At 40.9% G+C, this 61826-nt stretch overlaps 2 protein-coding genes across 6 annotated transcripts; one reads left to right on the forward strand and one right to left on the reverse strand.

Annotated features, from left to right (window-relative positions):
• The first annotated feature begins 21252 nt into the window (after positions 1-21252).
• On the forward strand, positions 21253-60416 carry EVX2 (even-skipped homeobox 2). 5 transcript variants are annotated; one of them, XR_004539670.1, is made up of 3 exons: positions 21253-21375; positions 46245-46396; positions 57918-58016. XR_004539670.1 is itself a non-coding variant. In XM_033946905.1 (3 exons), the coding sequence occupies exons 1-3, from the start codon at positions 56650-56652 to the stop codon at positions 60084-60086; spliced, it is 1278 nt and encodes a 425-aa protein (XP_033802796.1). In that variant the 5' UTR covers positions 56635-56649; the 3' UTR covers positions 60087-60416. The 5 variants fall into 5 exon arrangements, 2 of the variants coding, with proteins under 2 accessions (XP_033802796.1, XP_033802797.1); XR_004539669.1 differs by lacking the exon at positions 57918-58016 and adding an exon at positions 46742-47875; XR_004539671.1 differs by lacking the exon at positions 57918-58016 and adding an exon at positions 47306-47875.
• Positions 41015-42540, reverse strand: HOXD13 (homeobox D13). The gene is made up of 2 exons (XM_033946915.1): positions 41934-42540; positions 41015-41296 (listed from the first exon to the last, which is right to left on the reverse strand). Exons 1-2 carry the CDS (start codon positions 42538-42540, stop codon positions 41046-41048), a joined length of 858 nt encoding a protein of 285 aa, XP_033802806.1. The 3' UTR covers positions 41015-41045.
• Positions 60417-61826: the final 1410 nt, after the last annotated feature.

Genomic DNA, 61826 nt, shown 5'->3' on the forward strand with positions numbered 1-61826 from the left:
CAATAAAATTAAAAGAAGAACAAAATAAGGGCAAAACATCAGGGAGGGGATAAGAACTGCCTGAAATAAGGCTGTACTTGAGCAGAGCAGAGATAGTTTAACTATTTTCTCTTAAAAAAAAAAAATCATTGTGGACTATTTTCATTTTATGCTTATGAATACTATATGCACTATTTCCTTATTGGATGTTATTTTTTCCTTTTCAAAGGTGTTTTTCTTTGATGTTTAAATAAAGATAAATATAAAATTTAAATTAAAAAAAATCAATAGCGTCTATGTAAAGGAAGCTTTCAAGGGAGCCTTTATATTTCTCTAATATTGTTTCTTCTCTAAGATGGGTTGGTAAGCCGTTCCATAGTTGGGGAGCGGTAACTGATAGATAGATATGGATATCAGCTTCTACAACAAAGAACAGTGAGGTTTCTGGTAGAGAATGACATGGGGACAAATTTTTTCCCCATCCCCGCAGGAACTCAATTTCCTGTCCTGTCCACGCAAGTTCTGTTCTTATCCCTGCCCCATTCCTGCAAGCTCTGTATCATCTGCACAAGCCTCAAACATTTTAAAATCATAAGTGTTCGAGATTTTTATGGTTAAGATAGAGTTTGCAGGAATGGGGCAGGGATAGGGTCAGGGACAGAACTTGCAGGGATGGGATAGGAAATTGAGTTCCCGCAGGGATGGGGAAAAAATTTGTTCCCGACACCCCGTGTCATTCTCTAGTTTCTGGAACCCAGTGGTTTATATATATCAGGGTCTACCCACTTCCATTTCTATATGTACCTACTCCCAGCCTTCATATGTGAACACAAAATAGAAATATTTCTTAAGCAATTCTTCCTTATCTTTTTTGACATCTACATATTTCTTCACTTTACCCTAGAGTCTCAAAATGCCACTTTTACACTTCCTCCTATTACTAATATATCTAAAAATATTCGTATCCCCCTATTTTACCATACTGACTATTTTTAATTTTACTAGCTTTCTTTAGTTTTTCATATATTGTTGCCTGTCTTCTTGTTTCTGTGATCTCATGTAGTTTAAGACTAAGGCCCCCTTCTACTAAACCGCACTAGCAGTTTTTTATCGCTGGGAACCACGCTGAATTCTGCACGCTGCTCCTGATGCTCATAGAGTTCTTATGAGCATTGGGAGCAGCACACAGCATTAAGGTCGGCTCCCAGTGATAAAAACTGCTATTACAGTTTGGTAGAAGGGGGCCTAAATCTTTTTCTTATCTTTTTGGCTACTACTTTTGAGAACTAAAACAATTTTCTGTTTCTTTTTATTTTATATACTTTCCTTACAATAAGATTTGTTGCCCTTAATATCAGTGGCGTACCTAGGGTATGTGGCACCCGGGGCCCATCATTTTTTGACACCCCCCCATGTAAAAAAATATTTTTTGTAATGACCATGAAACAGAATAAATGGTCAGAATAGAAACAGGCAGTGAAAATTTTCTTATATTCCAAACATAACATAACATAAATTATGTCTGAATTGTCATGACATCAGAAGTACATATGGAGTAGTTGCAGGTGATGCTTGGGACAGTTCTGATTGTGTTAGTTCGGTTTTATGTGTTTTTTGAATAGAAGGGTTTTTATTTCTTTTTGAAGGTTTTGCAGTCTGTGGTCAATGTCAATTGGTTGTAGAGTTGGGGGTCGAGTGTTGCAGCTCGAATGGCTAGGAGGTTGTCGAACATTTTTTTTCTTTTGACGTTTTTGGTTGGAGGGTGTGTGAATGGTGCGTGAGTTCTCCTATGTCTGTTTGAAGTGGATTGAATTATTTAGCTGAAGAAATTAGTAACCCCCCCCCCCCATTCCACACACATTAATTCTCTTCCATTTTTGTTCCCATTATAAAAAACACTGATAAGTTCCCAGAAAAAAAATACATTAAAATAAGAAGTGAAAACAAAAACCCCTACAGATGAGAACATAACATAAGAATAGCCTAACTGGGTCAGACCAATGGTCCATCATGCCCAGTAGCCCATTCTCATGGTAGCCAATCCAGGACACTAATACCTGGTCAAAACCCAAAAAGTAGCAACATTCCATGCTACCGATCCAGGGCAAGCAGACACTTCCCCCATGTCTTAATAACAGATTATGGACTTTTCCTCCAGGAATTTGTCCAAATCTTTCTTAAAACCAGCTACACTATCTGCTTTTACCATAACTTCTGGCCACTTCATTTTTAAGTTTAGACCTTTCCTTTCAAACAGAGACCTTGCTAGATGTCAAATACAGCACAAGGTAACTTCACATGGACTTAGCTGTGCAGGAAATGTGAATCTCCTCATACACCCACCATATAGTGCAAAAATGTGCAAAGGTCTGTTTTTTTCTTTCGATCACTACATAGCCTAATGCCACACAAGCAGCGCTGTTACAAACATATTCAATGCTAAGGATAACAAAGTTTCCTTCCTTGGACTAGAAGGAGATACTGATAAACCACTGGAAGAGATCCCAAAACAACACCCAAAGACCCACTCAGTGTGTGAACCAGTTGAGTGGAGTGGACTAACTGGAGGGTGGAAATGGGCCCGGAGTTTGCTCAGCAGAATTTCCCAGACCACCTCTTCCTCTCAACACATTGACACGCTGCCACCATCACCACTAGGAACACCTCACTGGGTAGGCCAGCTATGCTATAAACTTTATAAAACACATTATTATATTTTCTTATAAAGCACATATTTTAACTGAACTCTCTGACATCCTCAGCCTTTCCATTCACAAAAATAGAAGGAAGAAAAGTTCCCATTTCCTGCTGTCTCATGTCCCCGGCCTATACAATATTTTTTTTCTGCAGACCCTTCAAAAGTCTGACCAAATCCTCGTTTCACTTGCATTATAAAGTACTGAGGATGCCATCTCTCCCCAATCCCAGGTCCTAAAGTCTAAGACAGTAGCACAAACTAATGCTGCCAGATTCAGGAAAAAAAATTTCGATTCAATTCAGCCTATTGAATTGGTTTTTCAATTCGATTTTCCTGCCCAGTTGGGTGATTTTTTTCAAAACTCCTGGTGGGTTTTATAGCTTTTTCACCCCCTTTGGCTTCTCCTAACCACACTGGCGCTGTGGTGTAAATAAAATAAAGAAACAAAAAGGACTTTTCCTCTCTCTGTTAAATCCTAGCTCACGTTTGCAGTCCAACACCAGCTCTGGCAGGATACACATTTCAAATCTGACATATTATAATCACAAAACAGAAAATAAAATTAATTTTTCTACCTTTTGTTGTCTGGTTATATTTCAAATCTTGTTGGTCCAAGGCTCTGGTTTTCTTCTGATAACTTGCTTGCCAGGGTCTCCTTCTTTCTGCATGCTAACCATCCATCTGCCAACTCTGTCCTCCCTTTCCATTTCCCTTCCCTTCCCAGGAAGTCTGGTATATTTCCTTTTTTTCATCAACCTCCACAGATCCACCTTTTCTTAATTACCCTTTCATCCGGCATCTCTCCCTCCTTCCCAACCACCCCAGAGTCCACCATCTCTCCCTTTCTTTTCCTAATTACTCTCCTATCCAGTATCTCTATCCCTCCTCCACACCATCCCTTGTGTCCAATTTCTCTCCCTTTCTGTTCCTTCCCTCCCTAAATCCCATGGTCCATCATCTCTCTCCCTCTCCTCTATTTTCAGACCCATTATTTCTTCCCCCCCCCCCAAAGTTTGGCATATGCACGTCTCTTTGAACACCCCCTTCCCTCCGTGTACTTCTAAACCAGGGTCCCCCCAAAGGCCTGTCCCCCCTTAAAGGTCTGCCTGTCCCCCCTTGAAGGCCTGTCCCACCCCCTTGTAGGCCTGTCCCCCCCCTTGTAGACCTGTCCCCCCCTTGTAGGCCTGCCTGCCTGTCCCTCACTTGAAGGCCTGTCCCCCCCTTGAAGGCCTGCACCCCCTTGAACGTCAGCACCCCCCCGAAGGGCTGCACCCCTCCTTGAAGGCCTGTCCCACCCCCTTGTAGCTTGTCCCCCCCTTGTAGGCCTGTCCCCCCTTGAAGGCCTGCCTGCCTTTCCCCCCCCTTGAAGGCCTGCACCCCCTTGAAGGTCTGCACCCCCCCAAAGGCCTACACCCCCCCGAAGGCCTGCACCCTCCCCGAAGGCCTGTCCCCCCTTGAAGGCCTGTCTGCCCCCCCCCTTGAAGGCCTGCACCCCTTGAAGGTCTGCACACCCCCCCGAAGGCCTGCCGGCCTGTCACCCCCCTCCCCCTTGAAAGCCTGCCTGCCTGCCCGCCCCACCCTGAAGGCCTGATGCCCCGACCCACCCCGAAGGACCGCTCGCCCCCCTGGCCTCCCCGCACCACCTATGAAGCAGCCGCAGCAGGATCGCGACATCAGCGATCCCAGCGCTGCTTAGGCGCTGCTTCCTGCGCCGCGGTCCCGCCCCTCCTCTGACATCAGAGGAGGGGCGGGACCGCAGCGCAGGAAGCAGCACCCAAGCAGCTCAGGGATCGCTGATGTCGCGATCCTGCTGCGGGCTGCTTCACAGGTGGTGCAGGAAGGTCAGTGGGGCGAGCGGTCCTTCGGGGGTGGGGGGGAACTGAACGGCAAGGCCGGGAGCACCCCCCTCAGGGCTGGCACCTGGGGTGCACCTCCCCCCCGCCCCCCCCCTTGTTACACCACTGCTTAATATAGCTCCTTCCAATTTTGCCCACTGCGTTTCTATTTCATGTTGAATGAACTCTCTTCACATTTCTCTTAATATTGAACCACACCATCCAGATAGATCACTCACTATTATTATATTGGTCCCTCTGTGTGCCAGCCTCTCTCATAGGCTATATCAGAGGTTATTAAACCTGTCCTGGGTGACCCCCCAACCAGTTTGGATTTCAAGAGACTCTAATGAATATGCATGAGGCAGATTTGCGTGTCTGTCACATCTATTATAAGCAAATCTGTCTCATGCATATTCATTAGGAATATCTTGAAAACCCGAATGGCTGGCAGTCCCCCAGGACTGGTTTAAGAACCACTGTGCTATATGATAACCAGTTGCTGCTGTTGTATTTCTGTACTGTCTGGTTTCATGATGTTATGTTCTGTTGTTTGTTTGGGGTGGTGTTAATTTCATTTTAACTCCTGTCTGCTCATTGCTCTCAGGTTAATTTTTGTATTATACTTTCAATCTTAATTTAAGTCTGGGCATTTTCACTATATATCATAAATTTGTTTTGTGAACCACTTTGCAGGTCTTGAGAAAAGGGGTATATGATACAAATTGAGCTAAATACAATTTTTATGTATGATTTATTTAAAATATTTTTAACCTTCATTATCCCCAAATTCTAGGTAGTTTGTAATAAAAACATATACATCATAAGAATATTAGAATAGCTTTACTGGGTCAGACCAATGGTCCATCTAGCCCAATATGCAGTTTTCATGTGTCCAATCCAGGTCACAAGTACCTAGCAAAACCCCAAATAGTAGCAACATTCCATGCTACCGATCCAGGGCAAGTGGTGGCTTCCCCCATGTCTGTCTCAATAGCAGACTATGGACTTTACCTCCAGGAACTTGTCCAAACTTTTTTAAAACCAGGGAAAAGTAGAATCTGGGGTTAGGATCTGGGGTTAGGGAGGGGATGGTAAGAGAGGGGTTAAGCTTTATCATTGGGAAAAAGAACCCGATGTTCAGCTATGCAATGGGGGGATCATTGCTAGGGGTAAGCAACCTCGAAAGAGACCTAGGTGTGCTGATGGATACAACAATGAAAGCATCAGCACAATGTGCGACGGCTTCAAAGAAAGCCAACAGAATGCTGGGTGTTATCAGGAAGGGTATCACGACCAGGATGAAGGAAGTCATCATGCTGCTGTATCGTGCTATGGTGCGCCCGCATCTGGAGTACTGTGTCCAGAATTGCTCGCCGTACCTCAAGAAGGACATGGCAATACTTGAGGGGGTCCAGAGAAGAGCAACGAAAATGATAAGAGGTATGGAAAACTTGTCATATGCCGACAGGCTGGAATAGCTGGGGCTGTTCTCCCTGGAAAAGAGGAGACTTAGAGGAGACATGATAGAAACTTTTAAGATCCTGAAAGGCATAGATAAGGTTGATAGGGATAGATTCTTCAGACTGTGGGGAACAACAAGTACAAGGGGGCACTCGGAGAAACTGAAAGGGGACAGGTTTAGAACCAATGCCAAGAAGTTCTTCTTCACCCAGAGAGTGGTGGACACATGGAACGCACTCCCGGAAGCTGTGATTGAACAGAACACAATACAGGGATTCAAAGTGGGTTTGGATAAATTCCTGAAGGAGAAGTGGATTAAGGGGTACAGATAGAAGTAGTGATAGGTTATAGGATGAGTTCAGGGACCACTGACAGGTCATGGACCTGATGGGCCGCCGCGGGTGCGGACTGCTGGGTGCGATGGACCTCTGGTCTGACCCAGCAGAGGCAACTTCTTATGTTCTTATGTTCTTATATCCTCTGGCAATGCATTCCAGGGCTTAACTGAGTGAAAAAAAATGTCCTCCTATTGCTTTTAAAAAGTATTTCCCTGTAACTTCATCGAGTGTCCCCTACTCTTTGTAATTTCTGATAGAGTAAAAAATGAATCCACTTGGACTTGTTCTACACCACTCAGGATTTGTAAACTTCAATCATATCTCTTCTCAGCATTCTCTTTTTCAGGCTGAAGGGTCCTAATCTCTTTAGTCTTTCCTCATATGAGAGGAGTTCCACACCCTTTATCATCTTGGTTGCTTTTCTTTTCGATGAAACTTTTCTAATTCGACTATATCTTTTTTGAGATACGGCGACCATAATTGAATGCAATACTCAATGGCATTATAAAATTCATAGTCTTATTTACCATACATTTTAATAGAATTCCTAGCATCTTGTTAGCTTTTTTTTTGGCCGCCGCTGCATATTGGGTGGAAGGTTTCAGTATTCTGCAATGACAACTAGATCTTTTTCTTGGATGCTGACCCCTAAGATAGATCCTAGCATCTGGTAACTATGATTTGGATTATTCTTTCTAATGTGTATGACCAGGTGTAGCATGATATGATTAATTTTGTTGGATCTAAGGTATAATTGTATTGCCTGAATCAAGATATGAGTGGATTTTGATGGATTTAAAATAAAGTGTATTTCTAACATGGCTTCTGAGACATCTGTCCCGAAGATCTTAAGTGCCTCTATTCAAAGAAGACAAAAGACAGCCAGGGTTGATACCAGTGCTAAACGAACTTTACTGTACCATAATAGAAGGTGTATCAGTAGAGAACAAGTGTGTGTACCAGTATCCCCTCATACCACATTCAACTAAGGAAAGTATGAACTACCCCCAATCTGCAAGGACAATGCTCAGTATTGGGACACAATACATAGCAGATCCTAAGCTACTCAGACTGAGACTAGACAAAATTTAATCAGATGACTTCATGCAACTAGAAACAGAGGAAAAAGCTGGAGTTGAAATACTGCTCTGAGATTGGATGCAATGCCAGCCCCATAGAGGAGACATAACTCCCGAGTTCCTGCCTTGGGACTGAACAATTGCTCCTAAGTTCCTGCCTCATTGGGCTAAAGTTCAATCCACCAAAATCCATAAAACTAAGACGATTCACCCATACTCTCTCTCTTCTGTTCGGACCATCACTGAAACATGTGCTGTTCTCTGTACAACCAACATACCTAATGTGACCATTTATTTTTTTCATCAAAAGGGGACATCTATTAATTGTCAATCCTACCCCCAATCCCGCCTTAGCCCTGCTCCAATCCTGCCCTAGCCCCGCCACAACCCCGCCCCCAATTTCTTCCATTCATTTTTTCATGTACACGTAATATCTTATTAATTCATAATGGTAACCATAAAATTTTAAAAAAACTACAAAGCACACTATACACAGAGAAAATGTTAATTATCATTTATATTGGGGGGTTTTCAAAGATGTCAAGGCAAATGACTTTAAAATATACAATGTCACCTCAGTAACTATAGAAAAATAGACAAATATAGTGCAAAATATAGACAGCAGATATAACTTCTCAAAACTGACACATTTTGATCACTAAATTGAAAATAAAATTATTTTTCCTACCTTTGCTGTCTGGTGATTTCATGAGTCTCTGGTTGCGTTTCATTCTGACTGTGTATCCTTTCTTTCATTTCTTCTTTCTGCACTCAGGTCCAACAATTGTCCCTTTCTATTCCCTCCCTCCTTCCTTCCTATGTCCTTAGTGCTCCCAGTGCCTCCGTCCTATGTACTTAGTGCCCCCAGTGCCTCTGTCCTGTGTCCTTAGTGCCAAAGTGCCTCCTTCCCATGTCCTTAGTGTCCCCAGTGCCTCTGTCCTGTGTCCTTAGTGCCCCTAGTGCCTCCTTCCCATGTCCTTAGTGCCCCCAGTGCCTCCTTCCTATGTCTTGCCTTCCAGCCTTTGTCCCACCCCCTCCCCCGAAGCCAGCCTGCCTGCCTACCTCCTTCCCTCCCTCCAGTGCCTGATTCAAACTCTCCCCTTCCCGTCTGTGTACCGCCGCTGCCTGCCAGCCTCCCTCCCTGCTGCGCCGATTCAAACCCTGGCCCGCCGCCACTGCTTCTTGCCTTCTTCCTGTCAATTTTGACGTCGGAGAGGAAGCTCCGGGCCAGCCAGGCAGCGATTGGCTGGCCCGGAACTTCCTCTCCGACGTCAAAATTGATGTCGGGAAGAAGGCAAAAAGCAGTGGCGGCGGATCAAGGTGTGAATCGGCACGGCAGGGAGGGAAAATGATCGCCCATCCTGGTGTCCCCGCGCACGTCTTCAGGACGCTGTCCCTGAAAATGGTGGTAGGTCGGGACAACGGGACGTTCGGTCCGAAAACGGAACTGTCCCGTTGAAAACGGAATGTATGGTCACCTTAAACATACCATGTGCTCTAATGACTGACTGTTCTTCCAGCAAAGACTTGCATCATTGTGAGTAACTTTTGAACCCAGCTAAATTAATCATTCTGCTTTTGCAATATTTTATCTTGTGGCACATTTTCCCTTGTTCAGAGCTAAGTTTTAAACAGGCAGGGCTTTCCTTAGACAAAAATCTCTTTATAAAATATATTTCCCTCTATCAGAGAAATATATTTTAAGATAGAGAATTAGTCTTATAATTCAATTGTAATACAGGAAGTGATGTCAGAGGGAGAGCCAAGCCTGGCGAAGGCAACAGGTTGGAGTTGCTACATAGGCCAGCGAAGAGCTAAAGAGATACATTACATTACATTAGAGATTTCTATTCCGCCATTACCTTGCGGTTCAAGGCGGATTACAAAAGAAATAAAAAACGGAGGGTTACAATGGAAGAACATTTGACCTTTCTGGAGAGGTAAAGAGTAGGTTATGTAGTTTCTCTGTGATGGGAAGAGGGAGGGGGGAAGGACGGTAAGTTTGAAGTTATGGCTGTTTCAGGAATTTCTTGAAGAGTATAGTTTTTATTTCTTTTCTGAACGTCTTGTAGTCTGGTGTCGTTATCAATAGATTGGAGATTTGGTTATCTAGTTTAGCTGCTTGAGTGGCCAGGAGGCCATCGTATAGTTTTTTCGGTTTTACTTCTTTGATCGAGGGGTGTGTGAATGGAGTGTGTGTTTTTCTATGTCTGATTGAGGTGGTTTGAATGAGGCGGCTGTTCAGGTAGGTTGTTGTTTCCGTTTAAGGCTTTAAATAACATACAGTAGAATTTAAATAGTATTCTTTCTTGGATTGATAGCCAATGTGAGTTGATGTATGCTTCTGTAATATGGTCGTGTTTTCTCAATGAGTAGAAGGTATACACATATGCGGCGGAGCAAGCAGGGAAGGAGTATGACAGTGGTCTCAAACTCAAACCCTTTGCAGGGCCACATTTTGGATTTGGCGGTACTTGGAGGGCCGCAGAAAAAAATAGTTAATGTCTTATTAGAGAAATTTTGCATGAGGTAAAACTCTTTATAGTTTATAAATCTTTCCTTTTGGCTAAGATTTAATAATAATATTGTAATTTATAGCTAAAGAGATATGATCAAGAAACTGCTTTATTTTACTTTTGTGATTATGATAAACATACCAAGGGCCTCAAAATAGTACCTGGCGGGCCGCATGTGGCCCCCGGGCCGCGAGTTTGAGACCACTGGAGTACGATGAGGAGAAGAGGGCAGGGGCACCACTGCCCTGGGCACCTCCTATACCTCCTACACTACTGAGAATGAGTAACATAAAAGATCATGATATACACTTGGGTCAGATTCTATATAAGCTTAATTGGTGTGGCAATTAAGCGTGACAGTTTTAAATTTAAAAACAATTTTAAATAACCAATTAAGAGTTTGATGCTGAACTCATAGGATGCCAAGCAATGCCTAAGTGGAAGCACCCTCCAATGCCTAATAATACCTACCTGAAAAGTAGACATGATTAGTAGAGAATAAGTGCAGTTGATTTAGGCGTTGCTAGGCATCTGAGTTAGGCCAGGTAAAATAGGCCAAGTAAAAACCTAGCCTAATAAATCGGCACCTAACTCTAGAATGCCTTGTGATGCCTAAGAATGCCTAGACACTGCTAGGCTAGATTCTATAAGTGGTGCCTAGCAGTTGATTGATAGCCGCACTGAGTAGCACCTACAATGTAGGTGTGCCTAAGCATTATTTATAGAATCTGGCCCTTACATGGAAATTCTATAACCAACACCTAAACTTAGGCATCGGTAGGCACCTTGCTGATGCCTAAGTTAATTGAAAAACACTGTTAGAAATGGCAAAAAACAACAATGTTGAAGCACCTACCAAAGCCTAAATAAAATGTGGTTGGCATCGCGGCTAGGTTGACACTTTAGGTCACAGAACACCAAAGTAAGTGTGACCAATGCCAGAAGTGGTGCTAGGTGGGCTAAAGTGGCTACCTAGTCACGATTCAAGGGCAAGATAGGTGGCTGAAATGTAGGTCTGGAAAACCCTGGCCTACATTTCAGTTGCCTATCTATGCCTCTACGGGATCCTAAGGTCAGGCCGCAGCAGCCATAAGCTGATCGCGGCAGGGGACGTTATCCCTGATCAGCTGAGCCAACAGAGCTCCACAAAGCTGCGGCTTCAGGGAGTTTTGCCAGCTCAGCTGATTTTGGGAAAAATACTCCTACTGCGATCTGCTGAGTGGCTACAGCAGGGGACCTCCTGACATCGGCAGGAAGGATGCCCACACCCTCCTGTTGGAACCCCCAAATGCCCCCTCGAAGTCCTCCCATAGGAGGGACCTTAAATAACTTGGGCCAATCAAAGTCTTAGGCCCTTCCCCGGTTTATCCCAGGATACACCAGGGAGGGGAAGGCCTACCATTTTGAAGAAGCAGGCCTGTTGGCTGGAAAGAATAGGCATCCCTCTGGCCAGCCATTGTACATAAGGTAAGGGGGGGGGGAGCAGGAGATTGTTGGAGGCACGGGGGGTTGTTTGGCTGTGGGAGTGAATGGGCATCTCTCCCACTGCCAGGGGGTGCAGTTGCTTGGAGGCAGGAGGGAGTAGGCATCTGTCCCAGTGTCGGGGGAGGGTATCAAGGTTGCATTGCATGGTGGTTGGAGGGAGTGTGCATCTCTCCTGCTGCTGGGGGTTGTTGGTTGCATTGTTTGGTGGCAGGAGTGGGCATTTCTCCCTCTGCCTGGTGGGGTGGTGGTGGGGGGCATTGCTTGGTGGCGGTAGGGAGTGGACATCTTTCCTGCTGCTGGGGAGGGGGGGGGTCGCTTGACTTTGGTGGCTCAATTTTTTTTTTCAATTTATTCTGTGCATGTGCTAGTTTCCAAGTTTATTTCAAATTTGTTATACTGCCTTATCAACAGTTTCAAGGTGGTTGTACAATAAAATCAGGGAAGGGACAAACTGTAACAAAAACATCATCAATTAAAAACAATGGACAAATAAGACAAAAGACATACTGAAACGAATGGAGAAGGTAGAACTACAATATAAATAAAGGAAAGAGAAATATAGGCAAATTCAAAAGGGTAGGGTAACATGCAGGAGTCCAAATTAAGTGGGCTGAAATTAAGTTTATAAAATCCTTAAAAGGACAGTTAAACTTGGAATGCATTTTTAAAAAGGAATGTTTTAAGAAAATATTTGAATTTCTCTATAGATGTTGTCTCTCTCAAAAAGTTAGGCATAATTACCATATTTCAGGCATGAGATAACCAAAGAATGAATAAGAATATTTAAAGCAGAATTATCAAGGAGCTTAGCTAGAGAACGAATCATCCGGAGACGATAAAAACATTTTCGAACTACAGTGCTTATGTGGTTATGAAAGTTGAGGTTCTCATCTAGAGTAATTTCTAAGAGTTTGATTGAGTTGACTAATTGAACTGAAACAGAATTGAATTTGATTGGGGAGATCAAAGAAGACCCTTTCTTAGTAGGAAAAACCATAGCTTTCACCAGCAATGGGCACATGCAAATTTAATGAACTTTCACTATTCTCCACCAGCCTCATTTGCATGAGCATTGTTTAGAGCAGACATGGACAAACTACAGCCCGCTGGCCATAGCCGGCCCATTTAGTTTTTTAATCCGGCCTGCAGACTATATGAACCCCGCTACTACATACCCCGCGAGCACTACATACCTCCCTCCAGAGCAGCGTCGGGCCGGCAGCACTCTCAACAGGCTGCTTCGCAGCCTTCTCTCGTTGGGGAATTCCCTCTGCCGCATCTCTGATGATGTCATCAGTAACGCGGCTCACGGAAGGCCCTGATGAGAGAAAGCCGCTAATCAGCCTGTTTAGAGTGCTGCCAGCCCGACGCTGTTCTGAAGGGAGGTATGTAGGGCTTGCAGTCAGCGGGATTTGGATGGGAGGGAAGGATGGAGGGTCAGCAGGGGTTCGGCTGCGCGGCGGGTGCAGGTGCTCAAGGGTTCTGCTGCATGGAAGGGAGGAAGGATGGAAGCTGGGCAAGGGTTCTGCTGCACGAGGGATGGGAGGGAGGGAGGGAAGGAAGGATAGAAGCTGGGCAAGGGGGATAGGAGGGATGAAGGGATAGAAAGATGCTCTTGGTCCAGCCCCTCTGTCAAATTTAAGAACTCATTGTGGCCCACGAGTCAAAAAGTTTGCCCACCCCTGGTTTAGAGAATGACTTGCTTTTTTAAAAGTGCTACAATAATGACTGCAACAGCAGCCCATTGGATTTTAATACAAATTTTTGAGAATCTAGCCCTTATTCCCTAAGTGTAAAGTGTAAGCAAATTGTTTATTTATACTTGCTCTGTAGGGACTGATTGAGAAGACAATTGTGCTTGTCTCTATGTTATTTTAAACGGACCTATTTGGTTGGATTATGCTACATTCAATGTTTGTACCATGTTGTCTGACAAATAAAAAAACAACCCACTGGCTTTTAATGGGCTCCTCTTGTATATGCAGTTCTGCAAATTCAGTACTTACTGAACATACGAAAGTGCTTGTCCTTATACATTAGGCAGAAAAATAATCTATCACTTACATGTGTAAATGCCAATATTTTCATGCACAGAGCCCCTAGTTTTGCCACTTTATTTTGAATGTGGTTTTAAAAAAAATAATAAAATGGCTGTTTCTGCTGTAAATGCCATCATACGACACATATATTTACTATTTAGTGAGATTTTTGTAAAATACAAGGCCACATTGATTGAATACGAGGGGGTGCTGAAAAGTTCTCAGTCTAACACCAACTTGCTAAATTCTGAGCGTTATTTTTCCACTGTAGCTGAAAAGAGTGTTATCTTATTTCGTTAAGTGCCTATTTGCAGAAACGAAATTCTCTGTTTTGACATTGTTTCAGATCATTGACTGAACCTTATCCACCTCATTCCCTTCTTAGCTGAGCTGAGAACTTTTCAGCATACCCTCATATCATGATTTGGAATGGATGTCCCTTTCCCACCTACTTGAGCTAGTCAAAATTGGGTTTAGTGTATCTGGATTTTCAGAAAGCATTTGCAAGGGTCCCTCAAGAGAGACTCCTGAGAAAAGTAAAAGCATGAGATAGGAAGCAATGTAATTTGGGATCTAGCTAAAAGATAGAAAACAGAAAGAAGAACAGAAAGGTTACTATTCCGTCCACGGCAGTCAGCAGTTTTTAAGCAGCTGATAGTTGTAGTCTAAAATAAGCCCATTTATTCAGTGCCAGGCTATGTCCAGGCTCCAGTGTTGAATATCCAGTTACAATGGAAGTTAACCATGTACTAGCCAATATTCAGACCAGTGTGCAGTTAGGTTAGCAGATAAAGTTAGGACAGTCCTAATTTTAACAATTTAGTGGTCTGAATATGTCCATTAACCATTCAAGTATTAGCTCTGTCCATGGACCACCTTAGCACTAAAAAACAGTGCAAGGCAGTTGATATTCAGTAGTACGTTCCACTGAATATTATCAGATAGGCAGGCACAAGTGATTTAACCAGTCAGTAGATCCTCCTGTCTGGTTAAATTGCTTTGAATATTGACCCCTAAATGTATAGTTGGAATCCCTAAAGGAAGTATGCCAAGACTCGTACTTTTAAACATATTTAGAATGATCTGGAAAAAGGAGTGATGACTGAGGAGACTAACGGCCTCTTTTACAAAGCCGCAATAGTGGCTGTCACGTGGCAACAGCCCCGAAGCCCTTTAAATCTCTAAGGGCTTCGGGGCCATTAGCGCAGCGCAGCTTGTAGCGCAGCTTTGTAAAAGAGGCCATAAATTTACAGAAGACACAAAGTTATAAATCACAAGAAGATAGTGAGGAATTGCACGAGGACCCAGTAAGACTGGTTACTGGGTTTTTACATTTGAATTTTTTTATATTTTTTTTTACCTCAAACCTTCTCAGTAATTCTAGGCAGGTTATATTCAGGTACAGTAACTATTTTCCTGTCCCTGAGGACTTACAGTTTAAGTTTGCACCTGAGGCAGTGAAAAGTTAAGTGATTTGCTCAAGATCACAAAAAGCAGTAATGGGATTGGAGCCTGGCTTTGGTGTTTCTCAGCCCAGTCCTCAGAGTACACCTAACCAGTATGTTTCTTTAGGATACCCTTAATGAATATGCATGAAACAGATTTTGAGGTAGTACAAGTGGAGTTATCTCATGTATATTTATTGTGGATATCTTGAAAACCTGACTGGCTGGGTATTTCCCGAGGACTGGGTTGAGAACTATCAGGCTATTCCTCCATTCCAGATGATAAACAGCAGATGAAATTCAATGGAAATGAAGTGATGCCTACAGTAGAGTAAAGCAATCCAAATTATAACAATGCTGGGTTCCATATTAAGAGTCACCACCCATGAAAAGCATCTTGGAGCCATTGTGGGCAATACATTGGGATCCGTATCTCAGTGTACAGTGATGAGCAAAATATTCAATAGAATGTTTGGATTTTTTTTTTTGTAAAGGAATGGAGAATAAAAGGAAGAATATTATAATGCCTCTGTATTGATTTACAGTGCAACCACACCTTCTGGTTACTCCATCACAATAAAGATACAGTAGAATTTTTAAAAACTGAGATAAAAGCAACCAAATTATAAAAATAATTGAATACAGTAGCTTCCTTCTTCTTATTATTTAAAAAATACTTTATTGTCTGCAGTTTTTGAAGTGGGTTACATAATATCATTTTTAAAACAATATACAAGTACAAGACAATTTTAAAAACAACAAATATATAAAATACAACAAATCAAAGCTAGTAATTAACATACCATTCAATCAGCACAATAATCAAAGCAAATTTTAGCAGCATGAATACACTAACCCTGTCATCTTATCTTTTACTCTTCTAGGAAGATAGCCTAACAAGTTAGGGCTCTGCATTTTGCAGAAGAAAGGACTGAAAGAATATGTGGCATAGGTCTATAAAATCATGAACAAGGTGGAAGAGATACATAGGAAAGGGCTGTCTATCCTTTCAAACAGTACTAAAATGAGGGAATACACCATAAAACTAATTTGAGAAAATAATTTTTGCTCAACATACAATTAAGCTATGGGGTTTATTGCCAGAACATATATGGTCAAGGCAGTTGGCACAATTTGGTTTACAAAGGGTTTAGGCAAATTTCTGGAGGAACATTCCATAAGCCATTATTGGTTCTATACAGCAGACTTGGGAAAGGCATTGGCCATTGTCAGAGACAGGACGCTGAGACCTTTGGTCTATATCCAACATTTTATATTATGGATTATCAGGATGCAGTGGAGATCTCTCAGACTGGGGATGACATGTTCCCCAGATGTTTCCAAGATTTCAACCTGTTAACAGTCTAGCTGCAGTGTTCTGTATGAGTTGCCTTTGTATTAATGGTTTTAAAGATAATCCTTGGTATAAATAATTGTAATGCACCACCATTCCTTCACCATAACACAACTACAAAATTATAGGCTCCCTCCAAAACTGCATCACCCATTCAATGATTGGCAAGGATGCTGAAGCCCCACCAGGACTGTTGGATCCTCCCCTACCTCCTCATGTTGCTGCAGGACAGAGGATGTCAGCAGTGTGCTTCTGTCTGCCAATGCCAGGACTCCTCACAAACGGTCAGTTGGCCAACTGACTGTGTGAGTGGAGTCATAACATAAAAACTCACTTGTATACTGCAAATACCATTAAGTTCTGTGCAGTTCACAAAGACTAGTAATACAAATGAATAAACATCCAATATCTAATTTCCGAAAGATTCCCTAAGAAGATGCGTCTTTAAGGCACGTCGAAAATGTTGATACGAATTTGAAAATGTGAATACGTGAGTTTAATCCCTAGTCCATAAGGCTGCCTGAAAAGAAAGCAATCGTTCCTGAAATTTCTTATATTTACATTCCTTTACAGAAGGAAATGACAATAATGAATGAGATTTTCTAGAATGTTTAGAATTTGTAACAATGAAAGATTCCATAAGATACTCTGGAATTAAGCCTAGTGTTGGCAGTTGAAAGCACACCACCAACTTCCTCTGCTCTGCAGCTGCACAAAGAGCAAATCCCTTTGGTTGGTGGGGCTTTAGTTTTGGAGGAGTCTTGAGCCTAAAATGAGGGGGAGGGGAAGCCCAGCTCCCTAAGGCTTCCCCCATGGCATAGCCAAGGGATTACATCCAGTCACTGGCCTGAAACCTTTTGTTGTTGACCCAGAATGTTTTAAAACTTGTTTTCTTTTTCACATTGCAGCTAGGGTGGAATGTGGAGACTGCTGCTGGCCTCGATCAGCTGAATTGCTAAGTTTACTACCAGACCAAGTTACTTCAGAAGTAGTAATAAATTATATGCATTGCTCTTGAGACATAAAATTCAAGGATCAGCTTCAGACTCCTGCAATATAAATAGTAGGGGTGTGCAGACAGAAAATTTTGTTTCGTTTCATATTGATTCCTGGGTTATTTACAGTAATGGGTTTTTATGGTCTTTTTTTTCATTTTGTTGTCATAAAACCTCTGCATTTAATATATTCATGGCCCCCACAATAGAAAATCTTAGGGAGACATATTGTGTAAATTAAGCCAGGTCGCACTATTATTCAACAGACAGAAAAAGTCTCAGAATTCCACAGGACACCAAAAACTATGGGCTCCTTTTACAAAGCCGCGCTAGGGCCTTAACGCGCGGAATAGCTAGCCGCTACCACCTCCTTTTGAGCAGGCGGTAGATTTCCGGCTAGCGTGCGCTAATCCAGTGCGTGCGATAAAACCGCTAGTGCGGCTTTGTAAAAGGAGCCCTATGCTTCAGACTATTCACTCATTGATAGAAAAAATAAACCTTCTGCCTCTTATTTATTTATTTGGATTTATTAACTGCCTTTTCATGAAGAGATTCACCTAAAGCAGTTTACAATACATTGAATAGTAATCAGGTACTCTTAAGTATTTTCCCTATCTTTCCAGGCAACTCGCAATCTAACTAAAGTACCTGGGGCAATGGAGGGTTAAGTGACTTGCCCAGGGTCACAGGGAGTGGTACTGGGAATGAACTCACAACTTCAGGGTGCTGAGGCAGCAACTCTAACCTCTAGACAACTCCTGCACTCATAAGTTCTTTTATGAGCAGAGCAGTGGCGTGGAATTTTCCAGGTGGTCACTAAGCATAGAGATGTGGCTAGAGAATCCAGAAGGAGGAGTAGGAGGTCCTTTTTCCCCAGTGGGAGTGGGGAGAAGTTTATGAAAGGGAAATGCAGAGTAAACTCAAGACTTTTGGTTGATCCCATTTCTCCTGCCAAAGCCCTAGTGCAGAGAGAGACTCCTAATTGGTGTCTGGGAGGGGGACAGATATTGGTCTTGATTACCTGGATTGAGAGCAAGAAGTCCAAGAGCTTGGTTATCCTAGTTCTCCCACTAAGTCCCTGAAATCCAAGGGAAATCCCTTTTTGTTTCCTGAAGGGACAGAGATTGAAAGAAAATTTGATCAAGGTTAAGAGACTTAAGAGGAAGAGGTGTGACTGATATGTAATAGCCTGATTTGAATTTGATGACTGCCTATACATCTGAAGAACTGTACATCATTCTGAGGTTAATTCATCAGCAAGTTAAATTTTTAAAAAAAGTTCCAGTTTGCTCAGTTATACTTTGGTCTTGGCTACAAGGGGCATTCAATAATTTATTTACCTGAGTATGAAAGAAAGTAGCAAGCATGTTGAAACACGTCTGTGCATGTTGTGACATGTCTCAAGGTTACTCATGCACAAATACAGCTCAGTGTGAGTCTAATATTCCAAGAGACAGGATATCAAGAGAGTCCTCATACAAATTAATTAAGAAACTGCTAGATTTGGAGCACCATTCAGTGAAAAACAATTCTCAACAAAAGAAAGGAAAAAGCCAATGGAGATCCTTGAATGCATAACTGTAGTTTATGGTGAGTCTGCTCCATCATCCTACAAAGTAAAATTTTGGAGCAAGCAGTTTAAGTGGGGTAAAGAGTCCATTGAAGACGACCCTCACACTGGATGGCCTGTGGAAGCAACTTCCACAGAAATGTGCAAGAAAGTTGAGCATCTAATTTTGTCAGACAGACGAATTAAAGTTTCTTGAATAGCTGAAGAAATGGGTATCTCTGCAAGTATAGTTTGGAAAATAACTGGAGGGCATGTCCAGGGTTAGTGCAAGATGAGTTCCAAGAATGCTCCAGTGCTGTCAGAAGACCAAATACATTTTTTCATTGTTTGGTGACTGGAGATGAGACTTGGGTCTTTCACAGAGATCATGAGTCCAAAATGGAGTCAATGCAGTGGAAAACAAGTCATTCCCACCTCAAAAACAGTTCAAGTCAGAAAAATCTGTAGGCAAAGTCATGGCAACTGTATTCTGGGATAATGAAGGACTTTTGCTTCTGGAGTAAATGCCATACAAGACAACCATAACCAGGGATAGTTACGCCAACACAATGATCACTTTGTGGGAGTCAATCAAGGAGAAAAGATGAGGAAAACTCATCAAAGGAGGAGTGGCATAGTGGTTAGACCTACAGCCTCAGCACCCTGAAGTTGTGGATTCAAATCCTACAGTGCTCCTTGTGACCTTGGGCAAGTCACTCAATCCTCCATTTCCCCAGATATGTTAGATAGATTGTGAGCCCACCGGGACAGATAGGGAAAATGCTTGAGTACCTGATTGTAAACCACTTTGATAGGCAGTATATAAATATCTAAAGTAAGTAAATTAAACTCACAGAAGGCATGCTGCTGCTTCACGACAATGCACCTGTGCACATGTAACAACAATCACAGGCTGCCATCTGAGAATATGGGTTTCAGCAGCTGAACCATCCTAACCATCCTGTTCCAAGTTTTGAAGAAATCTCTCCATGAACAGCGGTTTTCAAGTGATGAAGACTTCAAGGAAACTGTGACATCCTGGTTTGAATGTCAAACAGAAGAATTCTTTTCAAAGGGATTAAATTTATTGCAGGAAAAGTGAATGAAATGCATGGAGCTATCAGGGGACTATATTGAAGAATAAAACTTTTTTTTTATTTTTTTGAAAACTCTTCTGTCCTACTGAGGTAGATAAATTATTGAATGCCCCTCATATTTCTTCAGGGTGAGAGTAGAATCTAGCTCAAAGGTGGTGACTGAGCCCTGGGATTACGTCTCCTCTGGCCTACTGGAGTTATCTGGCCCCGGCCTACGCCCAAACTCAGTATGACCTGTGAGACAGTAAGGGCCGGATTCTGTATAGGATGCACGGTCTCAGCAGCCGCCTAAGTGGCTCTTGAGAATCATACATGAGCGTCCTATATAGAATCGAGTCTAATCCCACCTAACCACCCCAGATCTCTAATTGATGTCCATGTCACAGGCGCTGGTTAGGGAATCGCATTGCTGCTGAGCTAATTGCCACAAGGGAATCTCCCTTCGGCGATCAGTTTAGCGGCCACAGCAGGGAACCTTTCCTCCTGCAAATGCCCTCCTGCTGGAACCCCTGAAGCCCCCCACCCCCAAATATCTACCGCCGCCTACAACCGGAACGCTGTTTATAAAATTTGCCCCTAAGTGTTTGCAAGTGATAGAAATAACTTCTTTTATGAACCCTGGTTGTGGGTGGGTGGTAGTCCCAATTTCAAAGAGCTGGCCGTAGCACCACGTGGTGAGCGCGGGGCGGGAAGCTAGGGTTACAAATACATAAAGTTCATTATATCAATAATGCAAGAAAATGTAATGCAGAAAAATGTAACTTGCAGTCGGTATTCAGATATCTCTAATTCCAGCTGACAATGGCCAGCGTTATGCGGCTTAATGCGCTGCTTAATGACATGGATGCAATGTCATTATGAGTGCATCCTGTTTTGGAAAGAGCACCCACTCTTTTGCATACTGTTTGTAAAGAGTGCGCACTGTTCACTAAGAGTGTGTACTCTTTCCTGATAGTGCAGGCATGTGCATATATGCATGCATGAATGAGAAAGAATGCACAATCTTCATGAAAAATGCACTCTTTCGGAATAGTTTGTGCTCTTTCTGAAAGAGTGTTCCATAGGCACCAAGCCTTCCCGCCCCCAAGCACTAACTTCCCCTTCCTGCACAAGTCTGTGGCAGCATGAACAAATAGGCATGGTGATTTACCCTTCCCAGACACTGTCTCCCCCAACTCTGGAGGCTGCAAAGAAAATTAAATTATGTGTAGGGCCAGAACGCTGAGTCGCTGTTGGCTCTGCTCATCTCCCTCCCCGAAACAAAAGTTACATCATGGAGGAAGGCGGAAGAGGAAGGAGACTAGCAGTGTTGGAAACAGCTCACCAAGGGCTCTGGTCCTGCGCATTATTTAGGGTAATTTTCTTTGCAGCCTCTGTAATCGAGGAGACAGTGGTAGGGAAAGGAAGATCGCCCTTCCTATTTGATCTTGCCACCACAGACTCAGGCAGGCAGTGGCCTGACAGGGGATGGAGGGAAAGTAAACTACAATGATTACAGTCAGGTAGGCCAAGGGCAACTTGGAACTTTGCAGAATTTGTATGTTGACCCGAGTATTGGAAAGAGATTGCCATGGTAACTGTAGTGCCAGGCCAGATATACGTAAACTGTGCTGTTGTGCTGTGCCTTCTGAGATTTTAAGTGTGCCGCAGCACACTGGCCAGGAAGAGAGGCGCCAGTGTAAGCTAACTTTCAACTTCCTGCCTTCTGCTGCAGATACGAAGAGGAAAGCAGGAGTATCGGCAGCAGAAGGCAGGAAGTTACAAATTAGCTGACGCCAGTGTTTCTCTTCCTGCCCCTATATGCTATGGCACACTAAGAGGAAACAGGAGTCCCAGCAGCTTCTCTCCCCACCCCACCCCCGGACCAGCAGCAACAGAACAGGAAACGAGTCCCGGCAGCTTCTCTCCCCACCCCCGGACCAGCAGTGGCAGCTAACTGTGATTTTAACTTAGTCACACAGCTGCTGCTAGCATTAGTTTAGACTCGGTTACTTCAGGCAGCCGCGGGAGCCTTTGCTAGGCTGGCCCACTTCGATGATGCGAGGTAGTTCCGGCCTAGCAAAAGCCCCGAGGGTGCCTGATGAAACTGCAGCTAAACTAATCCTAGTGGCAGTTGTGTGGCTAAGTTAAAACCACACAGTGAGCTGCTGCTAGTCTAGAGAGAGGAGAGGTATGCTGGACAGGGAAGGAGGGAAGGGAGAAGAGGTACTGCTGAACATGGAGAACAGGGAAGGGAGAAGGGGTACTGCTAGACCGGGGAGAGGTAAAAGAAAGGGAGAAGATGTGCTGCTGGACCTGGCAGAAAGGGAAAGGAAAGGTGCTACACACTGGAGGGGAGGGTGAGATGGTGCATGGGGAGAGAGCATGTTGACTTGGGGGTGGGAAGGAGGGATGCCACTTGAAGGAAGAGGCAAGGATAGAGAGAAAGCATACAGGAGGCAGAAGGTATTGGACTCATAGAGAGGGTGAGATGGATGGGGAGGATAGAAAGGAGGGAAGGAGAAATGTTACACTCTGAGGAAGTGGGAGAAAGCAGAGTGAAAAGTTTGACTCATGGAGAGAGGGAGAGAGAGAGAGATGTTGGATGGGGAGGGAAGAAGGACCAGAGGAGAAGCACGCAGGAGGAAGAGAGAAAAAAATGTTGGACTGGTGGAAAGGAGGGAGAAATGTTGGACTGGGAGGGGGGCCAGAAAGGAGGAAGGGAAGGGAGATGAACTGCAGAGGGCAGAAAGGAGGAAGGGAAAGAGAAATGTTACACTGGGGGGAGGAAGGAGAGATGACTAAAGGAAGGGAGAGATATCAAACCAGGAAATGGAAAGGAAGGAAGCGCTATAGAAATAATAATAATAATAGTAGTAGAGAGAGATGCCAGATTATGGGAAGGAGAGGAAAGAGATGCCAGACTGAGAAGGGAGGAAAGGAAGGTGAGAGATGTCGGACCACTGGGGGGGGGGGGGGAAGGAATGAAGGAGAGAGATGGCAGACCATGGAAATAGAGAGGGAAGGAGAGAGAGAGAGAGATAGGAAGGGAAGACATGGAAAAATAGATTTTGAGCAGAAAAATTGAAATATTGAATGTTAAGTTAATGCCAAAGATGTATGCAAACTAAGAGATCTGTGAGAGCGTCTGTTTGAACATTTGAGTTGCTTTAAAGTTTTAAAGTACCTCTTGCAGCCCAGTACATTTAGTTGAGTGTGGCTGGATTCTAATGCTGTTTGGTTTCTTGAAGCAGGAGCACGAAACGTTTGCACTTTTCAGCAATGATTGGGTGGTGAGGTAGTAAAAAAAAGGGGGGTTCCCTTCTGAAAAAAACCCCTCTATGTCTCTGAGCTGATCTTTACATATGTATAGCATTATTAAAGCTTTATTTAGGCATATTTTTGGGGTAGTATTCTGACATTATATACATAAAGATGGTTGCAAGGCAGAAAGTGAAGACAGAGAGAAAAACAGTCAATGGATAAGAAGGCCCTGGAAACAGTTAAAAGCACAGAAAAATAAAGTCACCAGACAACAAAGGTAGGGAAAATGATTTTATTTTCAATATAGTGATTGAAATCTGTCAGTTTTGAGAATTTATATCTGCTGTGTATATTGTATGTATATGAAAAATGAATGGAAAAAATTGCATTACAATTAGTAAAGGGTGTGGGATCTGGGGAAGAGTTTGGGTGGGTCTAGGGTGGAGTTTGGGAGGTCTGTGTTTGGGGGTACTGAGTTGATATTTGTTAGACTTCCCTGCTAGCACGCCCTACTGGAATTTCAGGGCCTGTCTGGAGGGCCTTTGTGCATGCATGAATGTCAGAGTCATCATGGTGACGTCCGCGCACTTCTTGGTGCCTCGAGTCATGGCCACTACCTTTAGTGTGCCCCGGCTCGAGAACATTTAAGAGACACTGCCCTAGAGGAACAGGCCAACCATGGACAATGTCACATTCAAGGATTTTAAGTTTGCCTTCTTCCTTCCTGTGACATAAACAGGTCCCTATGTCCCACACCTTCAGACATAAGGTAGTATTTGATTTCACTTGCACTTGCTTTGAGATCTACCCACCCTCACTCATGGTACCACAAGCAGAAATTAAGCAGCTAACATATCTTTAACTGGACTTGTACCCACTATTTTGCTAAATATATGCACTTTTTTCAATATCATAATGTACAGATATCAAATTCTAGATGCCCAGGCAACCTGACGTCTATAATTTTTCCTGTCCTGGTGCCAGCCCTAGGCTTAGTTTCAGAGTTTATGAGATCCATTCACAACTGAAAATGCAATATGTTCATAAAATTTGCTGGCAAGAATTTTTGTTACAAGGATAATCCTAACATAGAAGTCAATGAAATAATATTGTTACAGAACTAATTTCAGAATAATATTGTGCATGGAAAGACATTTATTGCTAATCTTCAGGTAAAGTAAGTTTTCTCTATCTCCAGCGTGCTGCAGTCTAATTTTGTACCTGAGGCAATAGATGGGGAATGACTTTCTCAATCACAAGGAGTGTCAGCAGGATTTTACTTCCAAGTTTACTTGCTATCCTGCACATTAAAAAAAAAAATCCTGTCTAAGCAGCTTATATTTCTCATAGATAGTACAAAGAAGAGTGGAAAGAGAACTGGGGAACAGGTGTGACAGAAAGAGGGTGGGTAGGAAAAAAACTACAATAATTGACAGAAAAGGTAGAGCAGGAAAGTGAGGGATGGGAGGGATAAGGGTTGTCATACCCTCAATGGACCCCTACCTCCTCTTCAGCCCCCTCCTCTTTCCTTCTTGAACACTAAGTCCAGACTCCCTTTGTCCTATGTGATTCCACTTCATCAGCTCTCCTCTAATTCCCTACATAAGCACTTGCTCGGACTCTCCTTTTGTCCTGTGTGTCTGTCATAATTAGATTATAAGCTCTTCTGAGCAGGGACCATCTCTTACATGTACAATGTACAGCACTGCGTGTGCCTGGTAGTGCTATTGAAATAATAAATTGTTGTTGTTGGGGGGAGAATAAACTCAAGCATGGAGAAAAACATCATCAGAGAAAAATTTTAAGGTCAGTTTTGAATCCATGCATGCCAACTGCAGAGAAAGAGATGTAGCAAATATGGTATTATAATGGTCTTTCTATAACATCTGTGACAGGGAAGCTCCTGTCACTGGTTTAAACCCTGCCACTCAAACAAATGTGCCTATTCCTAAGCCCAGGAAGCTGCCCATTAACTCTATTCCCAGTACTAAGAGCAGACAGGCAGGGCAGAACAGAGACGGAATGGCAGAAGAGAACAGAATACCTGTTCCAAGTCACTATAATCCCTTTTATAAGTCATCTGTTAATTCTGCAGCTAAACCTCTGGTCAGGAAATCTGACCCAGTAAGGATTAAGGAAAGGGCTGGAGCTGACAGGCAGAACGGGGCTAGAGCAGGAGTGAAAGTTACCCAGCGGAATAAATCAAGGCCAGCTGAGAACTCCAACAAGCAATCAGGAACTTGGAGGGAAGGGTGTGCCTCCCAGAGCAGGGAATGGAAGGCTAAGAAACTCCCTGACACACAGCACTGGCAGACTAACCAAACCTTGCTTTCCAAGCAGAAGCTAAGTGAAAGGGGAAGGCTCCACGAGCAGGGCTTGCCAAAGGCTGCTTCAGAGGATAGCCTGTGTCCAGCCTCAGAGAGCGAGGAATCTTTCATGGAGGTATAGGGAGGTATCTCTGAGAGAAATGACATGGACTGCAGCCCTGAAGCCTTAGACTATAGGTCTGAATACAGCATGGTACTGTGTGGGGGGAAGGGGAATTAAAGTTTGTGCTGTAACAATGGTCTAAAGCAGTGATTCCCAACCCTGTCCTGGAGGAACACCAGGCCAATTGGGTTTTCAGGCTAGCCCTAATGAATATGCATGAGAGAGATTTGCATATGATGGAAGTGATAGGCATGCAAATTTGCTTCATGCATATTCATTAGGGCTAGCCTGAAAACCCAATTGGCCTGGTGTTCCTCCAGGACAGGGTTGGGAACCACTGGTCTAAAGTATTTGAAAGAAACAGTTCTGTCCTTAGGAAGGACTGTATAATGAATGAGTGTTGGAGGTGTGAATGTGAGGTTTGGCTAGTAACGAAATTAAACCAGAATCCCTGTATGCCAGCCAAGCATAGTGAGTGGGGGATGAGTAATGCTAACTAACCTTGAAGGGAGAAGTAAAGCCCGGAGTGGATTCAGTGACCTGACATTGCACAGCCCTGATAGTGGGAACTTTGGGTGGGGACTTTAGACCATTAAACAAAGGGTGGATGGTTCCCAGCCCCTACCCCGTAATCAAAAGGGTAGTGGGGTATTTATACTTCAGGTGGGTCAGGTGGGGAGAACTTCCTGAAGCAACCGCAGGCCCAATATAGCAAGTTTTAAAGGGAAAAGTTTTGGGTTTATTTCTATTTTCCTGAATGCAGTGTGGACTTACTCTGAAGGAGAATTATTGTTTATGTAAAATCTTTTCCAAGCCCAATCAGCCGAGGTAGCTGCCTAAGGCCCAGTGTCTTTGAACTGGGTAATAAAGATAGGAACTGGCAGTTATTTGTGGAGTTTTTCTTTTCTGCTGTGTTTAACCCAGAGTGGCCCTCTAAGGAGCGCTCAGACTTGCGCCTGGGGCGGGAACCGGGTTGCCAGCGCTAGGCTTACCCCTGGCCCCGTCACACATCTTAAAGGTTTTTTTACACAGTTGCTGGTAAAAAACCATAAATATAGATACTCATGTATTAAAAATTAGGGCTGGCACCAGGGCTAGAAACATTCTGGGTGCCAGGTTGTCCGGCCTTTTACCTCCTCTTCTATGAAACCACGCTAGCGTTTTTTAGCACAGAGAGCCATGCTGAATGGCCCGCGCTGCTCCTGATGCTCATAGGAACTCAATAAGCGTTGGGAACATTGGCTCTCTGCGCTAAAATCCGCCAGTGTGGTTTCATAGAAGAGGGGGTTAGACTGTGATACCTAGTGCCAACCAACAGGGGCAATGTTAGGAAATTCTACTTTACGGAGAGGGTGGTGGATGCCTGGAATGCGCTCATGAGAGAGGTAGTGGAGAGTAAAACTGTGACTGAATTCAAAGAAGCGTGGGATGAACACAGAGGATCTAGAATCAGAAAATAATATTAAAAATTGAACTTAGGCCAGTACTGGGCAGACTTGCATGGTCTGTGTCTACATATGGCTGTTTGGTGGAGGATGGGCTGGGGAGGGCTTCAATGGCTGGGAGGGTGTGGATGGGCTGGAGTAGGTCTTAACAGAGATTTCGGCAGTTGGAACCCAAGCACAGTACCCGGTAGAGCTTTGGATTCTTGCCCAGAAATAGCTAAGAAGAAAAAATTTAAAAATTTAAATTGAATCAGGATGGACCATTCGGGTTTTTATCTGCCATCATCTACTATGTTACTATGTATCATCCTTAGGGTCAGTGGTTGTTGCTGCTCCTGTTTGCTACTGGTAGAATCCATGTCAAAAGAAAAATACTATGACTTGTGATTTACTTTGATGTTGGTCTATAAAGAGCATAGATTGTAAGTAGAAAAAGATTCAAGTTTTCAAATTTCCAAGTTTATTTAAATTTTAAATATCACCCATTTGGATGTCCTTCTAAGCAGTTTACAAACTAATTTAAAATAAAAATGAAAAATACACCGTATCTTACAAGATAGAAGAAAATAAAAATATACAATCTAAAAAGAACAACAAAAGGCTATAAACATCCAAAATAATAAAACCCTTAGTGCGCATGCATACTTCAAACTCCGTGCCTCCATGCGTCTGTGCTATGAATGTACAGAAAGATCCAGCAGTGGTTTCCGCATTGCTCTCCCTTGGCGACGCTGGCTCCTTCTACTGCGCATGCGGAGGCATGGAGCCAGTGGAGACCACCACGGCGGCAACTCCCCCTCCTCCTGCACTCACTCCGTCTAACACTATTTTTTACACAGTTGTGTGACTCAAAGGACCAAGGAGAGCACAAAAATAATAACAGGGAAGCAGGCATACCAACGCTTAGCATCCGGACTGTGGTTGGCAGTTGTTCAGACTGGGTGGAAACGACTAGCAGGAGGCAAAAGGAGTGATTTAAGGGTAGGTGGGAGAAGGGGGCTAGAGCTGAAGCATTTCAGTGCACGAGAAAGAAAGACAGATAGGCATGGAGCAGGGAGAGAGACAGAAAGAAAGAAAGACACACACACAAAAAGACAGGGGGTGGGGAGAGAGACAGACAGAAAGACAGACAGACAGGGGGCCAGGGAGAGATACAGAAAGACATACACAAAGAAAGAAAGGGGGCAGGGAGAGAGAAAGAAAGACAGACATAAAGAAAGAAAGAGAAATAAAGAAATGCCTAAGTCTACACATCTACAGTATTCTAGCACCTGTTAATGTAACGGACTAAAAAACTAGTAAACATATAAACATATATCCAGTGCTGTTCACTCTGGCCAATCACCAATGACAATGCAATTATAGGAGTCACAAAACAAATGGCTAGTAGTGACAATATGATGAAACCTTCCGCCCAATGTCAGCGGTGGCCACAAAAGCAAACGAGATGCTAGGAATTATTTAAAAAGGGATGGTTAACAAGACTAAAGATATTATAATGCCTCTGTATCGCTCCATGGTGCAACCTCATCTGGAGTATTGCATTCAATTCTGGTCTCCTTATCTCAAGAAAGATATAGCGGTACTAGAACAGGTTCAAAGAAGAGCGACCAAGGGGATAAAGGGGATGGAACTCCTTTCGTATGAGGAAAGACAAAAAAGGTTAGGACTCTTTAGCTTGGAAAAGAGACAGCTGAGAGGAGAAATGGTTGAAGTCTACAAAATACTGAGTAGAGTAGAATGAGTACAAGTGGATCGATTTTTCACGCCATCAAAAATTACAAAGACTAGGGGACACTCGATGAAGTTACAGGGAAATACTTTTAGATTGTAAACAATTTTTATTGACTGAAAAACAGGCGGAACCATAGGAAAATAGTTGTATACAAAAGACATCAAATAGATGCAGAAGATCCGCTAAAACAAAGCATAACAGTACAAAGTCATTTGTCATTTATATCCACCCACTAACCCCCGAAATCCCAGAACTCCCTTCCAATCTTCCTTCCCTACCCCCCCCTCCCCATCCTTCAAACATGGAGGGGGATACGAAGGTATCTCCTGGGCGCATGGGAAGCCAAGGACCCCCTGAGCATGAAAAGTCCAAGAAAGGACCAGGCATGCCAGTCCCAGGAAAAACAAAAGAACACACATGGTTCCCCCAGGGTCTGGACTCTGATGACCCCAGGGCGCTCAGCAGGGCTAGGCGCCCCCTTACAGGGAAATACTTTTAAAACCAATAGGTGAAAATGCATTCCAGAGGAGCAGCCCAGCCACACTAAATATCCTCATTCTTAGGAAGGAAGTGGAAGGGGCGAAAGTATGGGGAGACTGTCTAGAAGCTGGGTAGATGGGATTGTGCTGAGAGGTGTAGGAAGAAAACAGTACAGATAGGGATAATGACTTGATTAAGGAAAATCGATCTTCAGTTCTTTACCAGCAGATGATTGCTTATTGCCCTGCCATTGGTTGCCATCCTTGGCTCCTGATGGACAGCTTAGATCCTTAGGCGCTTCTACATAACCTAGGCCAGCTGGAGAGCTAGGGCCCATTCCATTGCTACCCATTTGGCCTACTGATGATCACTGGACATTATAGAATGCATTGGGACCAGCTTCCATCTTTATGTCAAAAACTTACTGATTTCTCTCCTGCCAGATGTCCTGATCTTTCTTTAGAGGCAAAGATCTGTGCAAGTATATGATTGCCAAGGCAACAGAGGAGTCTTTTTTTGAATTGTGTGCATAATGTGGTCAGACATCATGCTGAGACTCCTTGGGGAGGGAGGGGAGGGGGTTGATGTCCAGTTATGGAGTTATGGGCTTATAGCCTTAAGAAGATTAATTAGCAGTTTGGGTTGTGGAAATGCCTTTAAGGCGGCCATATGATCCAGCATAAGCGGGTGCCTCCTTTCATCCTGTAGCAAGAGTACCTGAGCCAAAGAAGTATCCTTGAAGCAGTTTGTACAAAAGACATCTTTGCAATGAAATTGACTCAAGAACTTTAGGCCTAGAGAGTTATGTGGGGACAGAAATCAAACTCATCCATGCTGGAAACAAATCCATCCCCGCCTATCTCCATAAACTTCAGAAGTAGTTATTTAAGTATGCTGCTGAATTAAAGGCTCTGGTAGAAACCCATTTACATATAAGCAAAGACACTTTATGATTTGAAATATTAATTGGGAAGAAATACATACTTTGTAAATACATACTAATGTAAATATAAAATATAAATACTCCAACTAATGAGGACCCTGAAGCTATGTCAGCTGAGGACTTCCTCTGAAAGTGGCCGGGGGTTCCTTTTGCCAAGCTTGGCAGGCAGCGTGTCCCTCAGTCATAGATGCTGGCACCTCAGTGGCTCAGTGGATGCTGCCAGTGACTGTAACACTTGATGGAGGGAAATTCTGGCCGCCTATGGATGAGGTCCTCAGCTGGCTGTGCTTGGGGATCCCCATCAGCCATTGCAAGTGTCAATAAGTACTTCAACACTGGAGAAATAAAACCAGAAATGCATTTCCTTTCCTGTTGAATATAATACAAAGACATATGTACATTTTCCAAATCAATAAATTCCTTTTTTTTTTAACCTTTGTTGTCTAGAGATTTATTTTTCCATCAAGTTGATTCCAGTTTATCATTTTTGTGCATTCCTGTCTTCTGCAAATACTTCTTCAAGCAGTTACTGACCATTGTCCAGCATTTTTTCCCTCTGCCACTCCCCACCAGCCCCATGCCCAACATTTCTCCTTCTATCAACCCCCTCCAGCGCAATGCCATGTTTCTTCCTTTCTTCCCTCCATGTACAACATTCCTCCTTCTTGCATCCTTTTCCATCTGTCTCACCCTTCTCTCTCCACCACAATATCCAATATTTCCCTCTCCCTCCTCTCGCAGGTCTCTGCACCTTTCATATCTCCCCCCCTAAACCCAAAGCCAAGATTATTTCCCTTCTCCAGGCCCTGATATTTTTCTCCCTCTCAACCCACAATTTCCCCTCCCCCCAAGGGCCTTCCTGGGCACTGGGTCCAGCGGGGGGATCCTGAGGGCAGAAGCATGGCACTCAGGAATGCTGCCAGCTCAACCCTAAAATGTCCCCACCCCCCTCCACTCTACCATATTTAAGATAGTCCCCCTGGCCTACCAAGGTACCTGATGGTCCAGTGGGGGTCTTCGTTGTAGGAGTATGGCCCTTTTGCTCTTGCCTCCTTGCGGCTGCCTTCTAAAATGGTTGCCGCAACTTTTCCCAGGTGCTTGCAGCATTTCCAGTAATACTGTGAGGTTGCAGTAGCCATTTTATAATACAGCCATGAGGAGGCAGGAGCAAAAGGGCCGTGCTCCTACCTCGAAGACCCCCGCTGCACCACCAGGTACTTCAGTAGTCTAAGGGACAGAAGAGCTGCAGGTTGCTGACTCTTCCCTCTCTCCCCACACCCCCTCCCAATGTGCAGCATCTCTTTCACTCTCTTCTCACCCACCCCAAGCCTGTGCAGCATCTTACCAGCCTTTCCCTTCAGGCTGCCAGGAATGTTCCTTCCCTCCTCCATGCTACCAGAAACTAACCCAAAGCCTTCCCTCTGAGCATTTGCATCAGAGGGAAGGTTTCAGGGTCAGCTGCCAGCAGTGTAGAGGAAGGAATGCTGCTGGCATCCTGAAAAGAGCGAACAAGTGTGCCGGAGGAATGTAACATCCCCGCGGGAACCCCATGTAATGTGATATTATCTGCAAATATCACTTTGTCATATCTACCACGCTCCATACACAAAATGGTCTCTCTTTCTTTAATCTATCCGCCCTCTCTCCCTTTTTCTTTTTCTTTCTCTCTTTCAAGGTTTAATAAGTATTTTGTATATAGTTTGTTATATTAATTGCATCCTTAGTCCCAAATATGTATTATTTAAGTTTACTGGAATTATTGCCTGACCCAAAGCTGGATGTGATTTAAATTAGGGATTTATAATAAAGTGAACTTCTATTAGAATTTAAGTTAGAGTATATTAATTTGATGGATTTAAAAGTGAATTTTTGATGTGGCCTCCAAGCCAGTACAGTCATCTGTTCAGAAAGGTGTTAAATGCACCATTCAATAGAGCAGAAAAGAAAGGACTGAGCCATTACCTTCAGAAAGTGTTAAGTACACCTATTCAGATAAGACAAAAGACATGGCCAGGGTGGATACCAGAGCTAAACAGAACTTTGGCTTAGAGTCATTAACCTGGCTGAGTCAGTCCGCTCCGTGTCCGATCCGACGCAGGACAACTGATTCACAACAGGCCTATATTCAAATGGGGGCAATTGGAGGAACATCTCCCATTGACTTCACGGATCACTCTCCAGCAATCCAGATGCATGCGCAGACAATCTACTTTGCTTGTAGATGGTCTGTGCATGCATTTGATGTCCGGTTTTTTTTTTATTTATTTTTTACTTTTTGACTTGTGAGCCCATGGTTTTAACCCGCGGGTTAAAACTACAGGCTCGAGTCAGGGCGGGAGAATCGGAGCAGAGATTGGGGCAGAGCTCGGAGAGACAGTAGAGCTGGAAGATTGGGGCAGGAGATTTGGAGCAGAGATTGGGGCAGGAGAGTCAGGGCAGAACTTGGGGCAGAGAACATGGATCGATGATCAGGGCAGGAGAGGTGGGGCAGAGCTCGGGGCAGAGAGCAGGGCTGGAAGATCGGGGCAGAGATCAGGGTAGCAATGGAGCAGGAGAGTTGGCAGGGACATGTGCGACTGGTCCCCAGTAGTCGCTTCTTCTTTTCATCGGCTAGCCCAGTTGGTGTCCCAGATTTATTTAGTGAATCACGTCCCTGCCTATTTCCCCTCATTTGCATGCACAGATCGAAATTGGATCAGAACAGAGGTTAGAGAATCAGATCGGAGGAAAATCAGGTAGCAAACCAATCGGTACACAATTGGTTTGATTAGTGAATCTAGCCCTTTAACAGGATGTAGATGAAACAGAAGCTCTTCACACCAAATTCATCTCTGGACTATAAGATCAAACAGAAGCCCTTCATACCAAATTCATCTCTAGACTACTCCAATCATCAAGAACAATAGAAGCTCATCACACTATTTTAAACCACTCAGACATAGATTCAGACCACATTCAGCAAAGACAAGTAACAATACTCTGTATTGGGACACCATTTTAAGCCAGTGTAATTCAATCATGACATCACCTAGAAACAGAGGGAATTGAAAGACTTCTCTATGATTGGATGCGAGGCCCTGTCAGCCTCAGGGATGGGACAACTGCTATGCAACATGGGCCAGAGACCTAGGATTCTATTTTTAGAACAAGTCCCAACCATATAAATATAAAGTGGAATCCTTTCTCAGGGGAGAAGATGCTTTTTCTCCCTCTGGAATCAGCTACAACTCTTCTTCTCCCTGGATCACCATGCTACTTCACTAGGCCATGCAGCCTCTGCTTCATTTTAAGGGCTATTCAAATTGTGAGTAACTTTTTTAATCCAGATAAATTAATCCTTCTGCTTTAGTAACATTTGTCTTGTGCAATCCTTTTGTCTTGGCTCAGAAGGTCCCATCTGTAACAGCTTTACCTGCTTGATTAATGCTTTTAAATAAATATTTACCTATATTATATTTAATTAAAATTACAGAGCTAAGTTTTAATCAAGCAGCTAACTTTCCCCACATTAATAGTTCTTTATAATATATATCTCTCTAAGCCAGAGAGGGATATATATTATTGGTGGAGTTTCCTTCATTTAATATAATTTTTATAACATATTTTAATGGTACAGAATGTGCAGGCAAGATTATAAATAGTACACAGCCTAAATTTATTTTCTAAGAGTTAAAGTATTGTTATGCTTTAAAAGTAAATAGTAATTGTATTGTTCTGCTTTGTACTTTAAAGAAAATATTGAAAATTGTATTGGGCTGTTTTTATGAAAGTCCTCACCATGTGGAAGACAGTCACTTACAGATTTTTCCCTGCTATCTAATCTAATCTATCACTGTTAACTGTTTATATTCATTTTCCAGTCAACCTGCATCCTGGTGAACATATATTATTAAAATATATGGGAACTGATGCTTGACTACTTTATTCTCCTTAAACGATATTTCCTCCTAAACTTCCATCCTGCTAAGGCTGGTGTATACTTTATGTTCAGGCATAATTTTGAGGTGGTCTTCATGCCAGTAACCTCTACTGAACGCCCATGAAATTTATGTCTTCAAAGCTATCCTTCTAAACCTCTCTTCTCCATAAAAGAGAGCATTTCTAAATACACCAAGCCTTTCCCGGCTTTGGCCCGGTACCAACGAGTGAATTAGGGAAATTCAGGGTATAAAAATGTTCTGGTGTAAAAATAGAACCGATTCTGCAACATATACTGATAGTACCACACAGAAACCCCCTATTTTAGGTGTAGACAATCCCACTTTACCTTAATAATGTTAAAAGTTTTGTTAGGAAAGAAAGTTGTACTCCAAAGATGACCCATCCCCATGGGATCCCCATGAGTCTGGAAGGGATCCCCTGGACATTAAGGGGATCCCACAGGATTCCTATGGTCCCCGTTCCCATGCAGCTCTCTCTGCCTAGAATGGGCTCCTTGATGCTGTGGCATCACCTAGCTGGAAGGCAAGATGTGTGTGAACTTATGTTTTCATGTGGAAAGGTGCAACTAGAGGACAAGATAGGAGTGGACTTAAGCTAACTTGCCATGTGAACTAGCTGGATAACAATAAAAGTAGGCCACTGCACATCTTGAAGGTGCAAAAATCTAGCTGGAAAGGAATAATTAGTAGATTATTTGAAAGTGTCAATTAAATGTGGCTCGGGTGCTTCCGGACTGCTACTTTGAGGTAATGTTGGTTAAGAATAAAAGTGTGGTCCATATGTACTCCATACAGAGGTGCATTGTGTGTTCATTTGCTGAATATGTACAGTATGTGGAAACACAAGATATACTTAGTGGGCTTGACATCTACATATGATATACATCTGAGCAGGGCCGGTGTTAGACATGATGGACCTCAGTGCAGATGCTAGGGAGGGGATCCCAAAGCTTGCTTGCAAGCTGTCCTTTCTTCAATTTCAGGAATGATTGGGGCCCTCTGCAACAAGTGGGCCCGGGGCAATTGCCCTGTTTGCCCAACTCTAATACCGGCCTTTCATCTGAGCCTGGGGAAGATGAACCACTTATGTAAAAGGACTCTGCCCCATGTCGGAGTCATTCATTCTTCCATAAATAATGAGAGCACCCAATCATTAAGAACAATAACAACCAATCAAATATTGAATTTCCAAGTTAAAGTACCACATAATGGTGGATCAATAACTCTTCTCACTAGATTTTTCAGATGACAAGGCAAATCTAGGGGAGCATGGCTAACTAGTTTAACAGTAAATACATGCATCCAAAATAATTAAACTACTTTAGAAAATGAGAATAATACATGACTATGAAGGATTAAATGTGCTAAATAGGAAACAAAATGAACAATTTTTAATAGCCTAGTCACACATTGGCAAAGTTATGCAGAAGATATATCAATAGCAAAGAAAGGAAAGAATATCGGGCCTCTGTGGCAAACAAGAGATATATGAAACACAAAATCTATTACTAAAGACTTAGAAAAGAATGTGGTGCTAGGTCCCAGAACTCTCTTCTGTAAACCTTACAAAGTCTAGACTAAATATGGAATGGTGCATGCTTAATGCACATCTCATATACAGAGCTGGTGAAAAAGTGGTGGATGCCCTAGGGCAGGGGTCAGCAACCTTTTTACAGCAAAGAGCCAATTTATCAAAAATGTTTGGTCCAAGATTTACAAAGAGTTGCAAAGTGTAGCTTCTTTCCCCTTCAACCCCTTGCAGGTCTGTGCACCTCTCATCTCTCCCCTCACCCTCACTGGGCCCCAACCCTTTAATCTCCCTCCCAACCACACGATTTCCCCCTCAAGGCCTACTGAGGTACCTGGTGGTCCAGCGGGAGTCTTTGTGGCAAGAATGCATGCCCTCTCGCTCCTGCCTTCTAAAATGGCTGCCACAACCTCTTGCAGCAGCTCGCCATACTACAGGAAATGCTGTGGGCAGCTGCGAGAGGTCACGGCTGCTATTTTAGAAGGCAGCTGCAAGGAGGCAGGAGCGAGAGGGTCATGGTCCTGCCACAAAACCCCCCGCTGGACTACCAGGTACCTCAGTAGGCCTGGGATGAGGGATCGTGGGGTTGGGAGGAAGATTAAAGGGTCATGGCCTGGAGAGTCACAGCCACATGCAAAAAGAGCCGCATGTGGCTCACAAGCTGCAGGCTGCTGACCCCTGCCATAGGGGAGCACTTCTCAACCCAGTCCTTGAGGCAGTGGCGTAGTATGGGGGACTGACCACCCCAAGCACCATCTTTGCGGGGGTCACCAGCACCTTTCCTCCTCTCTTCCCCCCCCCCCCATATACCTCCTTATACATTTATTGGCACGAGCAGCATCTTCCACTTGCTGCTCATGCCAGCCTCAGCTTCTTTCTGACATCACTTTCTCATCACGGGACCAGGATATGACATCAGAAGAGAGCCGTGGCTGTCACGAACAGCACGTGGAAGATGCTGATCGCACCAGCAAACATTTCAACAGGTATGCAGGGGCGGGGGGGGGGGGGGTGCTGAAGTGGCAGGAAAAGTGGGGAGCACTCAAGTGGCAAGGATGAGTGGAGGGGTGCATGGTGTGGCAATGCAGGGCACTACCATCCCAGATGCTAACCTCCCTCGCTAAGCCACTGCCTTGAGGTGCACCTAGGTCCCAACAAGTTTGAAGGATATCCACAATGAATATACATGAGATAGATTTACATGCACTGCCTCCTTGGTTTATAAATCTATCTTACGCATATTCATTGTGGATGTCCTGCAAACCTGATGGGACCTAGGTATGTTTAAACGACTGGGTTGAGAAACACTGCCCTAGGGAAACCTTTAACCTTCCTCCCCCCCCCCATACAATAACGTTTAGTCCTCCAGCTGCAACCCCTCCAAAATTCTAATAATTAAACTCAACATTCCTAATCATTAGAGAATGACACGGTGACAAAATTCATCACTCTTCCCGTCCCCGTGGATAATCGCAGGAAACCATCTTCATGTCATTCTTTAAGGAGAGAGGGAAGAATCAGAGTATAATTGGGCACAACCACTGACCCGCAAGCTTTGCTTTGAAGAATGCTGGTGTAGAAGGACTGAGGTTGAAATAGACACTAGAAAATGACATGGGATTATTTCCTGCGGTTATCCACGAGGACAGGAACGGTGATGAATTTTGTCACCGTGTCATTCTCTACTAATCATCACATAAACATCTTACAAAAATACGGAACAGCATCAGTAGTTACTGATGGTTCTTTGATTTTTGTGTGGTTACTGGAACCTATTGCTTTTGTTTGAATGCAGCTGCTTTTTGCTGCCCCAGGCAGCTGCCTAGTTTTGCCTAATGAATGCCAGATACATCCTATAATGGTGCTTTTTTCTATATGCCTCACTGAACAGGCAGATTGGAAGTCTGTAGTGTTCAGTTTAGTACATCTCACTGAATATGTGCAGATTATGGTTTTCATTATAAAAGATATAGAGGGGAAACATTTTTATTATTTGCGTTATATTTCAGAGAAATATATGATCAATATACAAATGCAGAATGATTCTGTTTCATAGAGTTTGTTTTAAGAGCAAAGTCAGTGGTGTTTGTGGCATAATAATCAAGGCCTTACACTGTACTGGATTCTTAACATAATCTAGACATGCTTTACCGGTCTATACAAGACTCATCCAGGAGATGGCGGAATAGTCTTACAGATAGTTAAGGTACACCCTTTCATTTCTAAAGAAGATAAAAAGTTGAAAATCACCACCAGATCATATTTTGCAGCTATCCATTATGTTTCAAAACATAGCAAAATGTACCCATTTCTCAAGAAATCCTATATTTTGATGTACAGAAATATATATTTTTTTTAAAAAATATGTACCTATACACTTTTTTTTTTAACATCATCCTATTTTCTGAGCTCACAGAAAAGAATCAATTTAGTACAAGAACTATCATGCTGGCAAATATATATTTATATTTTTATATATTTATATATATATATATATATATATATATATTTTTAATGAGATCAAGGGTTTTCTTTAATAAATTATATATTGGAAATCTTGATTTGTTATGGGGGGGGGGGGTTTAGTCCTCTGATCTCATTTTACTAGTCTTCTTTGATGTGGGATTAAATTCTTATAGTGGATTGTAATTTTAAGATATGTTTATATTATGATTACTAATAAAATATATAGATTTTAATATAAAAACACAAAAAATACAGGTACTATTGTATTTTTTGTTTGTTTGTTTTTATACTAAAGTCAATACATTTTATTAGTAACCATAATATAAACATAACTTAAATTTAAAAAAGAGACATTTTAGAATATGTATTTATTTCTTAAATCTATAGTTATACAATTTAAATTTAGGTCAGAAAATATATTTATGTCTAATATTGGTATTTAAAATAGCAAATATTTAGAATAGTCCATAAGCTTGTTTAATGAGATTTACTTTATATCTGAAAACAGTTACATTAAGAAAAATGAATATGTAATGGACTCCTTAATTTTCCTAGAAAGGGTAAGTAGGAAAAATACATGTTTATGGATAGCAGAAACAGAACAGATTTCATACTTAGCCCACATAAGCTGAGTGGAAAGTATAGTTCCTAGTCTAGAAAGCTTATACTAGGAACTTACCAAAAGACCTTGTTTATAAATGGTCCTTATTCCACAAATTATTTGGCTTCAAATCTGAATTTGTCAATCCAATAGAACCAAATCAAGGCTTTGGCATTTTTAAATCTAACTAAACAGTGAATTATTATTATTTTTAAATCAATTGTAAGTAAATAAGTTTTTCTGGAACATAGTCTATCAGAATACAACCGAATGATGAACTTTCTCAGCCCAACCAAGAAGAGAATGATGTGGAGCCATGAAACGTACAAGTTATTCCACATTTTTAGTTTCTTTTCATATCATTGAAGCGAAAAGTGTCAAGAAAAGTGTGGAATAACTTGTACGTTTCATGGCTTCACATCATTCTCTTCTTGGTTGGGCTGAGAACTTTTCAGCCCATAAAATAAAACCTTTATAAAATAAAACCTTTATAAAGCCTATGCATTTTGTTTTTTCAAACTGATAACACAATGAGTTTGTGGGGGAGGGAGGGGGGAGTCCCTAAATCTAGGGAAATTGTTTCTACAATATTTGTGACAAGCATGTGAAAATCGCAAGAGGGGCTGCATACAATTACATTTAGATGACACGCACACATCTTTGTTATGTTGAAATGGGACTTGATTGCTTTGCATTTATAATTATTCTACAATAGGGAAAGGAGGCCCAATATTTTTAAAGAAAAGTGCCAAGTAAAACAGCAAACATATTAAAGTTTAGCTGATTTCAAAAGCATTAGGGAATCAGAGAGACTCACTGGGGCCTTTAGTTTAAAAGACTTTCTTCCATTTTGGGTCTACACAGCCAGAGGCACCATTTGTTAGAAAAAGGCTTTAAATCTAGCTTTGCTGTGCTATCCAAAGATGGTTTATCAAGTTTGTAAATAGACTAAACCAACTAAAACTTGGAATTTGCTGTATAGGGTATCATGGTCTTTATTTACCTGGTATAAACATCTTTTCCCATTGCAATTAAGAGAGATAATTTTATTTTAACCATATTACTTTGTTATTCACATCGGCTACCAGATATGCAGGTGTTAATATGCTAAATCTGCATGAACCTTTTCTAAAGTTGTAGATAAAACATGATCCAAGTAACTTTCTGCAATGAATCTGAAATTCTTGATTGAAGGCATTTAATAGAAAGCAAAGGCATTATGTAAAAGAAACAAGAAAATTTTTTTAAAAAATATTTTAATTGCCTATGAATCTTAACATACATCACACAGAAATGCTGAAAATCAAAATATTAGAAAATAAACGCTACAATAAATAATTATGAGCAATAGACCAATTATAATTTGATAGTTTTTTTTTCTCTGCTGTATTATGTGATCGAACAGAAACATACCCAGTTTTTACAATAACTTGCTAAATATATGAATCCCAATGCCTAAAATAAACCACAAGTGTCTACTTTCATTAAGGCTCAGGCATCCATCCGTGCTCACCCTCTGGCCTACTAATTGAATTAAGAGATTAAAACCTCAATCATTTCAATTAGGGTTGGTTTTTTTTCCTATCAAGCCAGGCAATGGGAAAAGAATCCCTTGTATAACTCATACCTATACATTTATAGACATATCCAAACGTATTTTCTCTAGGCATTAAAAATTGTTTTTCTCTTTATGAGAGAGGCACAACAGGAAAGTTCAAAGTTCATTAAAGGACAGTATAAATTTCAAGGCCTTGTCATCTGAAATAATCTTACCTGAAGAAAGCCGCATATCTTCCTTTTCCATAAACTTATGTGATATCTTAAAGCTGCAAATGAATGAAATAAAACTATATAGATAAATGTCTAGGAAACTAAAAAATATAGTATACCTTAGTTCTAAATACTTTTCTGACAGCTGAAAATATTGTATAATATTGACTGCCCTCCTGCCAGTACACCAGGCCTATTCAATTAACCTGGAAGCGAGACTTGCTGCTGTGTAAAAATTCCCATTATATCTGTGTGAATGGCTCCAGAAAAGAAAGTTTATACTAACGACGGAAACAGGAGAGTTTTGAAAACAGATTAGTTGGACTGATACCAGCAAAAATGACATTTCAGCAAAATACTGTTAAAATATGTGGTGTCCTATACTGATAGCACAGGGGGGCAGGGAAATATTTAAACATATTTTAAAAATTAAGAAAGAGGATCCATGGAATAAAGAATAAAATGGCATTTTCACAGAAGAATGGCAGATGAGAGGAGTCTCTAAGTTATTATTATTTAAATACGGGCTCAAGTCTTTAAAAAAAATATTAGGGTTGGTAATCTGAGATCTATAATTTCTTTGTTCCCCATCAAGGAACATTTTCCTTCAGTTTAGATACTATTTTCTTATCCTTTACTCTTCTATTCTGAAACCAAATGGTAACTTGTCTTTCGGACAGGTTTGTGGTAGCAGATATTCTTCGTCTCTTGTCCTTGTTAATGAATTTGTTAATGGCATATTCATTCTCGAGGTCTTTAAGCTGTGGCTTTGTATACGGCACTCTTTTCTTTCTCCCACGCCTGTAGACACACATATCTGGCTGGTTTAGAGCAACTTCTCCTATAGCAAAGGACATCATAGGAAACGTTAGACTAATATTGCAATAATTTGGAATAAAAGACTAGTTCAATTAGAATGCCAGAACAGATTCTGTACCATTTAAAATGAAAATGTAACATAAAGTTTAACTTTTTTTTTCTTTTTTCTAACAGTCCAGATTTTAAGGTTTATATGTAAATGCATATAGAGCAAGATGTTTCAGGGATTATGTTTCTCCATTTCTATTTAAATCGTCAGTCACCAAGTAATCTATGTATGTGAAAAAATCTATCATATACCAACATGAAAAGAAATATAGAAGCATTTGCTATGAGAACACACGTGTTTATTATGGAGAAAGACTGCCAACGTTTTTTCTACCTATGACTATGGAAAAGAGGGCAAGACACTTTCAGGTGCTAAAGACAAGAATGTAACAGATAAAAGGATGTGAACTGCCCTTAAGGTGTCCCTTATAAAGCGAGCTGAATCGATTTCTGCATAGCATAATTTGATCTAAACTTGATCACAAAGAGAAGAAAACATCAAAAGCCCTGCCAAAGTTCGGCATATCAAGACCTTTTGAGAAGAGTTTTCATTTACGTTGGTGTTCCCATCAAATTCGTGTAAAAATAAACGTGCACCACCGTTCTCCTACCTGGAAAGGAGGGTTTCCAAAAATGGGAAGCCTGCGACTGATCTTTGGCACAATAAACCGGACTGTTCCAACCATTAGCCAGAGTCCAGGACTGGTAGCCCTCCATAGAGATGTATGTTTCATGCCTCGGCTCCCCGGAGCTAAACGTGGAGACCATGTCTAGGTAGCCGGGGACATGCTGGTAAGGGTTTGTATAGCCCTGATAGAAAGGGACCTCCTTAGCCCTTGAGGCGCCTTCATTGCTGGGAACGTTCGTGCTGGCCAAGGTGGACACGTCCATGCACTTCTCCACTGGGAAGCCGCCAAGGGGGGCATGCGCGGGAGGCTTGAGGGCATTTTGCTGAACGCCCATGCCATGCGACATGCTGCAGCCGTAGTATCGGTTCCCAAAGTGATAGCCATAGCCAAGCGGCCCGGACACCGCCCCCTCCCTCCCAACCTCAGGTCGCTCCTGGCCCGAATAGCCACAGCCCAGAGCCGAGCGACTGCAGACGGGGGAAGAAGCCGAAGGGCTCCCTAGCAAGTTCCTGCACTGGTGGCCAGAGGAGCCCTCGTCTCGTAAGCCTTCCATCGCCCACGGGCTGTCCTTGTTCATGACCTTGCACATGCCCGCTGGGATTCCCGCGCGGACATGGCCGAAATCGGGATTCCCTGAACTGGGTCAGTTCGTTTGTCGGAACGTTTATAGAAACTAACTTGAAGCTGGGAGGGGAAGGGCAGCGGAGGGGGGTGGACCGTGCCACTTCTGCAGGGCCTGCAGGAGCCGAGGAGCTTGTCATTGGCCTTTCCTTCCCACGTGATCCCCACAGAGCACCCTGACCCCAGCAATCACTCCCAGTGCACTGATCTAGTGGTTTCCGTTCTACATTTCTCGAAAATAAACTCCCATAAGTTATAGCAAACCAGACTTTAAATCGGGCTTTTTGATGCTGATATCTCGCTCAACTGCATAAGAGGTACTCTGAAAGACTTAAAACTCCAATTCGAGAATGGTAGTAGTAGTTCCACATTTTGCATAAAACTGCAATTACCTTTCCAAGTTAAAACAATCAAACAAACATAACACACAAACTATGTTTGATACTACAATTCATTTGGTAGTATAATGGTATTTGGAAGGTATACCAAATTGGAATCGTAGACATAAATATATTAGTGATCATGCTTTGGTATTTTGTATGGATCTAGATTTAGCTGCTATTTAATTCCAGATTGCATTTGAGGCCATGTACAGTTTTCTAGTTAAAGCAACTGTGGTGGGTTGTTTTTTTAAAATTTATTTACATTTCCTATGCATCGATTCTATTCGAAGCAATTTACATTTGTAGGATTATACACGAATTATATCATTCTATGTTTACCTCGGCCATATTAAAAATACTATTACCACATTAAAGTGGTAATAATACACGTTTTAAGAAAATCATATTTTACTATGTCGCTTGGATAACACATGTATTTTATTCTTCTATTTTGTTCACTTGTTTATATATTTTATGTATTTTTAAAGTTCATTAATAAAATACTGAGATAAAAAAATAATATTTGATTAATATAAAGAAACTGGGGATCATTGTTTTTGCCATTTAAGCTGGTATTTATTAAACATATATAAAAAGTGCATTATATCTTGAAGTCCATATAAATTAGACAATATTGTCGTACCAAATATTTTTTTGTAATATATTTAACTACATTAATCTTTTACAATCACCCTCTCTATGTACACATATATTCCTAAAATATATTTTTTAAGAAAAAAAATACATGTCTTGCATTAGAATCATTAAGCAGAGTAGCTTGTGTGGCTATATAGTGCATTGTTAAATATAGAATTAAATCAATTTTATTACTATGCATACCATGCATTTTTGTTTTGCGTGTATGTGCATGTGCATGCATGTCTTAAATTTGACATAGAAATACCTTGATACATTGAAGAAAGTATTTATTCATTCAATTTTCTATACTGTTCTCCTAGGGGAGCTCAGAATAGTTTACAGCTTCCTAAATTCTGAGTGTTATTTTGCTACTGTAGCTGAAAAGAGTGTTCTCTTATTTCTTTAAGTGCCAATCTATGTTTTGACATTATTTCAGATCATTGATTGAACCATAGCCACCTCGTTCTCTTCATAGTATGGCTGAAAACTTTTCAGCACCCCTTCTATTTATCTGTATTTTAACAATGAACTATAGAGCCACACTAGCTAAAAAAAAAAAAAAAAGAAAAGAAAAGAAAATGCTAAAAATGTGACAGAAGCTAATAAACACAACAGATACAAGTTTTAAAGAGAGCATCAATTTATGCTAAGCTTGTTTACAAGGCAAATGAAAAGTTTTTTTGTTTGGCAGATTTATAGTATCCTATACTATCATGTGCTATATGTTTTATTATTATTATTATCTTTATTCTGTTGGTAGTTGATGCAGCATTGCACAGCATATAAATGATCGCCCAATATACTAGAATCATTAAATATTTGTACAAGAGCAACAGATGAGATTGAGTTTCAAAAAGTAATTTATGAATTAATAAATTCTGACCTTTGGTGCGATTTGAATTGATCTATATGCTTCTGGATTTACACCTCCTTAAAATTTGTAAGCAATGGGATGTGTTTGCTTAACAGAGCTGAATCCCACTATAAACGACTGGGTTAAGTCAAAAAGACAAAGTTAGTTCCTAAAAAGCAAGATCAACTAATGAACTGATAGAGGAACTAAAAAATACTTCAAAACACTTTTAACCCTGGACGGTGCTCAGAATCCAAGATGGAAATTAAGAACTCAAAGCGGGGGAGAAACCCCTACCCGAACTCTTATGGATCTATCATTGCACCATGGTTACTGTAAAAGGTTGTTTGAAGCTCTTAATAAATTGATTCTAAATTTTTAATCGTTGATGACTTGCAAAGCTTTAAAGTGACTTCCGGCTATAAATGATTCAAAAATGCTTAACAGAGCTTTCATTTTAAGTCCTAAACTAAGAATGACATTCTTATAGGTTGTGATGATGCCTTTTAGGTTGGAGGACCAACAGAAAAGAAGATCTATATAAGCTTTCCAGATGACATAAGTTATTTTATTCAGATATGAGGGTTCCAAGCAATGAGATTTTTATAGCTTATTACATAATCTATTATTATGCTTATTATAGCTATTTTTTAAATACAATATAAAAATAAATACATTGATCTGTTTTCTTCATGTATTAAAACACATGCAAGCTATAGCTTAATTAAATAAAAAAATTACAGTAAACATATCATTTGTCTACAATATTCTCCAATTACTACCAGGAAGACAATTTTTGTGGGTGTTGTACATGTTTGAGATATGGTACTGGTGACAAGCGGCATGACAAGATGCTTGATTGTAATTAAACAGATTGCCTTAGTAATTTGCAAATTTCAATTATCATCTGGAATTCAGATTATTTAGTCCATTCTGCAATTTGGCAAATTTCAAAAATAGGGTTCAATTTCAGCAACATTGCTTTATATTAAATATTTAAATGCAAAAAATTTAGAGGTTAGTAACAGTTTAAAAATAATTGCTGTAGCTGTATAATTTATGCAATATTATTAAATTTTGAATTATTGTCAATCTCTGATATCTTAGTATGGAAGATAACACTGAATTTATTTATAGTTTCTGGTCTCACAGTTCTAATGTACCTATATCTTTTCTATCGTTTTTGGAAAGTATCAGGAGGTAATTGTATAGTCATGAAAAACAAGTTAGCAGCACTTACAGGAATCGTTTTAATATATTCCAGCTATTTGTATCTCATGCTAAAAAAATGACATACCGAATTTATTACTATTTCATATTGTGCTTTATTTTCCCCCAACTATGTGATATTTAAATGGAAACGTTAAAAATTCTAAGAAGCAGCTTGATGACAGCTATAACAAACAATAATTAATGTAAATAGAAAAGTCTAAAAACTTTGGACAATCACCTCAACTAAAATCGTTGCCTCAATTATAATAGCTATATACGAAATAAAAATTTGATAGGTCACTTATAGCTCGTCCTCAAATGTGCCAATAAACGGATGCTTTTTTTGCCATAAATAATTCACGATCAAGGAATGAAGCATAGACTTACCTAGCAAGTTCCTTTAAAATGTACGAATATTTGGGAACTTTTAATTAATTAAATTATTTAACTTGCATTCTCTTGATACACGAATTTTGCTGTTGAGCGGCTTACTGTACAATCATAGAATACAATAGAAAAGAGCTATGTTAATGACAGCCAACTCCACTGTATAATGTGAATCGATTTATTTTTTTGTGTTTACAGATAACAACAAATGTGTGCGGACACACACACACACAGGCATGCAAATCAATGTGAGGATATTGGCATGCAACCGGCATGAGAATATTCGGACAGTAGAAAATCACTCCCTTTGATCTTTAGAGATGATCTGAATCCATTCTTATTCTACAAATGTGAGTAGTCCATCACATGTAGAATGGATTTATATATCGAAACGCCAGACGTGGGTGGGGGGAAGGAGAGAGATATACTCACACTCTTCAGTTAAACTTTCAATACTTAGGAGGGAGTAGAAAGGCATAAAAATAAACTCTCTCACGCGTCTTATAGTCGTAGTTTGTAAACAAGCAAAAAAAACGGTTAACTTTCAACCGGACTAAATTATCGGATATTCAGTAAAACATAATTCTTTTGAAAGAATCCCAGATTAGTTCTGCAAAAAATAATAATAATAATAATTTTGTGTCTACCTTTTTGGTAAATGGTGAAACTGAAGAAAACTTTATTTTCTTTTTCAGTTTGGAAATAATCTTCCCCAAACCGCGTTCACTTTCGTTTCAGCCTGAAGAACATTTATTTACTCAGTGAAGCTGAAGTGTAATAAATAGGATTACCTCATTCTCCATCAAATCACGATCTTATATTTACATTATTGAGTCAGAGATGTGGAATTCTAGAATGGTAAAGCTTGCATGCAACCAGCATCAGACCTTGCAGGAAAAAGCCAAAACAAACGCGCAAACCCCTCTTCACAGACGCCAAACAATACCTGCAGATTTTCATGCAGAAACGGAGCAGAATTGTATCTCGAATAGCAGTACACAATATATTTCCGGATCCAGAGACTAGTTTGCAGTACATCAGCTTTAACGCTAGATGGCCGTAGTCGTTTTAATCTAGAGAGGATGAGAATCCAAACTGACTGCTTTGGCGAGGGGAGAGGATTTGTGAATTGCCAGGATGTTCAGCATAAGGATGTCTTCAGCTGAGGATATGACACCAATTAAAAACGTGTCTTTCTTTTGGAGAAAAGGGTGAGCATAGACCCAAACACTAACCTAATAAACACTTTTAACTTACAGTTTCAAATGAAAGAAACATCCACCTCCCAAATTTGGTTTCCCTCTTATAAGCCTTGGATGACTCCCTGCACAAAGTAAATAAAACGTGAAGAACTCAAGCCAAGGACAAAGCAACATCGCTTAAGGCACTCTCGTGAGACCCGGTCAATAAACTGAAGCTCTTTTCTGTCTCGTATCTTGTAATTCAGCATTGTTATGTACAGTTAATGATTTGCTAAGCTAATAACCGGGCGTTGTTGATTTCATAGATTCATACAGGTAGAACACGTAACTTCTATTATTATTTGTAGCTGTAAATAAACCAGAGGTTTATGTGAAATTCTAACTTAAGTGCATCTACTGAGTTTTATTACACGCAAGAACAATGATGCTTTACAATTACTTTAAGCACCTGCAGTTGACTGTGGAACAAATATTTAGTCTGAAACCCTAAAAAGTCTTCTCAATAGATGAAAGCTTGTTTCTGATGCAGACCTTGATGTCTTTACACCTATACAAGTTTATTAATTATACCTTGCCAAATTGTATTTATAATGAATATATACTAATTGTAGCGGAATACCAATGGCAGCCGGATCACCAAAAGGTTTTGCTTTTATTAATGCCACTGACAGGTAAAATAAAGCAAAATTATTAAAGTTCTCGGTTTTTCCATTTTTATTTCATAATTAAACAGAAACACATGCAACAGGTTTGAAATGTGTCTTCTATTTAGCCACACCGCTATTATGAAGGCAAGTAAGAAGAGGCACTTTTATGCTGATTCTTTCTGGAAGTCAGTGCAATAATACTTTCCAGACCTTTATCTGACATGGCCCCATTTTAACACTTACAAATTCACATGGCCCTGAAACATGAGAAAAACAAAAAGCAGACCCCACTCACCTCCCCCTTTCTCATCCACTTCCTATTCTCCCCGCCCATACACAAACACACATTTATCTCAAGGGGGTGCTGAAAAGTTCTCAGCCCAACCAACCAACTTCCTAAATTATGAGCGTTATTTTGCCACTGTGGCTGAAAAGAGTGTTATCTTATTTCACTAAGTGCTAATTTGCAGAAACAAAATTTGCTGTTTTCACATTGTTGATTGAACCATATCCAGTCATTCTCAGTTGGGCTGAGAACTTTTCAGAAAACTAGCAAGAACAGCAGAAGCAGTGGGAACAGTCAGCATGGAGCACCCCTACGCATGTTGTTGTGTACCCATAAACCCCAGTACTCTCATGAGTTACCAGTCTAATAGCAAACCCTGACAGCAGGAAGGGCAGGGCCTGTGAACTTTCACTGCCTCACAGCTCCTATGTTGACCACCACTACTAAGCTTAGGTCACAGTGGCAGTCTTTTGGGAGGAGGAGCAACTCTGTTTCCTGACCCCATCCATTGATGATGTGACCCCATTATGAGTCCTGACCCACAGTTTGGGCATCACTACTATTATCCAGCATCATTAGTATAGCACAAACAAGTGAAGAGTGAACCAGGGAGGACTTTTTTTTAAAAAAAATAATGAATATACCCATATTTAAAGGTACACACCCACAGGTACCACTGGGTATAGTGTAGTGCTCTCCAATGCTTGGCCCTAGGGCCACATGCAGCCTCCAAAGTCCTCCATTGTGGCCTTGAAACAGTTAGCTGAAATGTTCTTCAAATCCTGCAAATGCAATCATTTCAATCTTTCCCACTTCATGTAGTAATTGCAAACAATCTCTTAAGAGCGACCAAGATGGTAAAGGAGATGGTACTCCTCTCGTATGAGGAGACTAAAATGGTTAGGGCTCTTCAGCTTGGAAAAGAGATGGCTGAGGGGAGATATGATTGAAGTCTACAAAATCCTGAGTGGAGTAGAACAGGTACAAGTGGATCAATTTTTTGCTCCATCAAAAATTACAAAGACTAGGGGACACTCGATGAAGTTACACAGAAATACTTTTAAAACCATAAGGAGGAAAAAAATTTTCACTCAGAAAATAGTTAAGCTCTGGAACGCATTGCCAGAGAATGTGGTAAGAGCAGATAGCGTAGCTGGTTTTAAGAAAGGTTTGGACAAGTTCCTGGAGGAAAAGTCCATGGTCTGTTATTGAGAAAGACATGGGGGATGCCACTTCTTGCCCTGTATTGCTACACCTTGGGTTTTGGCCAGGTACTAGTGACCTGGATTGGCCACTGTGAGAATGGGCTACTGGGCTTGATTGACCATTGGTCTGACCCAGTAAGGCTATTCTTATGTTCTTAAATATGTTACTCATTTATGGAATTTATGACTGTTGACAATACAAAATAAAGTGAGTTTTTTTTGTTTTTTTTTTAAATGAATGTTTAATCCCCACTCTGAACAAGCAGGTCAAAGTGGTTTACAAAATTATTAGTATGTGTTATTTGTCAACATTTGCTTATTTCTGATCTGAAGAAGGGTTACCTTCGAAAGTTCATCATAAAATGCATTGAGTTAGTCCAATAAAAAGGTATTATCTTATTTCCTTTGTTTTTTGTTTTATTTCTGTATATTACCTTGTAAAATGGACTAACACGGCCACCACTCCATTTCACTATATATAAGTCTGAAACCTTTTGGAGGTCCTCAGAGCTTTCTCGTATTTACACTGCAGCCCTTTTACATGAAAGTTGGAAAGCACTGGTATAGTGCACGCTTGGGTACCCTGAATATCGAGCAAACCCACAGATACCAGCACTGCTTGAACAATCCCAATACTGAGCAGACTCTTTCATTGTCTCCAGGGAGGGATAATTTGTGCTGGGGTTAGCATGCTTATTTATTATGAAAAACTGTCTCTCATGTACATACCTTTATTCTACACACATGAAAATATTAATGGAAGCTGACTCAGGAATAAGATCAAAAGAGGAAAGAATTGGGCAAATAGTTGTTTATACTTTGAAGAATCTAATACAGGTCTTTCAAAACCTGTTGTGGTGAAATCCACCACCAGCAAAGGTGCATGAGATAAATTTGCATATTCTGGATACTCATGCAATTTTATTTGTGCATATTAATGAATTATATTCTGTAAAATCTGATAGGGTCACCAGATTAGGCTTTGGAGGCCTTGTTCTAGTCTAGTGCTTCTGCCTATGTACATTACATGTCCATATAAGGTATTTTAAATGATCTCAAAGTCTGAAAGTAATGACTAAAATAGCACATTGATTGCCCCTAAAGTAAACTCAGTCTTCAGAACACAACTGACAATCCAATTTTTTTCAGGATATCCACAATGACTATTCTTGGGGTAAATTTCCATAAAATGGAGGCAATGTACTATCTTCCTACACATTCATTGTGGATATCCTGGGGAAAAAACAAACCAGGCTGCTTTGAGGGTGTTTCAGTGACTGGGCTAAGAACCTTGGTTTAATGTCTGATATTCACTGACAGTTCTGGAAGGATGTAAAAGGAGTGGTATTCCTCCCCCCCAGGATGTGTCTAATGCACTGTCTCCTAATCCTGTCCTACAGCCTATTGGGTTTTCAGGATTTCCACAGGGAATATGAATTAGATGAATTTGCATATATTGAGCCTCTGATGTATACAATTTGGCCCTGATTCTATAAAGGCTGCCTAAAGTTAGGCATTGATATTGGTGCCTAACTTAATTAATAATAGGTTTAGTCAGTGCTGATATAGGCACTCAACACCTCATAATTGGCTTTAATTAGACATAATTGAAAGGCGACTTGGGGCTAGATTCACTAACCTGCCCAAATCAGAACAATCCGTTTCTGATTCGGGCAGGTCCGATGAATTCAGGAACCTAAAATATGCAGTTGGGGGGGCGATCAGAGGAACGCTCCCATCTGCCTGCACGGACCATGCAGACCCATCTGAGCCGACTTTTTTTTTAAACTTTAAACTTTTGCGAGCCCGTGGATTTAACCCGCTTCGGGTTAAAACCACGGACTTGCACAGGAAGTCGGGGCAGATATGTTTGGGGCCTGACTCTCCTGCTCCTATCTGGCGGCGGCAGCAGCCTCTTCCCTCCTTCCCTTCAGTGTGAGCCCGCGGGTTTAAAACTGGTGCTGCACAGCGGCGTGCAGCCACGCTTTAAAACCTTGGGCTTGCACTGCGGGGAAGGGCGGCAGAGAGCAGGAGAGATCGGGGCAAAGCAGGGTGGCATTCAGCTTGGTTCCACATCCCCACAAGTTCATTGGAAATTTCCAGTGCAGAAAAGGGTGGGAGAGTCGGGGCAGGCAGGGGGTTTGGGACATGCAGGCAGGTGCATTCGGGCTGCAGGAGATTGAGGCTGACAGGTTAGAAAGCAGGGCGGCAGAAGGCAGGGCAGTTGCAAAGGGCTTCAACGACTGGTCCTCAGCAGTCGCTTTTTTTGATTGGCCAGCCCAGTCAGTGTTGCAGGTTTTTGTTTAGTGAATCACATCCCTGCCTACTTTGCATGCCGTTGCCCTCATTTGCATGCACGGATCGGAAGATGGTCGGCAGAGAGGTAAGTGAATCGGGCCGGGATCGCTAAGGAGTCGCAAACCGATCGGTACACGATCGGTTTGCTTTGTGAATCTAGCCCTAAGTTTTATAGAATCGGGGACTGATTCTATAAACGGCATCTAAATTGGTCAGCACCTAAATTATTGCTGCCAGCCTTATGTCAATCACACTTAAGCATCATTTACAGAATTATGGCTAGCGGCACCTGTGTAAGAACTTAGGTGCCTTACATGTAGGCAAGAGTTTTAAAGACCTACATTTCAGGTTCCTATGTTTTTGGAGAATTGCGCTTAGCAGCACCTAAGTCATGCTTTACCCAAAGAAATGCCCACTTAGGTGCTAGGTTAGTCGATAGGCACCAATCTTTTATAGAATCATATAGGTGCCTATTGGCCAATTAATTTTTTGTTGTCGTTGCAATTTTTGCCTCTGTGGTAACTGTCCCGAGGTCTGTAGAGATTTACAGGGCTTTGGGGCTTTTGCCACACAGTTTTGTAAAAGGGAGAGGAGGGAGTTAGGCAGCCTTATATAGAATGAGGGTCTTTGTATCATACACACTCATTGTGGATAACCTGAAAATCCTACTGACTTAAGAGTTCCCTAGGACAGGTTTGAGAAGCTCTGTCCTAATACATTAGATATGTGTACTATGTGCATACTATCTCCACTGTATGCAAATCTGCCTCATTCTTTAGAAATATCCTGAACCCTTTGGAGGCCTCCAGATCTGTAGGTGGAAACCACTGGTGAGTGGCAGTACTGCACTATCCTTGTATTTTATTCAGCTTTCATTTTAATTTCTATTAATATTTGGTTCAAATAAATTCCCTAGAAAGCTATAGACCACTGCACATATAATGGAACAACTAATCTATGCATACCAATATCAGTCAGCTAGTGTGTATTGTAATTAAATATTTATTGTATCTGCAATATCTGTGGTTTAGGGAAAGCAATATGCCCAAGAATGTACTTTAAAGTGCATACAGTCATGTGAAAAAAATTAGGACACCCCATGAAATATTCAGTTCTTTCTTAAGATATGTTCACATATAGATGTAAAATCTTTTTTTTTTTATCTCTGGAAAAGAAAATGATGTAATTGCAGGTAAACAACAAAAACTTTCCTTTACTCTTGATATCCACAAAAATATGTATTCTGAGGAATAAATTAGGACACCCTACACCTTAATAGCTAGTGTTACCTCCTTTGGCTAAAATAACTGCAGTGAGACACTTCTTATAGCCATCTACCAGGCTCTGACATCGGTCTGAGGAAGTTTTGCCCACTCTTCAATGCAGAATTCTTTAAGCTGTGAGATATTTGAGGGGTTTCTTGCATGTACAGCCCATTTCAAATCCCCCCACAGCATCTCAATGGGATTAAGATCAGGGCTTTGACTCGGCCACTCCAGGACTCTCTTAGTTTTCAGCCAGTCCTTAGTGGATTTACTGATATGTAGGTCCCATGATGACATTTTAGGGTTTTTTAAGATGTCTTTTAGCATCTTGCGGTCTGCTCTGGGGGTCAACTTGTTTGGACGGCCAAACCTGGGCATGTTGGCAGTTGTTTGGAAAGTCCTCCGCTTGTACACTGTTTTCCGAACTGTGGAAAAGCTAATGATAAATTCTTTCAAAATCTTTTTAAATCCCTTACCAGACTTATAAGCTGCTACAATCTTCTTTCTGAAGGCCTCAGGCAGCACTTTTGATCTCACCATGGAGTTCACTCTCACCGCAGCAGTCATGAGCACACCAGACTAAGGGCTCCTTTTACTAAGCTGCGATAGCGTTTTTAGCGCATGCAGAATTGCCGTGCATGCTAAACCCATGCTACACGGCTTGAACTAATGCCAGCTCAATGCTGGCGTTAGCGTCTAGTATGTGCGGCAATTCTGCACACGCTAAGCGTGCACTAAAACCGCTATCGCAGCTTAGTATAAGGAGCCCTAAATGTCTGAGGTTTAAGTAGGGCAGATTTCCTTCAAAATACCGAGTAACAATGTTCTAATCATGTGCACCTGATGTGATACACCTGTGTGTGATTTGAGCCACTTTAAGGGGGAGGATATGTGGGGGTGTCCTAATTTATTCCTCAGTTAGAATACACATTTTTGTGGATATCTTTTGTTTCATGAGTAAATCAAAGAAAAGTTTTGTTGTTTACCTGCAATTAAATCACTTTCTTTTCCAGAGATAAATAAAAAAAAGATTTGACATTGATATGTGAACATTTCTTAAGAAAGAACTGAATATTTCATGGGGTGTCCCAATTTTTTTCACAAGACTGTATATTGCAGACATATTGGCCATAACTGCAAGCCTGAAAAACATATCATAATGACAAATAGTATCACATATAATATTGCCTTTTGGGGTTTAGGTTAGAACAACTATTCAATAAGTCACTGGAAGATGTTTTCAGATAGGGTTCTTCTGTTCTTTTGATGTATTAGGAAAATCTTTGAAATATAAACCTCTACTTTGTCTCTTAAACAAACAAGCAAAAATAAACAAACAAAAAAAAAACCCTGAAATAATAAAAGTAATACATGACTGTGCCCAAGAGATCTGGGTGTAACCTGAAGGTCCACAAAAAGAAAGTGTAATTTTTTAAAAAGGCTAAGAAAACAGATGGGGGCGCCAAAGGACAGCAATAAAGGGTTTCCCCCTGTTTTTCCACTTAGAGCTGATTATTTGCTGGTCAAGCTAAACCATATGATTATTCCTGTTTTTAGCATCTCTACATATTTTGCTTCTAGTATTTTGTTCTGCAGAACTCAATCCACTATCGATACATTAGAGCACTAGTTCAGGAAATAAACATAGGATTAGAAACATGACTCAATGTAAATGAAATGCTTGAAGCTATAACAATTAGGTCATAGATATAACTTAAACATAATGTATTCTTTTTACAAAACGGTTAGATTTTTTTTTAGCCCAAAAATCTTTGACATTACCCTTGGATGCTTATCTTAAAAAGTGGAACTCAAATTGTGCACACCGGAATTTTTTTTTTTAATGACTATCTGAAAACGTTTATTAAAGATAATGAAAGTGTACAGTTTATGAAAAAATATGTGGTAATGAATGTCCCATTTATATAATTTATTTATAAACAAAAATTGTGTCTGTAAATTTTGTATTTTACTCTTTTTCACTCTCCAATCTCCCCCCCCCCCATCAAAAGTTATTTTTATTTGCTAAATCTTTGTCAGCGAAATTGCGGTGTTTTTCTTTTTTTTGCATTACCTTTTGTTCAATGTGGTATTATTAAAGTAGCGCCAATCACTATTCTTTAATATTTAAATGTATCACCATGTGATAAATATATATCCATCCTATTTTTCAAAGCATGGAATTTGCTTTTGTGAGGTCTATGGAGACTTCAAAGTTAGGAGATCAACTTCACTGGAAAAAAACATCCTGTAACATTTTGATTAACAGTAGTTATATTTTATAGTTTGTAAACCTCAGATCAAACACACGATGTAAACTTGAAAAAAATATGGGTTGGTAGCATTAAAGAATGTTCCAAGGATAATTACAAGGTAGAGTTACTAAAATGGTTTTTTGCCGTCTCCTTCAGCACTGTTATCAAACATATGATGAACAGGAGACGTTACGATTTAAAACTTGCATAAGATGTAGCTCTATGGAGCTTTGCGACACATCAGAAGACTTTTTTTTTTTCAACACACCAGGAAAAGGTGGACATGTCACTGAACCACAAGTAATTTGTTCTAAGAATAATTCTGACAGATTTTATTTTTAGGTCTTGTAAGCACAATACTTTCATGTTTTATGAATAATGATAGGGGTCGACTTTAATTAAACAAAACCAAAAACAAATATAAAATGGAAAAATGACAACATAACTATCGGAACATGAGTGGTTGATGTTATTAGACAAATGCTAGGAAGAAATTATACTATACTTCCTTTGGGAAATATATTGCCTAACTAGCATTAATCTGTAGAATAATTCAAAGATAATTTACAATGCAATGACAAAAGAAGTGTTGTCAAATAAGAGCAAAAGTGAAAATATATGTACAGATATGCTCTCTTTTATCAAATATTTTTCAAAAATAAACGGCAAACAGATTTTTTTTTCTATTGTGTATATTAGTGCCATAAACATCATTTGATTTTCAATACTTTAAACAAAATACACAACGAACTAATAGCATTTATAATTGCCAGGCGATGTTATCAATATTTTCAGAGCCAAAAATGAAAACAAATTGTACATAACACAGTATTCAAATAAAAGCTTTGTCTACTATTTAAAGTGTAGTTTGGTCTGAGAAAAATGAGAAAGAAGCTGCATCATTAAGACCTAAAAGGCAACAAAACAAAAATCACAGTATAATGATGTTCGTAAATGAAGGGGGAAATGTTGCACGGCTCAATTTATTAATCAGACTGTCAATTTCACCCCAGAGGACAAACCCCAGAACAATTCAAGCAAAATCTGATCATGCTAAGGACAAGCGCTTCTCTCTTCACTTCTTGTCTTTCTCTCTACCTGGATATATTTGTCTGCTCAGAAGCCGCCTTCATTATCCACTGACAGGAGCTTGTATTTATTTGCTTATAAACCTGTTACAATAAATGATTATTCGAACAGCGTCATTCGTACCTTAATGACGAGCACCAGTTTTTGATGAATGACATATCGGGCTAGAAAGGATGTATGGGTCATTTTGACCAGTCATTCCCTCGCTTTGGCATCCCACAATTTTTACGCCTTGCTCAAAAACAGATAATAATATTTAGAGCCACTCACAGGGCTGAATGTGAATTAGCCCGTGCCGCATCTCATCATTAGTAAAGGACCAACCCTGCAACTTTGACATTTTTTATAAAGCTGAGATGATGGAAAGAATAAGAAAAGAGATGATTCTGATGGAAAGGGGACTGCACAGTCCTACAGCTGGCAAAAGGCTTTCGAATTTGTCCGACTCAGCTGGAAATGTGGTGCTAGAGGCCCTGGAAAATGCTCAGCACAGCGCTCGCCTCAGCCCTAGACTAACTTCCGCCTCCCTGCACAGCTCCATAGGGGACATCCCTGGCAAAGGCAAATTCGAAATAGACGCCTTATTCAATATTCCACATCAGAACAGTGAAAGTACGACAGCTTCTGAAATCCCGTCGCCTGAAAACAGGAAGAAGATTAGCCATTATTCCGAAGTTGCTCAAGAGGCAGATATGAACAGTGATGTGGAGGTGGGTTGCTCAGCACTGCGCTCCCCGACCAGCCTAAGCGTCACCCAGCTAAAAGAAAGCAACAAAGGTAAATCTTTCACCACACGATTTATACAAATCACACGTATCCAACGTAGATCTTGACTGCATACGGACATGATTTTTTTTTTTAAACAGCAAAGCAAAGCTTTATTATATTAGCAATTAATAAAAATGATAAACAGAAAGATTAAACGGGGGTTTAAGCTACATTATTGTCCATCTACATACTGAACCATGTACCGATGCAGCTATGGAAGCATTAGGTTACATTTGTTGTTATTAAATATCTGGCGGTAATAATTTGGTATGATTATTTAGCCTCTACTCCAAAATAAATGCAGTAATAATTTTTTAAAAAATGGTAAACTGCACTTATAAAGTTTTAAAGCAAATTAAACAATTATCATTAATGGGACATATCAACTGATCTATTATTTGGTGTTTTTATTGTATTTGATGAAAAGTGCAAATCTACCAAGAGTGAAATATAGAAAAGGAAGACTAATTTATGTTGAAGGGTCATTGTATGGCTGCCTCCAAGCTGTCCTTCCTCCAAAAACGAGAGAACTGTTGATGGATACTGTATCTGTAAAAGCTAACCACTTGACTCAGGCTATATTTAAGATGTACACATTGGTTAAATTACTGTTAAAACATATTTAGCTATTTTGGTGGTTCTTGGTTAAATTATTGCACGTAATGTGCACCTAACAACATCAATATGCTCATATTACCTAAAATGATTTGGTTATGTGGTGTTTAAAAATATTGATTCTATTAAAGCGTACTAATTTGTACCAATGACAGTTAACATTAATTAAACCAGTTCAGAACTATATTGTCACCTTAATGATATCTCTGTATATGTACTTTTTTTTCATTCTCTTGTTTAGGGTACTCAGAAAGCAATTCAGCGGCTAGCACCACCACGTCCTCAGCAGGCTCTGGTTTGGGTAGCTTGAACAGTAGCAACTCTGTAGCCAGCTCTAGCTCTGCGGCCGATCAAGTGCGACGGTACCGGACGGCTTTCACCAGAGAGCAGATCGCTAGGCTGGAGAAAGAGTTCTATCGGGAGAATTATGTCTCTCGGCCAAGGCGGTGCGAGCTCGCAGCCGCCCTCAATCTGCCCGAAACCACCATCAAGGTATAACTTCTCCAGCAATTTCCCTCTCTTTTTACCATTTACTTCCAAAACATATAACAGTTGTTTTTAAAAGGAGAGAACCCCCCCCCCCACGCACCCCTCACCTTAAAAAAAACAACCAAAAACTGGTACCCTTAAAAAAAACCAAAATAACTAGTAGCATGTATCAAAATCCCAAGAAATTTAGAATTTTTATTAAAATTTTAATGAAAACATTTTTTCTGTAATAAGTGCATGTTCATATATGTATGCTTCATTTATAGGCGATTTAATTTATGCTATTAAAGCTAAGTTATGCATTTACCTTCCACACTACACATAATATGCACCTCCCCCAAGAAAAAAAACAAAAAAAAACCCTGATATGTTGGTACAGAATATATCCAAAAATGTTCTTAACTGCAGGGAAAAGGATTTCCACCTTTTAAAGAAGAAAGTATCACAATAAGACCCAGTTTTTTTTATACATGTCCTGTTATCTCTTATGTTGTTGGGTAGGGACACCTCAAAGTAGCATAACATAATTATTCACATTTTTTAAATGCTGAATCGTTTTTTATACTCATTTTAAACACCTGAGAGTTGTAAAATGAATATGTTAATCCAGTGATTGGGATTTTTAATGTGTTTCTAATTATGAGCTGATTTTCAGAGTGAAAAGAACCTCAAAATCATAACCATTGAAACTTCCTTGTGAATATTATTTCTCAGGGTTTGCTTTGTGAGTTGTTGCTGATCTTGGTGTTGTTGTTGCTATTGCTGTTTTTGTTTCATTTAAACCAAATCACATGTATTTTGGAACTATCAGTTTTGATTGTTGGGCTTTCTTGGAGAAATCTAATTTATTGAATAAAGACAGGCATAGGGCTTATTCAGTACTCTTGTAGAGACTGCTCAGGGAGCAAATAAAAAAAAGAAGAAAGAAATATCTCTACAGGACATTATTGTTATTTTGTCTTGAAATGGTAGTCCCATAGTTTTAAAACATAGATTAGGTTGAAAAAGGCCAGAGGCCTATTGAGTTCAAGCTAACTGCAATATCTAGTTTATTTGTTTCTCAAAAAATAAGAACTCGGGATAATAGGATATAGCAGTTAAAGTGAAGGTTGCAGATCATTCTTCATCTGTAACTTCTTCATTTCGGACGGACTCCCACCTTTGCTGAAGTCAATAATTTGGCAAATTTAATCGTCCCCCCCCCCACCCCCACCGACATTACTGATTAATTTAACAAGCACACTGCTCAGACTTCTGATATATTTTCTCTTCCCCCCTCCTTTTTTTTTTTTTTTTCTTACTTCAGGTGTGGTTTCAGAATAGACGGATGAAAGATAAAAGGCAACGTCTAGCTATGTCTTGGCCTCACCCTGCGGATCCAAGCTTCTACACCTACATGATGACGCACGCGGCGGCCACCGGAAGTCTGCCCTATCCATTCCACTCGCACGTGCCTTTGCATTACTATCCCCACATGGGGGTCACGGCTGCTGCAGCCGCGGCTGCAGCCTCGGGAGCAGCAGCTTCGCCCTTTGCAACATCTATCCGCCCTCTGGACACTTTCCGTGCGCTTTCGCACCCTTATTCTCGCCCCGAACTGCTGTGCAGCTTCCGTCATCCGGGCCTTTATCAGTCCCCGGCGGGACTGAACAGTACAGCTGCAGCCTCAGCGGCTGCAGCGGCGGCGGCTGCAGCGGCGGCGGCATCAGCTCCAGCGGCTTCTACACCTTGTTCCTGCCTCAGTTGTCATAGCAACCAGACAGCCTCTGCCTTGGGTTCGAGGAGCGCGACCTCGGATTTCACGTGCACTGCCGCGTCACAAAGGTCGGAGAGCAGTTTTCTACCGTATTCTGCAGCTGTGCTAAGCAAGACGACTGTCACTCCTCCAGATCAGAGAGAGGAGGCGCCCTTAACCAGATAACTGACCCCAGAGGTGGTTTTTTTGTGGGGGTTCGCGGGCACCTATCATGTGTGTGTGTTTTCTGAAAACAACAATAGTAATAATCCAAACAGATCCACTAGTTTTATTTTTGTTCTTATTCCTGCTTTAAGTTTGCTTGAATACATGGGTCTCTAGATTCAAACTAAGATCATTAAATGTATCTGTAAATCAGAGTTAGAAATTCCGATTATTTAAATTAATAAGTCTACTCTGGGTTAAGGACATTATTTCCAATGCATTTGCTTCAGAGTAATAAGATACTGATGTTAGAAATGATTAGAAGGAGGCCAAAAATATCAGAAAGAAAAAGTAGACCATAGGAATTAAACAAAATTCCCTGGAAACTCTAATTTCATAGGTACAGAGTACAAAGCGGGTAAAATTCAGATGTACTTTTAGTAAATTATGAGTACCAGGGGCCGCTGAAAAGTTCTCAGCCCAACCAACAAAGTTGGGACAGTCTCCATCGAGGGCTATATATTTTCAGTCCAGTGATTTTCTACTTTTATCGTTCTATCTGAAATAAATGGAACGAAAAACATGGCCTACGTGTATAGCCCTCGATGGAGACTGCCCCAACTTTGTTGGTTGGGCTGAGAACTTTTCAGCAACCCCTCTAAAGCATTTAGCCCAGCTCCACTTACTGTCTTCATGAGAAGCTCTCTAGAAAATGCTTGAAACTACAGAAGAGATATGTTGAGAAGCATTAGCTTTCCTAACGTTCACACCTGCTAATATGGTATTTAGTTTTATATTTATTTTGCAAAGAAAACACGCATGCTTAGTTTGCTTTTGCATCAAAAAGCCACCGCTGGGTAACTAAGATCTGCTGTACCAAACCATTGCTACTGGAGGGACTTCCCTGAACTTGAGGAAAGGCACATCAAAAACCACCAGTGTTATTGCCATGTCAATTTTGATGCTAATAATGTGCAGATTATGACGAAAATTGCCAATCATGTTCTCTGATGGACCTCCTTTGAATGTGGAATTGGAAAAAAGTTTCCCGCACAGAGACCTGCTGTCAAGTACTAACAACCCGCTAAGGGAAGTCATTAGAAGAGACAGATAAGAGACTGGTACATAAAACATTGTTCTGGGTGCATAGAATGTATGTTATTTAATGCTATATCTGTTACTCGAAGTGATTTCGCAGAAGAAAGCAATGTTCTTATCATCTCAATTGCCAATTTTCATTTTGGTAACTTGGACGTCATGGGTAGACTTTTCTCCGTTAAGGTGATATTCTACACCAGTATGAACAGCCTCATTAAATCAAATTCAGATATTTTCATAATGCTCCCTGCAGAGCCAGTTCACTCTTCACATAATGAGATCTTCAAGAAGAGTAGAAGCCCTCAAATAGCTTGCTGTGGCATGCAAGTCATAGATACATAAAACATCGACATAGGCAGTCTAAATACATGGTATATAACAATTCTATTAGATATCATTAAATACTTAAAAATATTTTTTGTTTACATCACACAAGATTTTTGTTTAGATTTGATTCAAATTTCTGCAAATAAGCTCTAAAGAACATATATTTTGTGCAGTAAATGCAGGAACACCGAAATTAAAAGATGTATCTGAAAGCAATTTTGAAATTCTTAGGGTAGAATGTTGGCATTTTTGCATTCTAATAATTTTTATTTTTTAGAAAACTGTAAAAGAGTAATAAAATAATTGACAGAGAAGCCTAATTTTAATTTTGTAATA

The sequence above is a fragment of the Geotrypetes seraphini genome, chromosome 5 (genome assembly GCF_902459505.1).
Source record: "Geotrypetes seraphini chromosome 5, aGeoSer1.1, whole genome shotgun sequence".
NCBI lineage: Eukaryota > Metazoa > Chordata > Amphibia > Gymnophiona > Dermophiidae > Geotrypetes > Geotrypetes seraphini.

What these genes read in the sequence shown, in the direction of transcription:
- HOXD13 (XM_033946915.1), bottom strand. Translation starts at nt 42,540, where the DNA reads ATGTGCAAGGTCATGAACAAGGACAGCCCGTGGGCGATGGAAGGCTTA. An exon ending in TTGGAAACCCTCCTTTCCAG is followed by an intron (nt 41,297 to 41,933) that starts GTAGGAGAACGG and finishes CCTTTGCTATAG; the next exon opens with GAGAAGTTGCTCTAAACCAG.
- EVX2 (XM_033946906.1), top strand. Translation starts at nt 56,650, where the DNA reads ATGATGGAAAGAATAAGAAAAGAGATGATTCTGATGGAAAGGGGACTG. An exon ending in GCTAAAAGAAAGCAACAAAG is followed by an intron (nt 57,071 to 57,917) that starts GTAAATCTTTCA and finishes TCTCTTGTTTAG; the next exon opens with GGTACTCAGAAAGCAATTCA. An exon ending in TGCCCGAAACCACCATCAAG is followed by an intron (nt 58,169 to 59,471) that starts GTATAACTTCTC and finishes TTCTTACTTCAG; the next exon opens with GTGTGGTTTCAGAATAGACG.